A 72,089-nucleotide genomic window follows, 5' to 3' on the forward strand; every position below is an offset into this window, starting at 1 on the left:
CTGTGTGTGAGAGCAGTTCCGGCTCTCGCAGGAGGCGGGGATCCAGCTGGGAACCCTGGGGACTTGATTACTGGTGGGGCTCTGGGGGGTGGGGTCCCCAGGGCCAAAATCCTCTTGGCAATTTCACATTGAAAGATGATCGGAAATGCTTCTTGGAGGTGAATGCATCATTGAGCTATTGGAGGCAATCTGTAGTGAATGTGATGAGTGGGTCCTTTCTTGTCCTTACTTGGTGAGAGTTCATGGTTCTCCCTTTAAACTGCTACAAGTATTCAAATCACTGGGAAGCTTCGCCGTTTGGCCCAGCCCACCTTAGTGCGCAAAGGTCTTCCTGCCTTTTCCAGAGTGATGGACAGCTTAACAAGTGACCCCCTCAGCGTGTTTCCCGCCACTTTTGGTGAGGCGTTCTTGATGCAGAGGGATATGAGAACATCTCCAACAAACAAAGAAGCACTGGCTTCATATAGTTAAAAAGAAAGACCCTTGTTTGGTGCAGACTTACTTCTTTGTAGTCTTCTCTATAAGAAATTATCACATATTTTTGGGTAATGACACAAGGAACAATCACATTGCCAAAATGCACACAGGGTTACTGGCAACATTTCTTGGTGCTCCATTATTCTGCTGAAGTGTAGAATATGTACCTGACATTTACCCAAGGAGGTATCACTTAGTAATAAACCAGTAGTAAGTACTCCACTTGGGTAGATATTTTGTGCAAAACTGTGGAGGCTTGTTGGATGAAGTCACAGGTGTAGTTCTTTTGTGATCCTGTCACCCACACAGCTTCTGACATACCCACACAGACATTTAGACACCCACTCATACACTCTGCACTCATACACCCACTGCTAGACCGACTCAGACACTGATACACTCCCTCACTATCCCACATAAATACTCACAAACCTACTCAGACACCTTCACATGCACTCATGCACCCACTCACAAACCCATTTTAGCACTCATGCACCCACTCACAGAGCCACTCAGACACTCAAACAGCCTCTCATAGACCCATCCATACACTCATGCACGTACTAACAGACCAACTGAAAGACTCACACACCCACTCACAGACCCACTCAGACACTCATGCACTCACTCACAGCTTGACTCACACTCTCATGGAGGTACTCACAAACCCACTCAGACACTCTGACACTCACTCACACACACAAACAGACACTCATGCACCCACTCAGACACTCATGCACCTACCCACAGACCCACTCAGACACTCACACACCCAGTGAGACAATTATGCAGTAGCTCCCAGACCCACTCATACACCCACTTACAGTCCCACTCAGACATTCTCACACCCACTTACAGACCCACAAAGACACTCATGCACTCACTCACACACTCACTCTCAAAGGTTACAGTTAGGAAATAAAAAAAATCTGTTAGTAATTCACTTAGAAAACCAAAGGTAACAGGGACGTTATAGTTAGGAAATAGAATTTTAAAAAACGTAGAAATTCACTGAAAAAAACAAACATATCAGGGGCATTATAACTAGGCTCTTATTTAACTCATACAAAACCATATAAATTCAGCAGTTATATTTACCTTAGCTAGCTATAATGTACGCCCCAGTAATGCACCGCTCATGACCTCACATATTACGTCACTCATAGCAGGTTCAGTGACATCTCTGATGGTATCACTGATGACATCTCAAATGACATCACTGATGACATCATCCACAGAACCCCTCACACACACACTCATGCTCCCATACAACCTGTCACACACCCACTCATACACCCACATTGCCACTCACATACCAATTCACAAACCCATAACAATACTCAGGCTCCCTTGCTTATGCAGAAAGCCACATACACACCCACTCATTCACTCATACAGCCACTCACACAACCACTCACTCCCCAATACAGTCACTCAGACACCCACTCACTCACTCATACACCCACTTACACACCTATTCACACACCCATACAGCCACTCATGAACCCTCTCAGGTACTGATACAGACACTCATGCACCTGCTCACTCACTCATTTAGCCATGCATGCACCCTCTCATTCAACATTTACAGCCACTCACACACCCGCTCACTCAACCATATATCCACCCATGCACCCTGTCATTGACCATTCACAGCCACTTACACACCCACTCACTCACCTATGCAGCCACTCACACAGCCACTCACTTACTTATACCGCCACTTACTCACCCATGCAAAAAATAAATCACTCACTAACTCATCTATACAGTCTCTCACATACCCACTCACTCAACCATACACCACTTACACACTTACTGACTCATCCATACAAGCACTCACAAAGCCACTTACTCACCCATACAGCTACTCACACACCCACTTAATCACTGATATTGCCACACACCCACCCTATCACACACGGATATACAGAGTTACACATAATCTATGTTTTAAAATAGAATCACAAATAAGTAGTACGCAAGCTAAACTAATCTAACTTTTAAAGGTACCTTATTATATATGTTTAACACTTAGAAACTTTTAATAAACGCTCACATTCACTGGATGATTTCATCAGTGATGTCATCAGTGATGTCATCAGTGATGTCATTCGAGATGTCATCAGTGATGTCACTGACCATGTCATGAGTGATGTAATATATAAGGTCATAAAGCTGTGCATAGCGTAAGTTATAGATAGCTGAGGTAACTATAGCTGCTGAATTTCTATGATTTTATATGAGTGAAATGTGAGCCTAACTATAACATCCCTGTAACCTTTGTTTTTTTTTGTGAATTTCTAAGTTTTTAAATTTCTGTTTCCTAACCATAATGTTCCAGTTTTTTTTCAGTGAATTTCTACAGGTGTTTAATGTTATTTTCTAACTATAATGTCCTTATGACCTTTGGTTTTCTTAGTGATTTTTTAATTGTATTTCATAACTGTAGCCTGTAACCTTTGAGAGTGAGTGTGTGAGTGAGTGCATGAGTGTCTCAGTGGGTCTGTGAGTCGGTGTGAGAATGTCTGAGTGGGACTGTCAGTGGGTGTGTGAGTGGTTCTGAGAGTAGCTGCATAAGTATCTCACTGGGTGTGTGAGTGGGTGCGTGAGTATCTGAGTGGGTCTGTGGGTAGGTTCATGAGTGTCTGAGTTGTTGCATGAGTGTTGAAGTGTATCTGTGAGTGGGTGTCAGAGTGTCTGATTGGGCTTGTGAGTACCTCCATGAGAGTGTGAGTCAGGCTGTTAGTGAGTGTATGAGTGGGTCTGTGAGTGAGTGTGTGAGTCTCTCAGTGGGTCTGTTAGTGGGTGCATGAGTGTATGAATTGGTCTATGAGCAGCTGTTAGAGTGTCTGAGTGGTTCTGTGAGTGGGTGCTTGGATTTTCAGTGAAAAAAAATATATATATTTATTTTTTGGTTTACTTATAATGTTGGTACCATTTGACAAACCTCAAGGAAACTTTCCAGGAAAAATTTCACCTACCTCAGCACCATCCTGGAAAGTTTTGGGGCGATCCATTAAGCGGGGTGAGTAAAAAGAGGGGGAGGACACAAAACGTCTTTTTCACATTCATTCTAAATAGAACTACACCAAATTTGTCAGAAAGCTCGAACTTGGTCCAGAAAGCACAGTTTTTGTGCTTTAATGTAAATACGTTTAGTAGTTTTTGAGAAATAAAGGCTCAACAACTTTGTATATTTCACTCCAGACAGGATTAGTGCGGCTGGCAGATCTCGAGATGAGAACTTATTAGCTGACACAACACCACATCAACAAATATATGTTTGGAGCCATCTTAGGACTCAGGGATGAGTCACCAGTCTTGAAAAGAACAATCAAAAAAGATATAAGGGGGGCAGGGTAGGGATACCCTGCCGGCCTGGTGACACCATGGGGCCAAAAACATACATTTAAAAAATAATTTGCAGCAAATTCACAGAATTCGCAGAAAATCCACAAACCTTTGGCTCCTGCATATTACAAAAAAATCCAAGTTGGGCTATGGCCCAGAAAGGGAGAATGGAAACATGTATTTAGTAGGGGAGTGGGGCATGCGGACCCCCTTCCTGAGCCTCCTTCAGGTCCCAAGTACCCATCCCCTGGAGCCAAAACATTTAATAAGGGGAGAGGGTTGTGCCCCCCCCCCCACTTGAAGCATCTTTGAGATCCCCTGAACCCCATCCACTGTGGCCAAATTTCCAAATCCCCATACTTGTAAAAAAGGAGAGACCCCCTCCCTGAGCTAGCAAGATGTCCATGGAGCCCCAACCCTGAGACCCCAAGCCACCCTATTTGAAAATAAGGGGAGGGGTATACAACCCCCTCCCCAAGCCTGCAAGAGGTCCTGGGGACACAGTCTGCTTATTGCCCTGGGGACCCCATCCCCCAGGGCTGAATAACAAACTGAGGGGAGGAGGGGCTGTGTCCCCCTCTCTGAGTCATTCTATAGCCCCTGGGACCCCAATGCCCTGGGGCCAGCTCTTTTGTGGTGCCACAGGGACCACAGCCCCTGGGACACAATAGGTTATTTGCCCACAAGAGCATGAGCAGGGAAATCTAATGTGCTGAGAAAGCTGCTTCTGCCTTGTGAGAGTACAAACGTTTCTCCCTGCTGGCACTCTTTTGAGGTCAGAGGGCGCAAAAGAGAGCTGCTCCCGCCACATGAGAGAACTACCGGCTCACACCGCATCTGGACTGGGTTCAGGCAGGGTAGCTGGTGGGACTGTGTCAGCCCAGAGACTTCCTCTGCGCTCCCAATGGGGGCGCTGATGCACTCCCTGCTTATATACATTGCCAAAGAAGATAAACGAAAGAGGTGAAAAAAATTGCACAGTACTCAGTAGAGCGATGGTATTACAAACATAATGTAGTCAAACATTCAATTAACAGAAATGTCTTTGCCTAACTGAAAGAAATTCAGTAAGTGGCAGCAATCAGTTTGGCCCCGGGACTTGATCGAGAAAGGAGCGTAAGTGCATTATCCAGGCTACTTATTGAATAAAGACATTTTGATTCTGTTTTAGGAATCAAAGATCATCATCTGGACCAAATAACAATTTACAGGCATATGAAAAAACTAGAATGAGCAACAGATGATGTAAGTGGATGTTATAATGTGACAAGTGACATGGCTTACTAAGTAAAAAAGATAGATTTATAGGTAAGAACTACATAAATCCAAGACATGAAGTTAGGTGCTCATAATCAATTTCTGTATTGAAAGAATAGGACCCAAGGATGAGAATCATGGAATAGTAACTCAGAAGTGCGTCAAATGTATTGGTTAAAAAGTAAAGCTTACCATGCAGTTGACTAAATGTCCTTCAATGAGAGAAATCAGGCGGCACTATGTGTGTAAACTCTCATTTATTATTCTGGCTAATCTTTGCTGCTACAATGTTTACAATATGCTATTCTGATTATATTAAAATCTGTTCAAATCTTTGCTGAAAGCTCTAAATAAAGAGGTAAACAATTAAAAAGAAATACTAGTGGTGCTGTTGTTACTGGTGGATTTGGAACTGGATGAAGCAACCAAGCAGGGTGACATCAGCAGTCGTCACCTACTTGATGTTATTTAATTGCCAGCAAAAGCCCAATTAGTTGGAACACTTCCAAGAGATGTTATGTAACAAGTCTGTGTGTGTCTGTGTATTCAAGGCTGGTATTTTCATCCTGACAGAACATCTACTTTTGTGTGTTCCTCCCACTTCTATCCATTTCTGCATTGGCATTTTAGTTTTCTCCCATGCATTTTTTCTTGATGTAGTCATTTAATCAGGATGGTGTCAAAGATGCTGTAAAACGGGATTGTTGCAGGTGTGTTTTTAATTGTACCACCTGAGTCTTTCATACTATGACTTTGTATTATTATCATTAAAGGCAGTAGTTGCATCTCATCTTCATGGACTATCTGATTTACTTTTTACTGATTCACGTAGAATGGTAAAAGATGGATGTTTGCTGGTATAACTGTGAGTTGTAGTTTGTCTTACATCTGGTTTGATATTTGTATTTCCCCTCTGGTATTCACAGAAGGCATTTAGTTGTAGTAAAGTTAGCATTTTGTCCTAAGTTTGACTTAAATTTGACTTAGGACGGACTTAAGACAGACTTAAGACAGACTTAAGACAAACTTAGGACAGACTTAAGACAGACTTAAGACAAAATCCTAACTTTACTACTACTAAATGCCTTCTGTGAATACCAAAAGTAGTGACTTTAGGATTGTGTCTCAGATTACTTATTTAAATTGGGCCCATAGTTTTTGATATGCTATTCTGATTATATTAAAATCTGTTCAAATCTTTGCTGAAAGCTCTAAATAAAGAGGTAAACAATTAAAAAGAAATACTAGTGGTGCTGTTGTTACTGGTGGATTTGGAACTGGATGAAGCAACCAAGCAGGGTGACATCAGCAGTCGTCACCTACTTGATGTTATTTAATTGTCAGCAAAAGCCCAATTAGTTGGAACACTTCCAAGAGATGTTATGTAACAAGTCTGTGTGTGTCTGTGTATTCAAGGCTGGTATTTTCATCCTGACAGAACATCTACTTTTGTGTGTTCCTCCCACTTCTATCCATTTCTGCATTGGCATTTTAGTTTTCTCCCATGCATTTTTTCTTGATGTAGTCATTTAATCAGGATGGTGTCAAAGATGCTGTAAAACGGGATTGTTGCAGGTGTGTTTTTAATTGTACCACCTGAGTCTTTCATACTATGACTTTGTATTATTATCATTAAAGGCAGTAGTTGCATCTCATCTTCATGGACTATCTGATTTACTTTTTACTGATTCACGTAGAATGGTAAAAGATGGATGTTTGCTGGTATAACTGTGAGTTGTAGTTTGTCTTACATCTGGTTTGATATTTGTATTTCCCCTCTGGTATTCACAGAAGGCATTTAGTTGTAGTAAAGTTAGCATTTTGTCCTAAGTTTGACTTAAATTTGACTTAGGACGGACTTAAGACAGACTTAAGACAGACTTAAGACAAAATCCTAACTTTACTACTACTAAATGCCTTCTGTGAATACCAAAAGTAGTGACTTTAGGATTGTGTCTCAGATTACTTATTTAAATTGGGCCCATAGTTTTTGACACCTTCTAATTGGGATTCAGACAGAGCTGTAGCACAGACGTACCCTTCTTCAAAATGTTCTTCTTCTTCTGTTGAACCTTTTGGCTGTCTTTGATACAGGTAAATACCATGCACTGATTAACATCTTGAGAGATCTCGTGGGCATCAATGGTGAGGTCCTGAACTGGTTCACTTCTTAACTGTCAAACTGATCACAAATAGTGAAAATAGGGAGCTCTGTTTCTAGCAAAGTATAGCTTGAACAATAGGTTGCTCAGGGTTCCATCCTATCTCCAACACTGTTCAGTCTATATCTTTAAACTTCTGCATAGTCAATACACTGATGATACCTCAATATATCTGAAGATTTCTTTGCCAAATTAAATCATCATAGTGAAATGCCAGTTGGTAAAGTCATCATGATACAAGCCCAGGTTCACTCACCACACTATCCTCATTCAACGCCAAGACCGGACTCAAGCTAGCCCTATCTGCAGACAAGCAACAACTCCATCAGTGACTCCACTGAGGAGGTGGAGAACTCCTGGGTGCGCTCAATTTCACTATCTATATGGATCTAGTACATACACTGGAAGTGAAGACCATCAATCTGGTTGATGATCCTGAAGGGTATGAGCAATCTGCTATTAATATCTCCAATTCATCTGAATAAATAACCCAAGAAGAACATAAGTCAGCAATTAGCCACTCAGTAACATTAACTTGGGCACTGCAGAGAAGACATAGACTGAAATACATTGAATGGTCCTTCTTTGAAGGCAATTAGGAAAATGAACACCCAACATACTGTATCAAGATCAAGAATCGTTAGACCTTACATTTAAAAGCGGAGAATTTTTTGAACCTACATGCTTCATTATTAAATATTTTACAAACATCAATCACTGCACTCAATATGCAGTGAGATAAGCTGGACACTCAGATTCACCTTATGAATGTAATAGCTTCCCACATCACCATTATAAATGCAAAACTAGAAAAAACTGACAGATTTCATAATAAGGGGGCAAGAAATAAAGCCTCCAGTATAAAAAAATTGTGCATGCGGCCCAATTATTGATAAGTTAGGCGCTAACAGGGGAGAGGAGTTGCCCTAACCGCTAAGGCAGTGACCTCTCTGGTTTTGAGTCTCGGCAATGACGCTGAACATCCTGTGATTCTGGGCAAATCACTTAATCTCCCCGGGCCTATCAAAAATGAATGTATCCTCATGTAATGCAACTGGTGCTATGTAACGCGCTCTGATACCCTATTTGGGTCATTTTCATGCTATATAAAATTCTGTGGAAAAAAAACAAAAAAACTGTACCAGCCATTTTATTGAGCATTTTGAACTAAAGGAAACATTACAAATCGGAAACTATGGCTAGTAGGGATACCCAAGAGCTGAGCAACCGGCCTCAAGTACTAATGACAGAACAACTTCATATCTCGGAGACAAACCAACTGTTTAGTATCACAGGAGAAAATCTTATTAATCAGGAGCCGAAAGAGCTCACTCCACAGGCAATCGATTGTAGTTTGGAGAATGATGCTGAACTAAATGAACCCCTGAAACTAAGAGACCGAAAAAACTTTCTAGGAAAGCAAGGAAGTGCATAGTAAAAGAAACACCTGGCAGCAACAGACAATATACATCTTTGAGGAGAAGCAAAAACAAAGAGACATGGCAATTGCAAACACATCAACAAATCCCCGAAAGGATAATCCGGGTGACGTTGCTAGTTTCAGATTCATTAGATAGTTTGCAAACAGCGGTAGATATGACTGATAATGTCACTAAGACACCTGACAATGTCCTGACTCAGGTTGGTTCGGACAAAAGAACGCCGCATTTAAATAAGGGGAAACACTCCCAGCAAACCATCCAGGGATCAGGTCCAGATAGGACTGTGTCCCTTGCAATACGAGTAAAATCGAGAAGTTAATCTAATTCTATCCAGGATTATCCTTCCCAATCATCAAACAATGGAAGATAATTCACCCAAAGAAAAGCAGCCTGTGGTCGAATAATCACATTAATAAACAATGATCATAACAAGAAATCACATGAAATCGGCAGGCGGGATGACTGGGATTGCTACCCATATAATAATTTACAGTGAAAGGATAGTCCTCAATATCAAAATACAAAGTGAGAAGAGTCGTAGAGGCGGAGCAGTCCAAAAAACATGCCCACAAAAAAACGACTCGGAGATGCATCTCCATTCCTCATTACCAACAACATGCTATCTCACAAAAGGAGAGTCTGAATCAGCTAATTCTCCTAACACCACAATATGTTTTGCAAGGGCAGTATGACATCCTCAATAGAGTAAAAATAATCAGATTATTTTGTGAAATTCCCAGTTAGAATCTTTTTTTTCAGTTCAAAAAGTGTTTATTAAGCAATAAAAGGTGTCAATACAATATACATATATGATATAAGAAAGAAGTAAAACAATCTAAATACACATTGCATATATAATAAAAGGTACAAAGGTTATTAAGATATAATGAGGCTATATAATAGAAGGGAAAAAAAGGAGAAAGAAGACAATAATGAAATCTATTAGGCAAGGAAATGTAGAGGAACAAATAAGGTCAATCAAGGGGGTTTGGAGACTTCTTGCTGAAAGGGAGACAAATGGAATGATTTTTTAGCACAAGCATCAAGGTATAACGTTATGGGAAGCCACAAACTGGCGCGTTTCAGCGCCATATGAAGAGGAAACACAAAGGCAGTATCCAATCTATGATTATGACAAACATTGTACCACCAAACTTTAACCAATATATCAGCAAAATGTTTCCAGTTAACGGTGATTTGTTGGAATGCAACTGCTATAAGTAAATCAATAATACGTACATCAAAAGTAATATGGTCCCAACAGGGGGAAAGGCTACCTAAAAAAATATGAATAAAAGAAAAAGGGATGTGAGTATGAAAGATATCGTTAATTTGGGTCCAAATTTGTTTCCAGAAATTGTATACGATTGTGCAGGAAAAAAAGCATGTGGAATAAAGTTGCATTGGGTGTAGAGCAAGACCTACACAAATCCGGGGTAGAGGGAAATCTTTTATTAAGCAAATGTGGTGTAAAAAGAAGTCTATTGTAAATGAAAAATAGTGTTTGTGTTAAAGCAGCAGATCTAGAGGATTTACGGATCTTGACCCACAACCTATCCCATAAGGAAATAGGCCAGGATGTAGCAACATCGCATTCCTATTGCTCCTCCACCTTAGATTTACAGACGAGGAGAAGGAATGGAGCAAAGAAATGTGTAGATGAGAGAAGCTTTAGAGGAAACAGCCAAAAAGGAGTGAAGTTGGGAGGTGGGGTTAGGAGATGAAGAGTGATTGTGAGAGTGCTGGATCTGGGAGTAAGTAGACATGACCACTTCCTTAAGTATAAGATATTTACGAGCAAAGGAAGCGGGTAAGTCAAAGGAATGACGTAATGTTGAAAAAGGTAAAAAAGTGGAGCGAGAAAAAAGTTGAGAAACCCAAATTAAACCCCTTTGCCTCCAGGGTTTCCAAAAGAAAGGCTTGTTATTGAGAAGGAGAGTTTTATTATGGCAGATAGTAGTGGATAGAAAATCGGCTATAGAGGTGGGAGGGGCCGGGGAAGAGGCAAGGAGTAGTCTGACTGTGAATTTATGTATGGGGAGGTATGGTAGCTGTGGCTTACGGGAAAAAGATAGAAACTCAGCGAAAGTAAAGGGAGAGAGAGAGAGACGTTCTATAGTAACCCACAAGGGGTAGGGTTTATCAGGGTCTCGCAGCCAAAAGGAGGCCTGGCGCAAAAGAAAAGCCTTGTGATAGGTTGGAAAATCAGGAAAATTAACACCTCCCTCAGATTTAGGACGTGTGAGTCTGAGGAGGGACATACGAGGTTTTTTTCCTGACCAAAGAAAAGAGGAAAGAATGGTGTTTATTTTCTTGAAAAACTTCATGGAAATAGAAACAGGAATATTAGAAATAGTGTATAAAACAATAGGGGATAACATCATTTTAATAGTATCAAGACGTCCCCACCATAAAAGATACAGTGGGTGCCATTTTGTGGTAAGACCAGAGAGTTTCTGTATACATTTGTTGAGACAAAGTGAGACCGTATCAGTGATGGAGGGAGTGATATGTAAACCTAAGTATTTGATGTGGGAAGAACTCCAAGTAAAATTAGAGTCAACAAAATCAGGTTTGAAAGTATATTTCGTAAGGGGTAAAATTTCACATTTATCATTGTTTAACTTATATCCAGAAATATGCGAAAAATCACGAACTTCAGTAAGGAAAGCAGGAATGGAGACAGTAGGGTTGGAAATAAAGAGCAAAATATCGTCTGCATAAGCAGCAAGTTTAATGTGAGAGTGCGAGGTTTGGAAACCATGTATGTCAGGGTTTTGCCTAAGTTTGGAGAGAAAGGGTTCCAAAGCTAAGTTGAAAAGAAAATGGGATAAAGGACAACCTTGCCGAACACTTCTACCCAACTCAAAAAATGAAGAAACCAGACCATTTGCACAAACCGCTGCCCTGGGATTAGAATAAAGAAAAGAAATTAGGACCAAAACCGAACCACTTGAGGGCACAGAAAAGATAAGTCCATTCCACCCTGTCAAACGCATTCTCTGCGTCCAGGGCAATAGCCGCCAAAGAGTCTTGGAAGCGAGGAGATTTAGATAAAACATTAAAAAGAAGTCTAGTTTTGTCAGTAATAAAACATCCCTTAACAGAACCAGATTGCTCAGGACCAAGTAACTCAGGAAGAAATGGATCTAATCGAGCCGCAAGGGATTTGGCAAAAATCTTGTAATCAATATTGACAAGGGAAATAGGTCTATAATTTTTGCAATATCGAGGATCTTTCCCTTCCTTAGGGATTATACAAATGTGAGCATCAGAAAAAGTGCCTTAAGAGCTGCCAAGGGTAACAAAAGAATTAATAAGAGAGTGCAATTTGGGCATGAGCAATCTGGAAAAATGAAGGTAAAACTCAACAGTAAAACCATCCGGTCCTGGGGCCTTATCTTTTTTAAGAGAATTAAGGGCGGATTGTAATTCTTGCTGGGAGATGTCCAATTCCAAGGAGGCTAAGTCAATTGGAAAATGGTCTGGTTGTTGAATGGTAGAGAAAAAATGCCGGAGAGAGATTGAGGAGTAGAATGAGTTTCAGAGGAATAGAGGGTAGAATAAAAGCGGGAGAATTCATCAAGGATTTTGGTATCTTTATATCTAAGAACAGCATTATCATCAAGTATAGATTCAATATTTAACTTGTTGTGTTTGATTTTCAAGTAATTAGCTAACATTTTCCCTGCTTTGTTTTTCCACCGTAGAATTTTGAGCTAGATTTCAATAGGTAGAGAGAAGCATCTTCTGTAGACTGTTTATTAAATTTTAACTTGGCATCAATAAGCGCAGTCAAGCTTTCCTGTGAGTGAGAGGTATAATAGGTGTGCTCCAAATCCTTGATTTTGTGAAAAAGGTCATTAGTAAATTTACGTGCGACCTTCCGCTTTTTAGCTACATATTGGATAATAAAGTTCCTGGCAGTAGCCTTGAAGGCATACCAAATGGTATGAGTAGGAATAGACGGGGTATCGTTAAAGGTAAAATATTCATTAGCAAATTCAATAAAAGAGGTGGTGAATTTGGGATCTAAAAGTAAGGAATTATTGAAACGCCACCTCTTTGGTCCAGTAACTTGGGCAAAATATCAATATTAATAGAAACTGGGGCGTGGTCGGACATAAGGATAGGGCCAATCTCTGCATGTGTAAGAGATTGTGCGAGATGGTGGGAAACAAAAATATAATCAATGCGTGATTGGGAATGGTGAGAGGGAGAATAAAAGGTAAACTCTCTAGCCGTGGGATTGCACAGACACCAAGCATCAATAGGTTTGTGCTGGGATACTGCATGAGTAAAGAGTTTATGAGGTTTGTTTGGGACGAAGGAAGCTTTGGAGTTCCGGTCCAAAAAAAGGATCGAGGGGTTGGTTACAGTCCCCTGCCAGAATGAAATTATCATCAATGAGGCCAGTGATGCGAGTGGCCATCTCATGCCAAAAAGTTGGAGCACCACCTGTAGGGGCATAAACATTGAGAAGGGAGATTGGAACACCCCTCAAGGAAAGCTTGAAATACAACCATCTACCATCAGAATCCACCTCATTAGCCAAAATGGAGTAAGTAAGCGATTTACGGATAAGAATGGCGACACCATTACGCTTACCATCTCCAGGAGCGAAACAAACATCTCCCACCCAACCTCTTTTGAGCTTAACAGATTCTGTTTCAGATAAGTGAGTCTCTTGCAGGAAAGCAAAATCTGCATTCAATTTGGTAAGGTGAGATAGAATTCGTTGTCTCTTAATGGGAGAATTAAGACCTTTAACGTTCCATGAAACAATACGTACTGACATTAAAAAGAGATTAAAAGAGGATAACAAGTATAGTGAGAAGAAGCCTCAAAGCATAGAAAAATAAGAAAAGATGAAATGTATATAAGCAGAAGAGAAAGTGAAATTGGGAAAGAAGAGAAAGGATGAAAATTGAAAAGGAAAAGTGACACCTTTAAGAAGACAACAGTAAGAAAGGATAACAGGAAAGAGGAGGTAAGAAAAGAAACAAAAATTATCATGTCAAGAAGGTAAAGAAACGTACTTACAAGTAGGGGAGGTAAGGGATCACATCCAGGAGAGGAAACCATACGTACAAGGAGGGGGGTAGAACCAACTAGAGGAGACAAGACGGTGAGGGCCAGCGAACTGCCCGGCCAGGGAAACACGAAACATGATATATGATCTGTGGAAACAAGAGGAAAACGTTAGGAAAAAACAAGAAAAGAGTCAAAAACCACGAGGAGATCATCTCATCGGAAGCAACAAGCATAAGAAAAGGTAAACAGTGAACATTATGAACATCATGAACAACAAGAACAGCAAGGAACAAATAATTATCACATGTAAAACTATGTTGAAGAAAGTAGACTCAAGTGTGTAACACGAGAGACTAAAATGAAAGAAACAAAATTAGTCAGAAGAATCAAGGGGGGAATGAAGAAGAAGAAGGAGAGGGACCAGAAGTATCCATATTAGCTCCTCAACAAGAATTTAGAAAGCTCTGGAGACGCATAGGATCTTCGTAAGTTGTTGTCTTATTGTTATATGTGACCCTAAAAAGGCAAGGATGAAAAAGTCCATATCTAGCACCAATGGAGCGAAGTTCAGGTCTCATATCCAGAAAGGCTTTGCGACGACTAGACGTGGCTTTAGCATAATCCTGCGCAAAAAACACAGGGGAACCAGACCAAGTAAGTCGTGGAGAAGCTCTGGCTGCCGAGAGGACCTTTAGAAGATCAGTATACTGCAAAAAATACATGATCACTCCCCTGGGCCTTGTTGAAGGAGAGGTAGACGAGGGGGCTCGACCAAGCCTGTGGGCTCGTTGAATGTTGAACATGGTGCCTTCTGGAAGGTGCAAGAGTTTAGGAAGAAAGGATTGAAAGAAAGCAATGGGGTCACTCCACTCGCAACCCTCCACCAGGCCGTAGATGCGTAAATTATTGCATCGATTTCTGTTTTCAAGGTCCTCAACCCGGTTATGGAGGGAAGAAATCTGAGAGTGCATGTTGGAAACCTTGGCAGAGGACTCTTGTAGAGAGGAAACGCTATGTTCCACCGACGTGACTCTTGCCTCCATTTGTGACCAATTGTTGGTTAGCACCTGCAACTTAGCATTAGTCTCTTCCATAAAAGGGCGGAGTGCCCTAATTTCCTCCAGCAACAACTCAATAGAAACAGATGAAGCGGAAGCAGATGGAGAGGGGGGGTCTTTTTTCAGCCGCTTAACAGTGGTCTTCCCATTGGACTGAGTAGAGGACTCCATAACCGGCTTCGACATCAGAGCAGGAGGGTCTAGTGAATCTTCCAATTGAGCCAATGCTGAAAAAAGCTTTGAATTTTTGATGAAAGTTCGCTTTGAGGATTTGTTGGAACAACTTGTTATGAGTTTGCCCATGAGAAGAACACTCTGTACCAGGTACACCTCTGAAGCGACAAGCAAAAGAGGAAAATAAAAGGATCCCTTAGCTGCCAGGGCGAGTGGTTAACATTGTGCAAGAACGTCGCAGGAATGAAAAATTGATTCCAGGCTGTGTAAACAGAGCATGGAAAAGTCAATAGTCAGAGCGAGGACTGCAGTGGGCAAGGCAGGCAGAAGTAGCAACAAGGTGAGGACCTCTGATGGGGACCAGAAGGCCGCAATTCACATGGTATGCTCTAAATATGCACAAAGAGAGTAGCTGCCATAAGTAGAACGAGCAAATAATCGAAGAAGCCAAGCCATATTTAATCTCTGGTGCTTAGAAAAAGAAACAAAGAAGGCAGAGCCACACATACATTTTTTTTTTAAATGGTAACAACATTGGGTGAAATGCAAATAGTTGAGGCAGCGTGGGCACAATATGAACAAATGGCTTGTAATCTGTTGAATCACAAAATGGCCGCTCACAGGAGATATGAGAGAAAGCAACACTAGGAACAAATGTGAGAGGCTATTGAAGACAAGAAAGTCATGTATCAAAAATAAAGTGGCCCACCATGAAGAGAGGCGAAGTTGTCAGGCAATACGAAAATTCCTTCATTTATAATCCGGTAAGTGCGATGAATCCTCGCTCGTGTGGAGCGTCACGCAGAAGAAATGCACAAAATGGCGGCTGCAGCCGTCAAAGAGCTGTGTTCAGGAGAGCAGCGCTCGCAAATGATGGTAAACAGCCCCGAAGGTTACCGCAAGGAGTCACATCGTGCTGCAGGAGTCTTTTGACAATGAAATCCGCCGTCCGTGAGAAAGAAAGCAGACGCGGTCCGCGGGTAATCCCCAGCCGCGGCGGAGCGTTCACATCAGCACCGCCATCTCGCTCGGGCACTAAGCCACGCCCCCCTTCCAGTTATAATCTTAAACCATCAAATTTGTTGTCAGTTAAATGTCTTTCTAATGAGGAGTATAAACAACCTGAACAAACTCTCACTACATGGAGAATCGAAGATTTAGCACTTTCAGAAATGATTGTTAGACAAACATTTGAAACATGGGGCATGATACCGTCAAAATATACAAAGCCACGCAGTCCTCTTCCCCTGTAAATGCCAACCAGGAGTCTAATCACAGAATTGGGAACAACTCTCGTGTATTCAGTTTTACAGTGTGCCCGTGGAACAATGGAACAAATGGAACAAATGAAAAGTAAACAGTTAAGTGATTTGAGCCAGGACCAGTGGAACTGGGTATCATTAGCCTTAAATGCACCAAGAAAAGATTAACTCCCTAAACAACAGTTTAGCGAGCCCCAGGGTGGCTCATTAAACCTCTTTTCCTGGAATACAGCAGGGGCAAAAACTCTACTTCCTAATGGTGTCCCCACTAAACTGGCAAAAATATGAGACCAGTGCTCTACAAGAGACCTGGCTAATTTAGCCTATGCACTTGGTAGGCTACACACTTCATCATGTTAAGGCCACCAGATCACACCGATTTGGGAGACCAAAAGAGCCCTGGCAGTTTATGTTATCGATAGCATTACCCTTCACCTCTGAGCAGCTTTCTTCCTCGGCCTCCGGCCTACAAGTAATTAAGTTCAGTACTTGGCACAAACAATCCCTAACAACAGTATTGTTGTTTAATGTCTATGCACACCCCAATGCACGGGAAAAGACTGTTCTATTCACAAAAGTAAACTCTTTACGAACAAAATATGGGACATAATTGTGACTGGGGATTTCAACACAAATTACATTCATACCCCTGAGGAAGAATATCATTTAGCTATAGATAACGCATTTGGGCGGTAAAGCCACAATTCGGTCTTCAATTAAAATGCCATGATCCCAGAGGGCAAAAACTAGTCACTGCCTTGGAACATCTAGGTATGAGAGCAGTAAATGGCAGAACCCAAGAGGACACAACCCCATGGTATTTATACTATGGTGCTAACTCACATTTAATAACAGACTATATGTTATATCCTGGCTTTGATGTTTTTCGTGCAATATCTTGCTCTGCCAGTGGAATGTTCATTGGATGATGTGTTACAGAATGTTGGCAGCCCGAGATGTGAGTTGAGAAGGGCTGAGCAGCATGCTGGCTGCTCCTGGTGGGGTCTTGTATTGGCCTTAACTGCTTCATCTGTAACTAACTACAAATAAACATCTGAAAATCCTCCACACGTCTGGACTCAGTTACTACACTATAGAATCCATTTGCCATCATTTCCGTATCTGAGAAAATATGCATTCATATACACCACGCGAAGTTTAACGTGGTGAAGGAGCTCGCTGGTTCACAGACCACGGCAACACCTCCCCAGCTATCCAACACGAAATTCGATGAGCTTGCCCAGTACTTCATTTCCAAAATTACGAATATACATCAGGACATTCTTGCTCAAAGCAAAATACATATTTCCCCTACTTCTCCTCAGACTAGGGAAGAGGCCGTCAACTCCTATGTGTCACCCTCGCCTCAACTGCTGTCTTGGCCTGATCTCTGCCCGGAAACTCTCTCAGAAACATTGAGCAAAGTCAAGTCAGGATCCCCGCTGGACCCTTTGCCCGCCCCGATACTACGCTCTATGAATTCTTCGCATCTATCCACCATCTGCAAAATGTTAAACCACTCACTTGACACTGCAACCGTTCCCAGCTGTTGGAAGCATGCTATGGTCACCCCGCTCTTGAAGAAGCCACTGGCGGATCCTAAAATAACCGCCAATTATCGTCCCATTTCTTTACTACCGGCATTCTAGAAAGTCCTGGAACGACACATCCATGTCCATCTCTCAAAATCTGTAACAGACAACAACCTGTTACATCCATCCCAGTCTGGATTTCGCCCCGGCTTCTCTACGGAGACGACCCTGTTGGGCGTTACAGATAATCTGCGTCTGCTCTTGAAACGAGGAGAAACAGTTGCGCTGATCTTACTTGATCTCAGCGCAGCTTTTGATACTGTGTTACACAGTATCCTTCTCAAATCCCTCGCTGCCATTGGCATTGGCAATAAAGCATTGGACTGGCTCGCATCCTTCTTGTCTAACCGTACCTTTCAAATCTTTTCTAAGTCATACTCCTCTAAGAGCTACTCCTCCCCCCATGGTGTACCCCAGGGGTCTATTCTTAGCCCTCTTCTTTTTAATTTATATGTCACACCTTTGGCTTATGTTGCACAATGTTCTGGTTTAAACCTTTATTCTTATGCTGATGATTCACAAATTGTTTTTTCACTCTCTCAAATTAATCCCACGGCTCCTTCCCCTTTGCAAGCAGGACTCAGCAAAATATCTGAATGGATGAACAGCAACTTACTTAAATTAAATGGTGGAAAGACTGAGGTCCTGGTCCTTGGTAACAAACCCGACCTCTGGAACCTGAGACATTGGCCCACTACCATGGGTCCCCTACCAACTCCATCTGAACAAGTGCGAAACCTGGGAGTAATTATTGATAGGGGACTATCTATGAAAGATCAGGTCAACAAAGTCGCAGCCACCTGTTTTTCTACGATGGCTGTGTAAAATCTTTTGGATACTCCCCAAAAACACCCAGAGATCTGTTGTGAATGCCTTGGTGACCTCCAAATTAGATTACGGCAACGTGCTCTACCTGGGGTCTACCAAGGCCGTCACACGGCTCCTTCAGCTGGTACAAAATGCTGCAGCTCGGCTTCTCTGTGGCTGTTGTAAACGCGACCACATTACAGAACGCCTAAGAGAGCTGCATTGGCTTTGTGTTGAAAATAGGATAAAGTTTAAAGCTTTGAGCTTTACGGATAAGATCAAAATCGGATCAGCTCCCCTCTACCTTCAGGCCCTTGTCAGCCCCTACCTTCCAGTTCGCTCACTTCGTTCCTCATCCCATCATCTCTTCAATGTACCAAAGTTCAAACTTACCAGAATGGGCGGTGGTTCCTTCGCGAACTTAGGACCCAGACTGTGGAACTCACTTCCTTTGACCATTCGGATGGAAAAATGTCACATGCTTTAAATCTTCTGCCTTATGCTGTCGATCTGTCTCTTAGCGCCGGGAAACCCTCATGGGTAGCTATCGCACTCAATAAATTCAATTAATAAATAAATGCATTCTGTTGTAGTCTTCCTTTTACCTACTGCACTCTCCTTTCAGTAGTTCTCTGCCTACCTGCTCAGCTTGTGATGAGGTCATGTAGAATGTTGGAGTGTGTTTGTATGAGTGGAGTGTCAGTTGATCTGGATGGCTGAGCAGCCAGGAGGCTGCTCCTGGAGGGGCAATTATTGAGGCAACTTAAGGGACATCTAAAGGACTTACCATCTTCCTATAACTTAGAATCTACTTTGTAACTTCAAGAATAAATATACTTAGTGAACTACAAGACCCTGTTTGCGCATCATCTTTCATTACAATACTGGCGACGAGTTGAAGAACCTACGTGATCTACATTGAATGGCTTGTACATATGAAACTGGAGAAGTACAAAAGAAGCTAACTGACTGTCCATATGAAAGTGAAGAAGCGCAAGCAAAAAGAAGCTAACTGTCTGTCCATATGAAACTGAAGAAGCATAAGATAAAGAAGAAGTGCATGAAGAAAAAGCAAACCTGCTGTCCACATGCCCCACCAGTGACCATAGATCGGTCGGCCCCAACGTGGATGTGCCAGTGCTTGTTGAACTTGGGTGAGTGTTAGTGTTCCCCAATTGTGTGATTTGACTAATTGAATTTGCTGGACTAGGGTGACTGTTCCCTAATGTGATTGGACAGCCTGCAAACCTTGGTGTTCATTAATGTGTGAATAGCTGATCTTTGAAACAGACTGGAAAAGCGCAACATCGTGTATAGAAAGAGTTAAACTGCAGCAAATGTTTACTGACTTGGAAATTACACGCAGCTCTTGTTTCTGTCACGTTATATGCCCGGAACTTTCCACAGTGTTAAACACGCAGCAGTTTAAAAGCAGCGCATCAGGTGAACATTTCCGAGTGTTCAGCACGTAGCGCTGTGTGAGCTGACTTCATTTTCCGGCGCAGAGATTTGAGTCTGAGTAACGCTTGCAGCGCATTTTGGCTGTAAAGAGACTTCTAATTTAAAAAACAAGACCGAGTTTTTTTTTTTCTTATGCTAGCTGATTCACCGTTCGTCAGAGTGACGGTTGCTGTGTGGAGCTCTTTCCAGTTCGCCTGTTTGCCTTGTAGTGGTGACGTCGTTGGAATCCTCGTGGTGTTAGTGGAGATCTCCTGCGACCCCTGTGACAGCGTCTTGTTCAGCGCCTAAGCGTGGCCTATTTCCTCTAGAAAATGACGCATTATGACGCTGTGGCGGCCATCTTAGCGCATTGGGAAGGATTTCTTTGTTTTGCCCTGGAACACGACGTCAGAGTTTGGTGTTCGACGTTCCTTCATGTTGCACAGACTTCTCATCTTTCGTTTTTTTTTTTAAACGGATGCAGCGTTTCACTTTCCTAATCCTGGATGGGTTGGTTTTGTTCAATTGACCCCTCGCATGTGGCCATTTGGAATTTGTTTGTCATTCACTGCGACTGTGGTACTGCTGCTGTGGATACTTTTGATCTGGCTGATACTTTCTGGACTTTCGGTTGAGGTATTGCTTGTGCTGACCCCTTGCTTGTGGTCATTTTGAACTGGGTCGTCATTACTGCGAATGTGGTACTGTTGCAGTGGTAACTCTGGATCTGACAAATACTTTCTGGACTTTGGGTGAGACGCTACGTGGTGGATTTTCGGATGAGGTTTCGCTCATCTTTGGATTTGACTTTCTGTTTTGCTGACTGGACTTTCGGGTGAGGTATCGCTCATCTTCACATGGACTGGACTTTCGGGTGAGGTATCGCTCATCTACCTAGACTACGGTGACCACGTTTTTTGTTTTAGTTTGTTGTGTTTATATTACCTTGTGTTTTACATCTGCATTTTCACAACATTGTATTGGGGACATGTTACTGTGGTTGGTTTGTTTGTAACCATGAGGTGTGTTTTGTCGTAATTATGTTGTTTTACGGAAGACGTCGCAAATCTTCCCGTATTTACAACATTCCTTACTTGAGACAGCTCACCGGAGCATGAGACATTCTTATTTTGCTGGTCATTTGTAGTTTTTGTCTCTTGTTTTCTGGAGTGGTGTTGGTAAGTATGTGTGGTGTTTCTTTGACTCTTGTGGAGTGTCCCTTATACAGTTGTACGTGTGTGTCATGGGTTTTAAGGTTTTCCTAAATTTAGTTTGTCGTGGGTTTTAGTAATCCATATTTTTGTTTTCCTTGGGTTTAGTTTCCCAAAATCTATTTGCCTTAGGTCTAAAGAAACCTATCAGATGTTTGCCATGGGCATGGCGATTTGCATAATTTTGTTTTCCTTTGGGTGCAGTTATTCCCAAAATTTTTGTTTGCCTTAGGTCTAAAGAAACCTATCAGATGTTTGCCATGGGCATGGCGATTTGCATATTTTTGTTTTCCTTTGGGTGCAGTTATTCCCAAAAAATTTTGTTTGCCTTGGGTATTGTTTTTCCCATGTTTTGTTTACTTTGGGTGTAGGAATACCCAAAATTTGTTGCCATTGAGTTAGTATTACTCATAATTTGCTTATCTTGAGTTCATGTGACTCATAAATCGTTTGCTTTGAGTTAGAATAACTCATGATGTGTTTGTCTTGAGTTCTAAGTACTCATAGCTGGTTGGTCTTGGTTTTACAGTTACCCATAGCTTTTTTTTTTTTTTTTTGGATGTTGGCCCTGTCATGTGGCGTTTCTGGTACATCGTGTGGTGTGTTGTTTTTTGGAAACGCAGTTTGTAGTTTTTGATTGTATCTTTTTAACTTGTTTTCCTTGTTTTCCTTATTTTACCAGAGAGTAGGGTGTATTATATGTTTTTGTAGTGCATCCTCTTTTCTGCCATATGTGTGTTTTACCATCTCTATGCATTTTTAAGTAAGGGGGTAGGATGTGTAGTATGTTTTATTTCATGGCGTTATCAAGGGGGTAGGATGAGATGTTTGGTATGTTTTATTTCATGCATTTTTCCCCACTCTTATTTGTTGTTCTACTACACTACTTCCTTACATTTGTTTGTTTTGGTCTTCACAGCAATCGGAGGTGATGTACCCTTTCTTTTTATTGCATCCCTCTGTGCTCTAACGTGTGTCTAACAGCTTCACACTTTCTGTTTGTTTTTTCATATTATAATGGGGGAGATGTGTTGTAGTCTTCCTTTTACCTACTGCACTCTCCTTTCAGTAGTTCTCTGCCTACCTGCTCAGCTTGTGATGAGGTCATGTAGAATATTGGAGTGTGTTTGTATGAGTGGAGTGTCAGTTGATCTGGATGGCTGAGCAGCCAGGAGGCTGCTCCTGGTGGGGCAATTATTGAGGCAACTTAAGGGACATCTAAAGGACGTCGATTGCCACGTCCCCTTCCTCTGCTTTGTTGTCCGGGGCCCTTGTTGGTTCCTTGTCCCTGTTCTAAAACATTCCGCAGTCCCCACCTTTTTTTGTCGTCACTTAAAGTGTTTGTGGGTCTTGTGCTGTTTCAATGTATGCAGATCAGAGCGGGGCTAATTTTATAAAGGCATTAGACTGAGACAGCTTGAAAATCTCTAAAATTAGAGATTTCCTGGTGTACCTGTGGTTAAACCAGTGATGTCTACAGATCAGTAGATAAGAACTGTCTTAAAAAACTAGGACATTGGTTGTGTAATGACTTACTGAGTGGAGGGCGTCCTAGTTTTGTCTTTCCCTCTTGACTCCTTTTTGTTTTCACTTTTTGAAATTACGAAACAGCACACACATTCCATCGTAAGACACACACATACAACATGCACACATATAATTAAACACATACCAAACGCTTACAAACTCACAAAAAAACAATGGAGCTTCTACTGGTTACCTTACAGTATCTTGCTGCGCCTTTCTTCACAGCATAACATTTGATGACATCACATTTCCTTTATGGTTATCTCGATAAATAACTACCACCTATAGTGTGTGCTGTACAAACTGAGCAAAACACACACAATTGATGGACAGAATGCAGAACAAATCAAAACATTACTGTTTTTGTTGCATAGAGCCTTGTGTTACCTGCAGGTCAAAAGTTAAGATCCTTGTAATATAGCTTAGTGAGTTATGACCCTGCAACAAGGACCTGCCTGCAAACAAGAAGGCATATGTTTAGAACCTCGCTGTTATTTCCTCAATCTTTTCTTATTTTAAAGATGCTAAAAAAGACTACTTTGGGTAGTAAGAAACACTTATCAGTAAGTGCCATATATATAGTTATTAGTGAGATAACTAATGGATATATACATCCGACATTCTAACAATGCGTGCAGATTTTGTGCATACAACCTTGGGGCAAAGTCAAAAAGCTAACCCTGCCCCTTGTCCCACTTTAGCACCTCCTTTAACTCCGCCCACTGCTCTTTTTGGTGAGCACCTGCACTTATTTTTTTCCATTTAAAGCACTGGGCATGACTGCAGCCACACAGTGCGCATACTAGCGTGAAATTGCTGAATAAAGGCTCCTAACTGAGCTGGCAGGTGGGAGAGTTTGTGTGGCCTGAGCCTGGAGCTGCTGCCTGCGTCGTGGCCTAGTGTTTGAGGACGGTGGAGGACTCACTGTGTGCAGAGACCGGAGGAGGGTAATGGCTGCGACCGGAGGCTGGAGTGCGCCGAACTGACAACTGATGCAACCCCTTCCATGGAAGAGTGGAGATGCCGGGAGGGGTGCATGGGCGAGGGCTCGGCTGAAGGGTCCACGACAAATGCGGGCCCCACTTCGAGCTGTGGTGGAATCGAGTCGGGAGAACGACCCTAAAGAGGCAGCTGTATATTTCTGCAGTTGCTGCTGTTCCCGGCTACGTGGTCACGGGTTACGGACTCTCACAATGAGTGGCTTGAGTCCTACCGCTGGGGGCGATCCAGAAGCAGAGACATCCCGCTGTTATAGTCCAGGCCCTTGGCTGGTGGAAAAGACATGACAGTGAGGGTGAAGAGATAACGGGCCCACAAAAGGCGAAACTACAGGGGAATCACCGGCGCTGAGGACCCAGGCGGCAAAGCGGGTATCGACGCTGCCTGTGGCGACATAGCTGAAAATAAAAGCCTCCCCTCCCACCTGAAGTTAACCCAGCGGGAAGCTACTAGCAGAGGGAGTGAGCCGTTGGGGGCGTGCTGCATGGGGAGCTGGCCCCTACCCCGTGTTATACAACCAGCAGATGGCCAACGTGTATAGGCCCACTCCCCCGAGGGACGTCCATTGAATAGGTATTGGACCAAAGGAATACTAACCCGCTACGGTCATCATAGTATTAAAGTTGGGAGTGGCTAGGAATGTAATAGGAGACACATGATCCACTTAAATTCCTAGCGGGTCTCAAGGACTACGGAGCCCTGTGGTACTCTGCTGAACCGCATTTAGGGTAGACGTGCCCTGTTGCGCCACTGGGCTCTCTTGTGTGTTGTTACTGGATCTGCGTTACCTACTCTGCACGAACCTGGAGCCTGGCGCGTCTCTAGCCCCAGAGCGGTTTCTACTTGGATACGGGCACTAATGGCAGCGCCTCACTGGAGCTAGGGCCAGGATTTGCGCACTTTACTTATACCATACTGGCAGGACCCCTCTGTTGACCAAAGCCGGCCCCTACTGTAGTTAGGTGTAGTCCGCGCTTCTCCACCACTGGGGTCCTCAGCTACAGTTAATATGGGCAAATACTTTCCGCAAAGAGGAGTACAACAAACAAAGATACACCAGTTCACTGCACAGGGGGGGGGGGACTCAAAACCTGATCCTCCACGCGAGTCCCCCATTTTATAGCATGTAAACACACAGCCAGGCCCCTCGGGGCTCAAATCCTTTTGGCCATTGAGTCCTCCAGCACAGCAATCCAGGCATAAATTTATGCCATGTCCCTGGACATAGGCTTACTATGAGTCGACCTCCGTACGGTTGCAGAGAGATCCCTAGCCACAGAACAAAACGTGGATAAACTGGAAAATGAAGTCTCCACATTAAAAACGACTCTGGCAGACTTAGGGCCAGATGTAGGTAATCCAGATTTACCAATTCTAAAATACCGAATTTGACCGATTCGGTATTTCAGAATCGATAAATGGGATGCAGGTATTTATTCGGTAAATTTTACCGAATCGGTAAGATTCAGTAAATACCGAATCAATATTTACAGATTCGGCAATTCCCATTCATTCCTACGGGAGGCCCATAGGAATGAATGGGAATTACTGAATCAGTAAATACCGATTCGGTAAAAGGGGGAACACTTTCAAGGGTGGCAGGGTGTTACTTTGACAGCCTGTTGCACCCCTGAATCGTGCTTGTGTGCACATGTGGCATACATACATGCCCTAAGGGCATGTATATCTGCCACATGGCACAGTTAAAAAAGCACAAAATTGCTTTTTTTTAAGGTTTTCTATATTTCCCACCAACTTGTAGTTGGTGGTAAATAACGAATCCTTAAATGAGGAATGCACTCACTTGAGTGCTCCCTACATTCAGGATTCGGTAAATTACCGATTTGGTATTTTAAGGATTCGTTAATTTACAGATTTCTTAAATTACCGATTCAGTAAATTACCGAATCCTTCAATTTGGCCTCCTACATCTCACAAGCCTAATACTGTCCGGTAATGGCCAAATTCGGTAATTTCGGCCGTTACCGACTGAACACTCGTTTGATTGAGTGTTGTGTGTTCCTCCTGAGGCGGAAGCCGGGAGGTTGTGCTGCTTGTTTTAAACTTTACTTGGAAACTTAATACCACTGTAAAAACAGCGTTTTTTTAACTTATCTGCAACACTGCCTTAATTGCTTGACTTAAGAAGCTTTCTTCGCTGATGCCTTCCCCCTCTTTCCCGCTGCCCTGGGCCACTCCCAGCCGAGTATCGACGCTGTGGAGTTGGTCCCAGGTTCAGATGAGCGGCGGCCATATTGTGTGTGGCTCTAATCCCCCGCGCTCTAGTCGCGCATAAAAGGGGACGTCCATGCCTCCGCGCAGAGGACGCGGGCAGCGGACGCGCCGGACCTGCGCCGGAGTCGTGCCAGAGTCCTGCCCGTCTGTGCCCGTCCGCGACCAGGATGCGGCCGCAGACGCAGGTACTGTTACATCCAGCGATTCCCCTCATTCCATCTCCTACGACAGTGCCACGCTTAAGACCCTGAAGCCCAAACACTGTATCTTACCTCCTATCACACCCCAGGATGTTAGCCCCCATCTACCTTTCATAAAATGTCTCCCAGGACAACCTGATGATCTAAAGCACAATTGCTTCTTCATGCAGACAACTTCCAACTTGGCACGAATAAAGTCGGGTATGATCAACTGCCGTTCCCTAGTAAAACATACCCTTGACATCGCCCAAACTTTGGAAGAGGATAAGTGGGACCTTTTATTCCTAACCGAGACTTGGTTAGGGGATGAAACCAACCCCGCGATACACTTAGCCATTCCCTCCGGCTACAGTATACTTTGCGCAAATAGACAACGCTCTCACCCTGGAGGCGGAGTTGCCATAATATACAGATCCCATTGGACTATATCCTCTTTTCCTTACAAACAACTGGAACGCATTGAAGCTCTCCCCTTCTGTATTAAAATAGCGGCCAATTTTACCTTCACTGGCCTCCTGGTTTATCGTCCCCCAAACTCTAAAACATCTCATTTCCCCGTATTCCTAGATTATGTTCTGCAAGTAACATCGCAATATGCTAACTTCACCCTTCTTGGAGATTTTAATCTCCACGTAGACAACCCCTCGGACTCCACCTCTTCTAACTTCTTGTCTACTTTATCAGATGGAGGGCTAAAGCAACTTATTAGTTACCCTACACATAAGGCGGGCCACACCCTTGACCTGATCTGCACCAATTTGGATGGTCTAGCCATAAGTGATCCCCTCCCGGTGATCTGGTCTGACCACCTTTTTGTTCCTTTTTTGTTCCCCCGGCACCGCCAAGATCGCCACATATGCCCGGCCAAACTTCAGGGCAGAAATTGGAGTAAGATCTCCCCTGACAGCCTTGCCGCCCATCTCCAATCTATCGACCCCCCCAGACACGTTTTCTGACCTTGACACTTGTTTGACTAATTTTAACGGCTGGATTGCTTCCCCAATTGACCTCCTTGCCCCTATTAGGCCCATCAAAGCCTACCGCTCTGCCCCATCTGCCCCGTGGTACTCCGACGAACTCCAAAAATGCAAATCGGAATGTAAACGCCTCGAGAGACGTTGGAGAATAACCTACTCACCTGACCGTAAATCTCTCTATAAATCTGCTTTAAAAGAATATAGGAAAAAAATAATTGAACACAAAAGAACTTTCCTGGAAGAAAAAATCAATCGTTCACAAGGATCATCCAGGGAAATATTTGACACAGTTAAATCTTTCACCAACCCCTTGGCTTTAAAACGACTCCCACTGGTGTCTCAGACACTATGCAACAGTCTCTCATTTTTTTCGAGAACAAAATAGCCACCATTCACGACTCCTTCCCTAGTAATACTAACTCAGACAAATGTACTACTAATATCACCATCACTGGATCTGACTGTACGTTCTCTAACTTTAAAGAGGTCACTTTAGATCAATCGCTCAAAGAACTCTACAAAAGCAAATCCGGATCTCCTCTTGATCCTTGGCCCGCCAAGCAATACAAGTCCCTAGCACCCATTCTCAACCCCACACTGAACGGGATTTCGAACGACTCGCTACATACGGGAGTCTATCCAGACTCCTAGAAGCACGCACGGTTAGTCCCCATAATTAAGAAAGCCAACGCCGACCCGAGTGAACCTTCCAACTACAGGCCGATCTCTCTCTTACCAGCCCCCGCCAAAGTGCTAGAAAAACTCGTTCGCAACAACTAGCGGGTTTTTTAGAAACATCAGGTGCCTACCATGACTCTCAGCACGGCTTTAGACCAGGGTATAGCACTGAGTCAGCACTAATCAAGGTGGCAGATGCAGTACGCTGGAGGATGGACGAGGGATCTAGAGCGGTGTTGGTGCTGCTTGACTTGTCAGCAGCATTCAACACCGTCTCCCACCCCCTCCTCCTAGACCGCCTACAATCCAAAGGCATCCAGGGTACGGCCTTAAAATGGATTGCATCCTTCTTGTCCAACCGTACGCAGGCAGTGTTCACCCCCCCCCCCCCATATATCTCAGATAGCCACCCACTTCGGTGGGGAGTCCCCCAAGGCTCCTCACTGAGCCCCCTCCTATTTAATGTTTATTTTTCACCCCTCTTTGACATCATCGCCCAAACTGGAATAAAGGCCACCTCCTACGCCGATGATATTCAACTTTTGTTTTCATTTAACAGCATTACCCAAACAACCTTCGACCCTTTAAAAAACTGCCTTCGCACAATCGCCCAGTGGATGGACAATAATTTCCTAAGGCTAAACGTAGGAAAAACTGAGGTACTTTTCTTTCATCAGCCGTCCCCACTAGATCCCAACATCTGGTGGCCTCTTGATTTGAGTGCAAAACCCCAGCCCAAAGACTCGGTAAAAAACCTAGGGGTCATATGGGATTCTAACCTCACACTGTATCATCAAGTTCACACAGTCTCTGCAGCAGGCTTTGCCAAGATCAGAATGGTGAAAAAGTTCATCAATTTCTTACCCAACAACACCAGGAAGATTGTAGTCGAGGCGTTGATCACTTCGCATCTGGACTACGCTAACGGCCTGTACACAGGTCTGTCTGCAGGTCTTTGCCATCGACTTCAGACAGTCCAGAACACTGCAGTACGACTGGTTGGTGGCATTCCCCTACGCGAGCACATCTCACCCCACCGTCGCAGACTTCATTGGCTTCCTATACAAAAAAGGGCAGAATTCAAAGCACTGGTACTGGCTCACCATGCATTGCGAGGCAAGGGCTCTGCCTACCTTTCCACTGGTCTCACCCCTTACAACAACACCAGGACTCTTCGTTCTTCTTCCAAAAATTTCCTCACCACCCCCAGATTTAAAAAAACTCGATCAGGCGGAAAAACTTTTCAAGTATATACTTCTGCCCTCTGGAACAAGTTACCTAATTCCATCCGGTTGATCCAGGAAGAACTACCCTTCCGGAAAGCCTTAAAAACTCACTTGTTCTGTTAACCATCACCTTTTTAAACAACACTCAATCCTGCATAAGATCGCACAGGAGTGCCGGGACACCCCTTGGGGTATCTGTGCGCTATAACAAAATACACTAAATAAATAAATAATATTAGGCTACCTACATCTGGCCCTTAGTTTCCAAAACAACCACCCTGGAACAAAGAGCAGAAGATGCTGAAGGACGATCACAGAGAGGCAAACTTAGGTTTGTGGGATTTCCAGAAGGCGCCGAAGGTAAATTCCCTGAGCAATTTCTAGAACGATGGATCAAAGACTCGTTCACCACAGTATAACTGTCTACTATTTTCATGATCAAAAGAGCGCATCGAGCTCTTATACAAACACCGCCTGCCTGCGCATCTCAAAGGACCCATATTGCCAAAGGGCTTACTTATAGAGACAGGGACTGTATACTAAGAGCAGCGCGACAGGAGTGTGACCCTACTTATTAGAACAATGTAATTTATATTTTCCCGGACTACACACGCTTAGTTCAGCAGGAAAGGGCATCCTTTGGTGGGTTAAAGCAAAAGCTCAGGGTGATAGGCCTACAGTATGCGCTTGTGTACCCCGTTAAACTAAAAGAGATACATAATGAGCGGGCGCATTTTTTTTCACTTCACCTGAGGCTGCCTCGGACTGGTTGGAGGTACGTGGTGATGCCAGATCAGTCTACAAGGGGAAGGAGAGATCAAATATGCCTGGTGCTATTACAGTGAGAGGTTTCAATGGCAGAGGCAGGAGATCCAGAAAGTCATCGCGCTCGACCTAACGAGTGGTGGTTCGCCAAGATGGATCCCTGGACTTGGAACATGAAGACACAGACAGAGAGGGCCAGAGGGAATCCCATGTGGATCCTCACCTACAACAATCTGTGCTGGAGGCTGCGAGAGACTTGGTGGAGGTGGTTACAGCGTCCAATTCAGACAGCAGCATGGGAGACGTGATAGAGGACACGCCACAACTAGATGAACATTGAACTGGCACAAAGTGGGACAAAGATAAGTACCCCCCCCCCTGAGTGGGAAGCTAGTATGTGTGAGATAACTGAATATGAGCCAAGCTCTTAGTCCCAATGTGAAAGACGAGCATCAGATGTGATATGAGATATAAGTCAGTGTATGTGAGCAATTGGCTAGACAAAATTGATAAATGGGTGGAGCTGCACACCCCCCTTATTTTATCTTAGCTTATCTTATCTCCTTTTCTCCTGTCTAATCTATCATTCTATTATTTTTCTCTCTCGGCTGCACTATAATTCCCTCTTAGTTTGTATTTCTTTCTTCTTTAATCATTGAGCCCTCAGTAACATGTGTTGAGGGTGAGTGTGTAGAATGAGTGGATAGATGTAGAAGTAGCATGCGAGTTGTTAAATGTATGGAGGCCAAGAGTTGGGGTGTGATAGCTGACTGATTCACTGATGTGGATTGGTGCATTTCTTTACACAATTGCTCAGTATATAGTTTTGGATGGCTGTGTGTATAGAGTATAAGTAACACGTATTGAGTGTGAACCAGTGTTATAGTTGGAGATGAGATTTGATCTGTCCAGAACAGATTTGGTTAAGAACATGACCTACATGCATAATGACACTGATGTTATGTTAGTTTTCATGTATTTGATGACTGTTTGGGGACTGGGAAATGGGGAGGGGTTGAAGGGGTTAATAAGATTGGGAATGCATGAATTGTTGATATAGTGTTTACCCAGGGGTTGGGAAAGTCGAATGTTGTGGGAAATGTACTAGTTATGTGAAAGCAGTGAAAGTTATGGAACAAATAAATAATAGGGAGGAGTCAGGTGTATATCCACAGACATATGGGACAATTTAAGATTATAACTTGAAATGTGAGGGGGCTTAATTCATCTACAAAGTGGTATAGGGTGCAATCCTACCTATACAGACAAGTAGCACAATTGGTGATACTGCAGGAAACCCACCTACTAGACGCTGAAATCCAAAAGCTGCACATGAAACGGAGACAACACTTATATGCCTCTCCATATTCCACATATGCAAGGGGGGTATTAGTGTGGGTGGCCCCACAAGTTACTTTCCAGATGCACAGTTATACAGCAGATATAGAGGGTATATATATATAGTAATACAAGGCACACTATATGAGATTGAGGTTTGTCTGGTAAACACATATGCCCCAAATTCAGACGATGGAGATTATTTCTTGGAACTGGAAAAACTGCCCATTCCACACGCTGGAATTCCTCTTATATGGGCGGGGGACTTTAACTGTGTAATTTACGTCACTCTTGACAGGCACCTCCAAAAAATGCATACCAAACCTAACATGACCTCAGCCCTACAAAAAGTGATGCGCTGCTTGCTATGTAGGCAAGACTTATCACAGGATCGAGGAAATTTGACCACATCTCCCCTCATTTGAAAGCGCTAAACTGGCTACCCTACGAAGCTAGAATACAGCTAAAAATGGCACGTATCGCCCATAAAGCGATTCATCACAACACACCTAGATATCTTGCCCAGAAAATAGAAATTTCAGGAGGAAAGAGACCTGCCCGGAGTGCCAATTTGCTACTGCTGAGACCACCTATCTTCAAGAAGAAAAAAACCTATGAGAGAGCATTCTCTGGTGCAGCCCCTAGAATCTGGAACTCTCTTCCTGCGAACATCAGAAAAATTTCGAACACTGCATCATTTAAGAAGGAAACTAAGATCTTTCTCATGAGTAAATTCCTCCCATAGGTATGCATTTGGCCATCGGTGACTTAGCTGGGAGGGTCTATCAGATAACAAAATGGGAAATATGTAGAAAAAGACCCACGGTGAGAGGACACTGGCGGAAGGCAAGAAACAATCCAGGAGAGGAGAGAAAACAATCACCTACTACCTCAGAACAGTATTATTCGTGTCTTGTAATTTTTGTAGCGGTCTCTTATTGCTTCTTGTTATTATCTACCTACAGACTAGGTTGGAAATATTACTAACTATTGTTCTCAATCTCATTGCTTGTTATATACTTTGCTGTGTTTATCCTTTGTCCTGTGATGTTAAGCGCTCTGATACCCAAGGGTGTAGTTCGTGCTATAGAAAACTGTTTATAAATAAATAAATAAATAAATCTGACAAGAGACCCACCCAAGCAAGCTTTCAGGGATACATGTGCTACATGCCAGCTGGGGATGTTTCTAGTAGATTAGATTGATTCCTTCTCTTAGGATTGGCCATAACAGCTACTGTGTAGTCCCGCATACTCACACAATTCCTATCAGACCATGCCATGGTCCTGCTCGAGTGGGGCCGGCCCTTACGAGGCCCAGGCTACCCATTTGGCATTTTAGCCTGGACGTCCTTAAAGATAACATGTTCTGCATGGAGCTCAAAGAAACAATTACGAGGTATTTTGACTCAAGCTGGTCAACCGCCACTTCCAGGGGAATAGAATGGGACATGCTTAAGGTGGTAAGGTGGTTATCCGGGGTGAATGCCTGTCCAAGGTTGGAAGGACAAGACACAAGTTAGAATGTGAGCTTACAGAAGTGGAAGACAAACTTTCCACACTGCAACATGAACCGCAACCCACAGCAACACACAATGATTCCCTACTAAGAGTCCATAGACAGGTTAGAAAACTATGGGACAGACTTGACTGCCTTACAAGGCGGGAATACCGTCAACTCCTACTTAGAGAAGGCAACAAAGCGGGAAGACTCCTAGCATGTTTACTGAAAAGAGAGCGACCGACCCCACTAATCCTAATGCTAACACATGTAGATGGGACTTTGATAAATACACAGGCAGGAGCCAACAAATGTCTCTATGACCACCCAGCTGCAACATATCACAAAGCCCCAGAGATTTCACAGTCCTCTAACCTCAACTTTTCACATGATATTCCAGTTCCTCGCATCACAGCTGAACAAGCACAGGCCTTAGGTGCAGAAAACCAACTAGACGAACTATGCAAGGCTGTGCAGAGAATGGCCAGATGCAAAACTTCTGGTCCAGATGGCCTACCAGTGGAATGTTATCAAATGTACAGTGACATACTGCTACCTGGGATGCTAGAGACCCTGTATGAGGCTAAAGACAGGGGTGTCCTTCCTCAGTCCATGATGGAGGCTCCGATTGTTATGCTTCCTGAAAACGAGTAGAGACACACAAGAACCGGGTTCGTACAGGCCTTTCTCAATGCTTAGAGTTGATATAAAGATACTTGCCAAAATCCTCACGACCCATCTCAGCAGGTTGGTGTCCCAACTGTTCCATGAAGATCAGTGTGGGTTTATACTGGGAAGGGGAACGCACATGAATATTTGCCGCCTCTCGCATGTGTTGCACTCGACAACTGCTAGCGATGATAGAGCGGCAGTGGGTGCCCTCGATATTGAAAAAGCATGCGATATGGTGCTGTGTGAATACATGTGGAAGGCTCTAAGATAAATGGGTCCAGCTACTCCATCAGAGCCTGAGTGCCCATTTGCGTTCGGGTAACCAAATATCAGAGAGCGTGACAATAGAGAGAGGCATGCAGCAGGGGTGCCCTCTCTCCCTGTTACTATTTACTTTGGCTATGGAACCTCTGGCCATTAGATTGTGGCGAGATATGGAGGGGTGGGGTATCACTGTTGACGGGCGAATGCAGATGATCTCACTGTACGCAAATGATGCCCTTCTGTATATTCGTAATCCGGAAGGGGCGATACCGGCCCAGCTAGAAGTTTTGCATTCGTTTGGACAGGTATCAGGTCTCCATTTTAACCGGCGTAAGACCGTCATCTTTCCATAAGTCGCCTTAGCACAGGGAGAAATGCAAGCCCACCCTAAGGTAGAGTTCAGCTGGGAAATGAACCATTTCTGATACCTTCAATCAATCAATCAAGGCATTTATAGAGCGCACTACTCACCCGGAGGGTCCCAAGGCGCTTGGGGGGGGGGGGGGGGGTACCGCTACTGCTCGAAAAGCCAGGTCTTGAGCTTCTTCCTGAAGGAGAGGTGGTCTTGGGTCAGGCGAAGGTCGGTCGGGAGGGTGTTCCAGGTCTTGGCGGCCAGGTAGGAGAAGGACCTTCCTTCTGTTCTCGCTCTTCGGATGCGGGGGACGGCGGCGAGGGCGTGGTTGGTCGATCAGAGGTGACGTTTGGGAGCGTAGAAGTTGAGGCGGTTGTTGAGGTAGCTCGGGCCTTGGTCGTGTAGGGCTTTGTGTGCGTGGGTGAGGAGGCGGAAGGTGATTCTCTTGTTGACGGGGAGCCAGTGCAGGTCTCTCAGATGTCCGGAGATGTGGCTGCGTCGGGGGATGTCGAGGATGAGTCTGGCTGAGGTGCTCTGGATCCGCTGGAGTCTCTTCTGGAGCTTGGCGGTGGTTCCGGCGTAGAGGGCGTTGCCGTAGTCCAGTCGGCTGGTGACGAGGGCCTGGGTGACCGTCTTCCTGGTCTCGGTGGGGATCCATCGGAAGATCTTCCGTGGCATGCGCAGGATGTTGAAACAGGACGCGGAGACGGCGTTGACTTGTCTGGTCATGGAGAGGGAGGAGTCCAGGATGAAGCCCAGGTTGCGTGCGTGGTCTGTCGGTTTGGGTGCGGTGCCCAGGGCAGGGGGACACCAGGAGTCGTCCCAGGCGGAGGGCGAGGAGCCCAGGATGAGGACTTCCGTCTTGTCTGAGTTCAGTTTCAGGCGGCTGGTCGTCATCCACTCGGCTACGTCTTTCATCCCTTCGTGGAGGTTGGTTCTGGCGGCGGCGGGGTCGTTGGTCAGGGAGAGGATCAGCTGGGTGTCGTCGGCGTAGGCGATGATGTTGAGGTTGTGTTGGCATGCGATGGCCGCAAGGGGGCTCATGTAGACGTTGAAGAGGGTGGGGCTGAGCGAGGAGCCCTGAGGAACGCCGCAGATGACTTCCGTGGCTGCAGATCTGAACGGTGGAAGGCGGACTCTCTGAGTCCTTCCAGCGAGGAAGGAGCCAGTGCCTTCTCCTGGATTCCGATGTTGCTGAGGCGCTGCACTAGGGTGCGGTGGCAGACAGTGTCGAACGCCGCGGAGAGGTCTAGGAGGATGAGGGCCGCTGTTTCACCGTTGTCCAGCAGGGCTCGGATGTCATCGGTGGCAGCGATGAGGGCGGTCTCGGTGCTGTGGTTGGCTCGGGAGCCAGACTGTGAGGGGTCGAGGGATCCATTTGTCTCGAGGAAGGTGGCCAGCTGCTTGTTGACGGTCTTCTCGATGACTTTGGCTGGGAACGTGAGGAGCGAGATGGGGCGGTAATTCTTGAGTTCGGTGGGGTCCGCTGTTGGTTTCTTTAGTAGAGCGCTGAGTTCGGCGTGCTTCCAGCTCTCAGGGAAGGTGGCGGTGTCGAAGGAGGTGTTGATGATGTCCCGCAGGTGGGGTGCGATGACGGCGTCGGCCTTGTTGAAGACGTGGTGGGGGCAAGGGTCGGTCGGAGATCCGGAGTGGATAGAGTTCATCGTGCAGATGGTGTCTTCTGTGTTGATCTGGGTCCAGGCGCTGAGGGTGGTGGTGGGGGGCGTTGGTGCGGTCGTGGGGAGCGTTGTTTGTGGGCTGAAGCTGTTGTGTATGTCAGCGATCTTGTTGTGGAAGTAGGAGGCGAGGGAGTTGCAGAGGTCTTGCGACGGGGTGATGTCATTGTTTTCGGCGTTGGGGTTGGAGAGCTCTTTCACGATGTTGAAGAGTTCCTTGCAGTTGTGTGCGTTGTTGTCCAGCCGGTCCTTGAATGCTGTTTTCTTGGTGGCGCGGATCAGTTGATGGTGCTTCCGGGTGGCGAGCTTGAGGGTGGTCATGTTGTCCGGTGTTGGCTCCCTTCTCCAGGCTTTCTCGAGGGCTTGGCAGTTCTTCTTGGAGCTCTTGAGTTCGTCGGTGAACCATGGGGCCTTCTTGCTGCCGGGTCTGCTAGGCGGGGTCCTCAGTGGGGCGAGGTCTTGTATCCATCTGGGATGGCGATGGCGATGTCGGGCGCTGAGGAGTCGTTCATCCAGGTTTCCGTGAGGAAGGCGACGTCAGGAGTTGTGGTGTCGAGGAGGTTCCATAGTTCGATGGTGTGTCTGTGGACGGAGCGGGTGTTGAGTAGGATGCACTTGAGGTGGTTGCTGTTGGTGTTCGGCTTGGCGGGTGCTGGTGCGGGGCAGGTCCGGATGCAGGAGAACTTGCTGGCGTGACAGCTGAAAGGTCCGTGGGTTCGTCTCGGGGTGGCTCGGTAGCATCCCGGGATTCGGCCGGTGTTGAGTGCGCTGAGGGTGGCGGTGTCGTACGTCCGGCGGGTGGGCTGGGGTCTGCGGGGGCCAGGGGTCCTGGCACTGGGCACGGTCCAGGCGCGGACGGGCGCAGACGGGCTTACCTTTGGCGCGCCTTCGGCGCGCTTGGGGAGCGCCCGCTGCGCGTCAATGCTGCGCGTTTGCCACTCTGCCATAAATGGAGAGTGGGGGGGTGGAGCGTGGGAGGAGCAGCTGGGAGGCGGGTGTGGGGCGGCGAATGGGTGGGCGACACAGGGGAGTGGGCGGGGCCGCAGGGGGGCAGCGGCGGGGAGGTGGCGGGAAAATGCGGCAGGGGCTGGCCTCAGCAGGGGGCCAGGGGACAACGGGGGAAGAGGCTGAAGAAGGAAGCTGGTAGCGACGGGGAAAAACACAGGCAGAGAAGCCTAAACAAACGGAGACACGGCGGCGCTCAGTGGCAGGGGGAGGGAGGAAGGAGCAGGCAGCGCAGGCGGGGCACAGCTAGGAGCTGCGGCCGGGGACCAGGTGCACCGCTGGAGCCGGGGGGCAGCGAACGGGCCTGGAGCACGCCTGGAGCAGCAAACGGGCAGTGGCGGCCCTTGGCAGCAGCGGGGGCACACTAAGCTCTCACCAGGAGGAGTGAGCTCGGTGCGTGGGTTGACCGGCCCAGAGGGTCAGTGGTCACTGCTCACCACCGGGTCTCCTCCACCCTATAAGGTCCAGTGGGTGGGAGGAGCAGCTGGGAGGCGGGAGCGGGGCGGCGAATGGGTGGGCGACACAGGGGAGCGGGCGGGGCCGCAGGGGGGCAGCGGCGGGGAGGTGGCGGGAAAACGCGGCAGGGGCTGGCCTCAGCAGGGGGCCAGGGGACAACGGGGGAAGAGGCTGAAGAAGGAAGCTGGTAGCGACGGGGAAAAACACAGGCAGAGAAGCCTAAACAAACGGAGACACGGCGGCGCTCAGTGGCAGGGGGAGGGAGGAAGGAGCAGGCAGCGCAGGCGGGGCACAGCTAGGAGCTGCGGCCGGGGACCAGGTGCACCGCTGGAGCCGGGGGGCAGCGAACGGGCCTGGAGCACGCCTGGAGCAGCAAACGGGCAGTGGCGGCCCTTGGCAGCAGCGGGGGCACACTAAGCTCTCACCAGGAGGAGTGAGCTCGGTGCGTGGGTTGACCGGCCCAGAGGGTCAGTGGTCACTGCTCACCACCGGGTCTCCTCCACCCTATAAGGTCCAGTGGGTGGGAGGAGCAGCTGGGAGGCGGGAGCGGAGCGGCGAATGGGTGGGCGACACAGGGGAGCGGGCGGGGCCGCAGGGGGGCAGCAGCGGGGAGGTGGCGGGAAAACGCGGCAGGGGCTGGCCTCAGCAGGGGGCCAGGGGACAACGGGGGAAGAGGCTGAAGAAGGAAGCTGGTAGCGACGGGGAAAAACACAGGCAGAGAAGCCTAAACAAACGGAGACACGGCGGCGCTCAGTGGCAGGGGGAGGGAGGAAGGAGCAGGCAGCGCAGGCGGGGCACAGCTAGGAGCTGCGGCCGGGGACCAGGGGCACCGCTGGAGCCGGGGGGCAGCGAACGGGCCTGGAGCACGCCTGGAGCAGCAAACGGGCAGTGGCGGCCCTTGGCAGCAGCGGGGGCACACTAAGCTCTCACCAGGAGGAGTGAGCTCGGTGCGTGGGGTGACCGGCCCAGAGGGTCAGTGGCATGCAGGTGACACTTAGTCCCTGAGACCAATATGCACTAAATATTGGTGCAGTTAATGCAAATCTGAAAGAGGCAATCCGCTTTTGGAACAGACTCCCCATTTCTATTATGGGACAAGTTGCACTTGCCAGAATGGTAATGCTACTTCGGAGCCTATGTGCGCTACAAAATTCATTCTGCCATATCCTGACCTCTACGTTTACTACATTAAATAAATTACTCGTATCGGTATTATGGGCTGTCCGCCGGAGCAGGGGGAAATTAAATGTGCTTAAACTGGACATGAAGTTGGGGGGATTGGGACTCCCTTATCTCAGGCTTTACTATTTCGATGGACTATTACAGTACGCCACACAGTGGTCTATGGAGGGGCAAAATATGAAAAAGCACTCCTAGCAGACCAACATAGAGGCTCAGACCTCCCGAGGTACCTAATGATGGGCATGCGGGTTCCTAATGCATGTCCATTTATAATCAGGCAGGTAGCGGTGGTCTGGGAGCAGGCGGTCACTCGGGTCATTCGCAGAGCACCATACACAAACTCGCTCCCTCTACAATAGTTGCTGGGATTCTCTCAAATCCAATCTTTCGAGGATATATCCAAATGGTACGAGGTGGGATACACGTCGGCTGGAGACATATATGCAAATGGGACATTTCTGACATTTGATGAAGCAAGAGAATGGTTTCAAATCCCTGAGGGTCAGTTTCTTCAATATACCAACTTTCCCAGAGGAACCGATAGAGTCACACACACTGGCATTAATGCTTCACACAGGATCCACTAAATGCCTAATCTCCCATTGCTACAAGGCCCTCATAGATGACTGCATAGTTGATACATCATTAATAAAAGGCCGATGGTCAGACGGCCTTCCAGTCCCCCTTACACAAGAAGAATGGAAAAGAGCATTTGCGCAGGTGCGGGAGGTAGCCAGTAATGCCAGATTTAAAGATATTCAATTTCACTGTATACATTGTACTTACTTGACCCCTTAATCCAGAACGCCCCTCCCACTGACCCATATGTGGTATAGACCCAGCAACTTTCCTACATATGATCTGGTTCTGTATTTGTCTGCAGCGGTATTGGCACCAGGTAATCCAGGTATTATGCACTGTCACAGCCATTAATATAGACGCGTCCAGTAAGCATTGCCTGCTGGGGGTACCCCCGACCCCAAAGAAAAGGACAAGATACAAATTTACACTGCTAGGCCTAGTTTTTGCAAAGCGGCGTTTTGCAATACATTGGACTCAAACTCTCCCCCCACGATTGGACAAATGGTTATTGGACATGTGAGAGTGGGGTGTGGTGGAAAAACGCCCTCTAAAAACAGTGTGCACCGACAAGAATGCAGAACGAGACATTGAAGAATGGGGTTACATGCTGGTGGGGTTGCAAAGATCTAACACCCCCACACAGCCCGACTCAGATGACTCACAGACGACACAGCCCAACCACCCTTAGCCAGACCGGAAACGAGGGGCATCCAGGTCCCGCACAAGTAGGAGGGACATTTATAGATGAGAGGTGAGATTCCCAACCCCCCACCTCCACTGACCATTTGACTTAGAATTGTAGACAGACTCCAGCTCCAAATAAATGCACTAAAGATATGGCAAACTTACTTTGAAGAGAAATACCGTCACTTGACACTGCTGCAATTGTAATTGGGTAGTTTTTTCTTTGTTGAAGTAGCTATGTTTTCTGCAATTCATATTCTGATAACATTGCATGATGATCCACATAACCATGGCCTGGGTGAGTAAACCCACATACATCACATACGTTTAAATGTAGTCTTGCTGGAAGCCCATTGGGCAGATCAGGAGAATTGTAAACTGCATGATATGCAAATTGTTGTGTGAAATAACGCAGTATTATAATAAAGATACTTAAAAAAAATAATGGCAGGGTTAAGAGATGGAACGGCTGGCCAATTGGCATCCCGCCGGCTATTTTTAAACTAAATCCTGAATGCTGGGCAAATCCGCTATCATCACAATGCAAGGAAGATGAAATAACAGACTCGATACCGATGATTTGGAGAAGGTTAGTAAAAAACTCGGTATTTAAGGGTGGAGACCCATCCATCCTGGCCAACTATAGGCTCATAGCATTAATAGACTATGAAGCAAAGTACTACGCGTCACTAATTCTTGAGGAGCTTATAGAATGGTCAAACATGAACAACCTGGTCCCAGTCAATCAGACAGGGTTTCAAAGAGAGTTTGGAACAACTACCAATATCCACCCATTACCCCAATAACAGACGTGCAAATGCCTCCAGAAAAAGCTGCACTTTTACTTCATAGACTTTAAAGCAGCATTCAACTGCGTAGATCGATGACTTTGTGGAGAAAATTAAGGGAATAGTGCCTCCCAGCTAACATACTATGAGCCATTGAATTGTACACATGTACTTGGATACAGGTTAAGGTGGCCTTCGGTACAAGAATATCAAGGAAAATCATCACGAAATAGGCCTCAAGCAAATCTGTGTGTTAGCCCCACACCTGTCCAATTTGTTCTCGGCATATTTGTCCAGAAGACTCGACTAGGCAAATTCTCAATAACACCACGGTTGGGCCCTTTAAGTTTAATACCCCTTTCTTAAGGGGATGCCATATTATTATTGGGCTTAACCAGAGTGGGACTCCAAAGATCACTCACCAAATTAAAAAATGATGTCACTGTTAATAAACTTGAAATCAACAAAACTAAAACTAAAATAATTACTATTAGGAACCGTCACGGGCCAACCTCAAAATCAAGCTGGATGATGATGACTAGAGAAGGTTACATAGACATCATTTGGAGTTAGTCAGGGGTCGCAGCTGTGACCTCTAGCGTGTTCCCTGGTACTCCTGCCACTTCTTTTGAGACCCCTGGCCTCACAGGGGGCATACATTTTGCCTCCTCTGAGGCCAGGGGTCACCAGGGATGTTTCAGGAGTAGCAAGGAGAAAGCTAGACCCCTAACTACCTCCAAATGACATCTATGTGAGGTTAGTAGTTACAAGTATCTAGGAGTGTATATAGATGGTAGATTAAACTTCCAAGAGCACAAGCACTATGTTACCAAGAAAGTAAATGACCGGATTTATGCTTTTTTGTGTACTGGCTAAGAGGCTGGATGGCCCCTCCTTTAACCAACTATCGGCAGGTATAGCATCCACATTTCTACCATCAGTGGCGTACCCAAGGGTCGTCATGCACTGTAAAGTTGCATCGCTTCTGGACAGATTACACGTCAATTCATTCAAGTGGGAATATAGACTTCCACACAATGCTTTTCTGGTCAAATCGATGAAGCTTATTAAATAACTCCCTATGGTTGGCAATGGAAACTGATCCTTAATCTACTCACCATGAATACTTCTACTCATTGATGAAAGTAACAAACACAACAAAGCTCTGGAACAAGAATCTGCCCTACCCAGTTTTTCAGTAAGTTGTAAATAAAGCTACCAAAATGCACTCTAATTTAGAAGTTAAAAACAGATTAACCAGCCGTGCCTATGACTGGATGCTCCTTCAAACCTATGACAAATTGAAGCCTCATACTTAAATATGACATTCTCGGCACAGATAAAGAGAAAGCTGATGGCAATCCGATTTGGCACATTACCATCCCTGGCAGGCCAAGCATCCTGGAAACACAGAGATCCTATATCCTGTAGAATATGTGGCTCAGCAAAGGAGAATTGTATTATTTTAATCTGTTTATGCCCCTTTTTAAAAAATGCATGTGTATTTTTACTGAAATAGAGTTTTAATGCCCGGGGCATTCGATCGTGCAAGATGGCCATAAACAAAGATCTCGATCCAGTAGAACCTCAACTGAAATGTAAGATGATTAATTATTTGCTTTTACATGAAAAAGCAATTACGTTCACACCCAAATGACCCCTAGGAAACTCATATGGGTGGTGGTGCGAAGGTGGTTGGTCCAAGAATGAAGGCTGTAACAGACTCAACATTGCTCACTGGCGAAAGGGATTGTCTATGAGTTTTACTTTTTAATGATCTAGGCTTAACAGCACAATAGTACTTTATTTATGACTACTTATGGACAAATAATGGTGATTTTACAGTTTGTTAATTATTTGGAGCTGTGATATTTTGATGGTTTTATTTCTTAATAACGATTTAGAAATACTTCGGTCTCTGCTGAGACCGTGATGCTTATGTAATCTTGTTTTAGTCACTTGTTACATGTTATATAGTTCTGTTTTATTGTAGCATGGTTACTGGTTTTATTATCCTAAACAATAAAGATGTTGTTTGTACCTTTGTACACCATCATACTAACAAACAAATTAGTCGAAGCCCAGAAATGGTTGTATGTCTTCCCAAAGCATTCCTTTACCATGCATGTAACACAAAGCAGTGACCTTCAATCACGTCACCTCAAAGTCACCCTAACCTCTGTTCAACTTTATTCTTTGCTTAAAAAATATAATGTAAAAATGATGCTACGTAAAACAAAAACTGTTACGTGTGTGGTAACGAACCACATGGTTAAGTATGTGTGGTAAAGGGAATAACATATACTATGTATTTGCATGCATGATACTTACCTGCATGGTAAAGGTCCGGAATGGTAAATACTGCATTGTAAACGAAGTTTCCATAAAGAAATGGTTGGAAACTACCACTTAAAATTCAACCCTTCAAAAACAGATTACTAACTGGTCTTTACAAAGAAATTCAATCTTCCCATCCAAGAATGGGTAGAATCTTTTTCTTACATCGATTGCAAAACTGGACATTGTGGATCGTGTCAAGTCGCTGGGATTTTTCTTTGATGACTAGCTTAACCTTCTGAAACAAATGTCAACCATGGACAGGCATGCTTTTGAGTATTAGGTTTTTCATTCCACAACTAGATAATGGAAGATTGCTCTTGGAGCAGCGTAATTTAGGCTCTGTCCTTTATATGTCACTATTATGCAATTATACATTCATATATGACATTCTATTCACTTACAGCCAGATTCATGAAGCAAAATTGCGATTGCAATAGCTGCGATTTAGCTATTGCAATCGCAATTACCAGAAAAGCAATTCATCATGCCAAAAACACAGAATGTGCGAATTCGCAAAAATAAATTTGCGAAATCGCAAAATAAATCGCAGAATCTTGGAGGAACCCCCATAGCGAATCGGAAATAGCGAGAATCCATGGATTCTGCGATTTAAATTGCAATTTCACAAAATATTCTCAAACGCCATTCATGAAAACTCGCAAATACCGAAAAAGCTGAAAATTGCTATTTGCGAGGCGCAATTTAAGGTGGTAACCATGAAGGAAAAAAACAACAGAGAAAAACAACTAATGAGCCACAGGTGCAGTGCTGAACAAACACACTTAAGGAAACACAGTAGAAGTATGATGACTCCCACAATGACAGGACTCTACATGGTGGTCAGGCGGCGTATTCTCCAGGCTGCAGCACGGAACAGACGCAGGATCCAGGAGAGAATATTCCGCCTGCGGGTCACCCTGCTGGGCCAAACTTCAGAGCACATTTACACTAAGTACCGCCTGAATGGGCCAATTATCATAAAGCTGATCCGGGACCTAGACCCCCTGATGCAGCACCCAACAAGGAGGACCAATGCCGTGCCCACCAATGTCCAGGTCTTGTGCAGCCTGCACCTACTGGCCTCCGAAAGCTTCCAGGGGATAGTCGCTGTTGCAGGGGTATATCCCAGAACACCATGTCCCGCTGGCTAAGGAGTTTCCTGGAGGCTATGCTGACCCAGCTACACCACTACATCTCATTCCCCACCACCCAACAGGACCACATTTCTACAACGTTGCGCATTTCCCACATGTAATTGGATGCATTGACTGTACCCACATCCACATCTGCCCACCAGCACAAACGGAATGCATGTATCGCAACCGCAAGTCCTACCACTCCCTCAATATCCAGAGGGTGTGCAACGCTAAGACATATCACGGACATAGTGGCACAATACCCGGGGAGCACACATGACTCGTTCATATTCCGGCACAGCAGCATTCACACACGACTGGCCAGGGGAGACTTTGGCGAAGGACACCTACTAGGTAAGTACACATGCCCCCATATAGTACACTGTGATTATGTAGCTGCGCAGAACAGCACTCACCCTCTGCTCCTTTCATTTAGGTGACAGGGCCTACGGTCTCCGTGAGTACCTCCTCACTCCATACATCAGCCCTGCTACACCACAGCAACGGCGATACAATGCTGCACACATACGCACAAGAAATTGCATTGAGAGGACATTTGGCCTTTTGAAGAGCAGATTCCGCATACTTCACAAGACTGGTGGGGCCATGAAATATGAGCCTGAGGTCTGCTGCCGCATCGTGGCCGTGTGTGCAATACTCCACAACATTGCTGCCAAGAGCAGGATACCTGTCGAGATCTCTGGCAGTGAGTCGGAAGGGGACAACCGCACACCTGCACATGTGCGTCATGCATGCGGGGAGAATCCTGCAGAAGGACACAGGCGCCGCAACCACATCACAATTAACTGTTTCTAGAGCACACATTCCCCTCACACAACACTGCACTCATGCATAACAAATGTAATAATGACATGAGTCGTATTTACGTTAAACCATAAATTCTTATTGTTTAATCACAATAATGTGGCTTTTTTGTCCATGAGTGCACATGGGAACAGTATTGCGTCATACGTCCCCATGCAGGGGAAGAGGGCTTGCTTGCAGATACTGCATGGCCCTGCAGGCCGAGTGAAAAGTGTCAGTGACGCCTCCGTCCAGAGGCACCCAGTCGCCTCTCGCTGTCCTCAATTGCAGTGTTGGCCCTTGATGCTGCAGTGGGCCTGCTGCTGCGGCGGCGTTCAGGTGCCCACGGCAAGGTAATGCTGCTGTGGCTTGACGTGCCCTCGCTGGCATCATCACCACCCCCTGGTTCACCATGGCCACTTGGCTGCATTCTGAGCACTGCTGCTGTCACCTGATCCAGTGACCTGGCAACGTCCTGGCAACACTGGACCATTTGCACCTGCATTGCGAATGACCGGTGGGCAAGTTGGGATGTTGCATTGCCAATAATGTGATTAGTCCTGGTGTAGGCGGTCAGGCGGGTCAGTAACTGGCGGTTGCGCCGGTGGGTGATGTCCTGCTGGGAGACCAGGATCTGGTTGTTTTCTCGCACAGCTGCGGTCAGCTGTACAACATGCTGCGCGGTATTGGTGAGCTGCAGATGTATGGCAGCCAGGTGACATGCCTGCATAAGATGTACCGCAAGCATGCGGCATTCAATGGCCAGGCCAGGATCGCGTGCATGGACAGCCCTGCCCGCGCGTGTGGCGGTGTCACGCAGCTGGCGCGTCAGCCCGCGGGACTGCGACCTGACTGCGGCTGTGCGCCTCGTCTGCCTCCTGGCTGTTGGTGGTGTGGCATGTACCACTGCCGTGGGTGTCGGTTCGGGTGGTTGCTGGGCACCTGTGGCTGCTGGAGTGGCCCTGCCCAAATGGGGGGGTTGTGGTGGTACTGCTGCAGGAGGCTGAGATGTCCTGGTTCAGATTGGCCCTCAACCTCGGTGTCCTCCGGGTACTCATCTATATGTAGGGCCTCGCTGTCGGTGCTGGGCTCCTCTGCTGCACCTGTGATATAAATGGGTGCATAATTACTTATATGTACCTTGCACATGAGATGTTGCTACATGCATGCAGGCCTGCTTTCCCTGACTGGCTTTTGGAATTAATTTGAATTGACAGGTCTGCCTGTGTTGGGCTAACTCGGATTGTTTATTACACTACAACTCCCACAATGCAATAGGGCATTTCAGGTGTGCATGGCCTGCATTAATGAGGTTGACAAATTGCTAGCTCAGGGGTCATGGGCATTTTTAGGGGACGGGCTCGCAGTCGCATGGCACTTACCTTGGGATTGTTGTGTGCGTCGGGACGAGTCCAGCTGGATGACCCCCATGCAGGCTTCAGGAGTCAGAGTGTCCTCCACGAGGTCCTCAAGTGGGGTGTTGGGTGTGGCAGTGGGTTCTCCTCCACCGGTGGCAAGTCGCTCACCCAGCCTCTCCGCAACTCTCTCTTTGGCATGCCCTCTGAGGTCGTACCACCTCTTTTTCAATTCCTCTATTGACCGCTGGGTCACCCCGACAGAATTAACCTTTGCGCAGATGCACAGCCAGATGCGGCGCTTGTCAGCCTCTGGCACCCTACTGGAGTCCTTGCCAAACAGGCGTGCATGGTCCTTGCAGACCCCCTCAAATAGAAACTCAAGTTCTTGTTCGGAGAACTTAATCTTCCTCTTCCTCCCTGGGGCACTGCTCCCTGCTGCTTCCTGTGACATTTTGGAGGTTGTGGATGTCCTGCTGTGGTGCTGCAACTTCACTGTTGTGGAGCTCTTCCCAGTCCTGCTTCCAGTTTCAGGCTCTGTGGTCTGAATGAGGGAGGGAACAGCCTACTTCCTGGTTGTGATGTCATCATTGGGCTCAAAATGCGACTTCCTGTTTTTGCGATCTCGCAGTTAGCGAGATCGCAAATAGCGATTTCGGTAATAGCAAAATCGCAATTTCAATCAACACATCGGCCAAATCTCCGATTTTTCTGCGATTGGAGCCAAATCGCAATCGGCAATTGCGATCGATTGTGAATCACATTTTTTTCGCGCATTTCTTCATGAATGCCATTCTGCGATTTATAAATTACCATTCGGTAAAAATCGCAATTTGGAATTCGCAGAATGTTGCTTTGATGAATCTGGCTGTAAGTGTCTTAACTTCTTTAACATGTGTGAAACATTTAAATGTATTAATAAAATGGGGTACAGGATTTATTTATGAGTGCACTAATGTTCAGTTGAAACATGTAATCATGTCCTATTTTTGTGCTAATACCTGTCTATAGAAAAATAATTTTGTGCTGTGCCAGCTTCTTGCATCACACCTGGATCATGGAACAGCTTACCCCAAACAAACCGGCATGCCCCATCATACCTGCTGTTCAGTAAGTGTATGAAGAGGCCTCTCTTCAAGACTACTGAACTGTATTTCCGACCGGGCCAGCATTTTGTTGTTTGATGCACCTGATGCACTGAGAGCTTGTCTCCAAGTGCATAGAGGGCACTATTTGTGTTCTTTCCTGCCTGCAACCATCAGGCTTTTCATGGTGATTGTGGGCAGGAAGAGCAACGTTGGGACACTTTCCCTTATTGGGCTAATTTGCCTTCCTAAAGTTTCTCCACCATAGATGTGACATGAAGGTGTTGTGGTACTGCTGAACGGGACAGGGTTTTCGACTGTGGAACTGGTTTAGGTCCCCCCTACCTTAAATGAGGCAGGGCAGTGCTTAAATATACAATAATAAGTGCCAGGGTCCGAACCAGGAGGCCACTGCAGCTTGCAACACCCATCGCCCCCATCTCTCTCGCCTGCAAGTGAGACAGTTCAGATTATTGAAATTTCAGTTTAATATATTGTTTCTCTTCAGCCTCGCACAACAACAGGTGTCCAACCTAGGCTGTGGGCTGTGCCATGCTACTACTATGTGTGGGTGGCATTATACTGTTCGTAAGAAAGTGTCACTCATAGTCAATGTTCCCTCTAATATTTTTCCTCTGTGTGCGGCAGGGTAAGGTCTATGTGCGCTGCAACAAAGGCTATGTGCGCCAGTAACCAGACCGCACGTGTGGGTGCAGCGCCAAATATTACTCCAAACTTGCTTAAAAAAGTGAAAAGAGGGGCATTTTCTCACGAACAGATCCAAGTGAATGTTGTTAAGGATGGTTTGAAACCGTCCCACATGTCAACTTGAAACCTTGGCAGCTATGTTGCTGCCTTTCTTTTCTTAATAGAGCTGGGCTGTTGATTGATTGTGTGCATTTGTTCAAGTTTTCATATTAATTTCAGCTCATGATGGGCGCTGCGATTAACATGAAAACTTTAACAAATGCAGTTTCAGGGCTTGGTTAGGGTAGGGCTGCATCAGGCTTTCGACTAACGCATTTCAATGCTAGTGTCCACATCACAGCATTAAAATGCATTAGTCCTGTATTCTAGCACCCCTCTGACAATACTGCAATTGAGGTACACTGCCAATGTAGCTGCACCAGTACGCTAAAATTGTCTAACATTAACATATATGAGTATGCAACTGCGCCTTCAAATTTAGACTACTATGCATCAGAGATAGAATATTCATGGACAGCGCTGAGCAGGCCTGGCCGCTAGCAGTTTTAGGCAACAATGAAAATGTCATGATAACTCTGGTGATTAATGTTCTTCCTAGAGATAGATGGAGTTTTGTCAAGTGAAAGTTTTGACTCATGGAAAGGTAGCGCAGAGGGCTAATTTTCCTGCTGCAAATAACATGTACCATCCAGATCACAAAGTGCACATAATGTAAATGGGTCAGTGGGTCACTGCTTTTGTCAGTGAGATCCTTTTTATACGTGCAGTTTATAAGTCAAAATCCTAAAATAGTACAGCGAGCTATTAACTTTCATGTTTTCCCCAGTCTGATTACCCTATGGTAGCAAAAAGGGTTCATTTGAATAGGAATCAATTCTGGTTATTAAAGAGAACCCCAAATCATTATATTACATTCTAATTTCAGTGTGTTTCTCCAAACCAATCACTATTAAACAATACTGCGTACTAGAATGGATGTCATGTCACTCCTGCACCTTGTAGTCCTTTGTCTTATGTAACATGTCCTATACAAAGATTTACACACATATGAGTAATTGTCTCAGTGTAAAGATTGTTATGTAAAGTGCTCTGCCACCCTACACTGGTATGAGCGGCGCTGTAAATCGAGTTAAATTCATCTGAGTGAGAGTATGGTTATGAAGACTTGAGGGGCACTGTTAAAGGGTGGTAGTGAGGGAATCAGTGGCGGAGGGAGTCATTGAGAAGGCACCAACAAACATTGTTGCACAGGGCTCCACCAGCGCTCATGCCCCCATTGCCCTTGAGGCCAGTCCGCCTCACCCATTGGTCCCTCCTTTGGCCTTGTTTCAGCAGTAGTAGCTGTAACTCACCAGGGCCCGACAATGCATGATTTGCAAGCACACCAAACTAAGTTCACAATCTTCACGGTCTCTCTGCTTCATGCACAAGCACTTTTAACATGTGCTGCCTGCTTTGGGGCCACTGGAATTATGCACCAATGGAGGACAAAATTATGCCGCAGTGTTGACTAAATTATGCAGCAAAAAAGAGGCTGGAATGTAATGCAGTATATTTATCCAATACTTTATTATTTTTACCGACGCTAACAGTCTCTGGAAAAATGTTGCCTTATTAGTAATAGTACAAGTGTAACATACAAATCCAGCAGTGGCAAAGGTGATCAGTCATCCTTTGCAAAGGGCCGTCCACTTTGCAGAAACACAAGTCACATTTTTTAGTAACATTTAATCCGTTTGAACTACAAACGATGTATTAGTTAAAATCGTCAAATTCTGCAGCAGATGATGCATTATGCTGTAAATATTGCAGAACCAGAATTTTATAGAAAACATTTGCAAACTAGGATATTTTGCCAGTCATGCTTCACTGCTCTTGTGGAAAAAGGGAGAAGTGCTGATGGCAGAAGCTGCATGGCTTGGAGACAAATGGTTTTAGTCCTGCCAAGTACCACACATCAGGTGTTAGACTAACGCATTTCAGTGTGGTGCTCCGCATTACCGCACTGAAATGAATTGTCAGGCATATGCATAGTCAGCGTGTCAGCATCTGTCACTGTACTGAAGGCTGCCTAAAAGTGTGGCAGCACGCCTACTGTGGTGGGCGCAGGCAGGCTTGGAGCTCACCTGAAGGCTAACACTCACTCAGTAACTAAACGCGCCCCGCCGGCCACGAACCCCATACTGTGCCCTCCAACGAACGAAGTCTGATGAAAAAGCACCATGCAAAGGAACAAAATAAAAAAAATCACAAGAATCCGAAGACTTAACCCACTCCCCAGGGACACCACCTCCCACCCGACAATCACTAACCAGGACACTGCACTGCACCACCCCGCCACCACACATTGCCCCCCAGGCATGTGCTGAGCCACTCTGCACCCCGTGCCCTAGAGTTTCTGATTGCTAAGTGGGAATGTGGGAATTTTGTTACTGGAAAGCTGTTGGGACAGTCTGGGCTCGCGGGGATAATTCTGTGGGCGTAACTTTGGTCTGGACTTACTGGAATGTAGGGGATTGGAATGTATGTTTTCAATAGTGGGCAGTTAATCGGTTGCTGGCTGCCCTGCTTGTTGTAAAAGACTTACTTGGATTAAACACCTTAATTCTACCTTGGCTCCTGTCATCTGTGAAGTGGTACATCCCTGCAGTGGCGACGAAGATGCCAAAAGTAAGTATGTGTCCAAGGAAAGTGTGCGTAAAGGGAAGGTGAAAGAGGGGGATTGGGTTAGAGTGAGATTGCCTGGTATAATTACCAAGGGAAATTCGAAGTTTTCTGACCCCAAGAAAGTAGTGTGTGTGAAGGAGTGTGTGTTTAAGTCAGAGGATGGTAAGTGGTAGATCAAGGAGAAATTAGCGGTAAAAAGGGATCTAGGGTGCACACATATTTTGCATGATGTAATGGTAGGAGAGAAACAAACCAGATGCAATCAGGTTTGTACCAGAACTCCGTAGGAAAGCAAATCATCAAGGTGGTTACAAGATTAAACTCCTCATTTCTACCATGGCTCCTGTCATCTGTGAAGTGGTACACCCCTGCAAAAGTATAAACTGGGTTTGCAGATTATAAACAAACTGGGAAGTTAAATTCCCATTCAATTACATCCTGGCCCCTAGACACCATGCTTTCTGCTGGTTGCAGTGTCTGGCTACACACAGCTACAGATGCATGCACCAGCACTAATAACTTCTGTACAGGGCAACGGAATATGGCAGATAGAAGCACTGCCAAAGAGAACATTATGTTGTAGGTTAAATGGCCTACAGTCATTTTCCGCTGCATTGACCAAAGACACCATCCTGTGTGTCACAAATAATAATGCAAGCTAAAAATCTTGGCTTTGCCAATAGTTGCATGGTGCCAGTGCATATTTTACTCCTGCACAACCTTAAGGGAGTCTTCCATCATCTGTATGGTGGGTGATTTCATGGAGCAAGTGGACAAACACTGAATCAATTCTATATGCTCTTTTTCAAAATATAAATGTTCTTACTCTTCTACAGTGCGAGACTCTCCTGCCAGCCCCATCCGTACAAGACTTGTGCTGAAAGCCCGGAAATTTTACAAGACAACTTGAAAAACGTGAATACGAATATAAATGCACTATATTCACCAGCAAGGATTGACATCTTTAAGGGACACAGACTCTAACTTGCTCTACACCAAAGACAATCTCCCACTTTGCAAGAACAAAGACAAGAAATCTGTCAGTTAATCTTTGACCCATCAGCTGCCTAGCAGAAAGGCTAAAACAATGCATGACCTGGACTGGACTAGCATGAACACAAAAGTTTTTCTCGAACCACAACCAAAACATATGGATCTGTCTAGATCAAAGTTATCCTCCTAATTTACTGTGGCATACTGGAAACGTGCCTATTGTTCAACAACTACATGCACCTCCTGGCTCAGCTTTTAGAGCAATATTAAATGAACTTCAAAATGTACTACAGCATTCAAATTTACTTCAGGCTGAAAAACACACCTGAGAATCAGGAAAACCTTACTTCAAGCCTAACCATGTATTTGTCATGATGAAGGAGGACATTCTCTTCCTGTATCTAAACATGGGAACCTAGTCAAAGCAACATACGTTTCTGAAAAAAACTTGAAAAGCAAACTTCTCAAACTCACTAAGTCATGGCGAAATATGTAGATCAAATTAAGGATAGCAGGATAAATTCTTACCCTACCAGATCAGAATCTAACCTTCTAAATTCCTGCTACAGCACACTATTCTATCACATCGACGTCCAATGCTAGGAAGCATCCAAAAAGCAACCTGTAACGCTTTATAAAACTACAAACTAAATAACTTGTCCTCAGGAAGGGCCCAAAATACATTGCTCTACCATAGTCCTGTTATGTAACTGATAAACCCTGTCCAATCCGTCACACACAATTTCCAACCTGGGCAGCGCTAGCATAAATTCATGTCCATATCAATAACACTCTTCTCCAATATGTAAGGTTTTCGTTTTCTTCTTTCTTTTTCAAAATTCATGCTTTCTTCATTATAAATCCTTTCACAGTTCAGGCCAAACACAGGGTAACCAATTCATAAAGAGTTCTTCAGCAAATGGAAAGGCCAACAGATCTTGCAACACATGTTTAGTCTTGCACATTAAGCCAACGACTTTGTCCGGGGTGAAAACAAACATTAAATAATATAATAATATTTGGAACAACCCTACATTGAGCATAAAGGATCACTTTACTAGTTATTTAGAAAGTAAGTAGAAAGAACTTACAGAAAAGTGCTGAATGAAGATCACTTTCCAAATGAGGAAATGCAGGCAGTAACGTACCAGAATGAATAGAGTAACAAAGATGAGAGAAAAGCCAACACCTCTAGTGCCAAGAAGTGCAAAGATGTGCAATAAATAACACATCAAACATATAAGTAAGTGAAGATAAAAAAATAAAAGAAAAAGAAAATATACCCCTAGTGAACTACAAGACAATGCACACTTACACTATGTATACAAAATAAGGACCAAATCAACTTACCAATAAATTATGTGTGAGTAAAGTAATGGTGACACAAAAGAATGGAGTGATCCAAAGGCCAAACGACCTAATTGTATCAAAATCCTAGAAAGGAGTAGTTCACAGAGAATTAATCACCATTCAAAATCGCCATAAAAAAGGCTCTCAATTAGGGCAACAGAGTATGTATTGCGTTAATGGATAATGTTCTGCCAACATTAGAACCAAGTTAAACGTCTGAAGAGGCAGAAGAAACTACACAACAAGTCAAAAAAACAAGCCATTACCCTTGAAACGAGCAGGAAGGGTATATTGAAGTTAATGCAATCATACAAATAAGTGTGACACAAGACACATTGCACAAAATAATAATCATATGTATCAATACGGAGCTGCAAAATTAATTAAGGCAGACAAGTACGACTAGCTGTTCAATATTATTATAAACGGGCCAACATGTTTACATATCCTGAATCAATATTCATAAAATATGCATATGCGTATAACAGATAAGAGCACATGAGTACAAAAGCCATATACGCAAGACTCTGGTAACCAAAAATTGAACAAGTGAAAAGGTTAAAAGAGGAACACCCCGCTAATCCATGGCACAATGGCCAGCACTGTAAGAAATAATAGGAAGGTAACTCGGAATGTAAATAATACCTCAGTATAGAGTCACAAGGAACAGGAAAAAGGTCCCAGAGCCCAATAAATCACAAAGGCTCAAACCTAGAACGTAAAACACGGTGAAAATATAATCTAAAACTTGCTTTCAGTAGGCCTGGTCACCCCCTTGCTCCCGCCGCTTCCAGAGATCCGCAGAGGACTGCCAAGGACTCCCGCCCACCTGCTCCTACCGCCGCTGCCCTCCCTGCACCCGAGCGACCCAGCCACAGCTGACCCGCCCGGCCGCCAGTTTTTTCCCGCCGCTGACCCCCTGCGGCCCCGCCCACCGCCACCCATTGGACGCCCCGCTCCCGCCTACCCAGCCGACCAGCCCTCCCGTCCCCCTACTTAAGGGGATCGCCGGACGCACTCGGGAGTGACCACTGCGCCTTTCAGTAGGCCTGGTCACCCCCTTGCTCCCGCCGCTTCCAGAGATCCGCAGAGGACTGCCAAGGACTCCCGCCCACCTGCTCCTGCCGCCGCTGCCCTCCCTGCACCCGAGCGACCCAGCCACAGCTGAGCCGCCCGGCCGCCAGTGTTTTCCCGCCGCTGACCCCCTGCAGCCCCGCCCACCGCCGCCCATTGGACGCCCCGCTCCCGCCTACCCAGCCGACCCGCCCTCCCGTCCCCCTACTTATGATGCCCCCAGAGCGACCACGCAGCGGACGCGCGCAGCGGGAGCACCGATTGAGCGCCGAAGGTGCGCCAAAGGTAAGCCCGTCTGCACCTGTCCACGCCTGGACCGCGCCCAGTGCCAGGACCCCTGGCCCCCGCAGAGGCCACCCCACCCGCCGGACCTATGACGCCACCGAACTCTACGCACTCAACGCCGGTGGAATCCCGGGCTGCTATCAAGCCACCCCGAGACGCACCCACGGACCCTTCTGCTGCCACTCCTGCAAGTTCACCTGCATTCGGACCTGTACCACACCAGCTCCGCAGTCTTTCTGGCGTCGTAGCACACCAAAGAGGCACTCGGCCTCTTTGGTGGGGCCCAGTGATGAAGCATGACACTGACTAGGTCGGTGTGTGAGGGCCTTTCTACTCACCCAGAGTGAGTGTGTGACCTTCCCCACTCCGCTCCATATTCGTGGCAGTTCTGAAACTGACTTGACCTCTCTGTTTTTGTTTATGTAGATTTAACCGGGGACTGAGAGAGTGTCCTTGAATCTCCCTATCTCTCCCTTTGTTGAAATATACCACACCAGCACTGACCAAGCCGAACTCCAGCAGCAACCACCTCAAGTGCATCCTGCTCAACACCCGCTCCATACACAGACACACCGTCGAGCTCTGGAACCTGCTCAACACCACAGCCCCAGACATCGCCTTCCTCACGGAAACCTGGATGAACGCCTCCTCAGCGCCCGACATCGCCATCGCCATCCCGGACAGCTACAAGATCATCCGGAGGGATCGCATCAACCAGACAGGAGGAGGCATCGCCATCGTCCACAGAAACACCATCCGCATCACGACCAACACCGACGACACCCTCGCACCCGCCGAACACCAGCACTTCCAGATCCACACCGACCCCAAGACCACCCTCCGCGGCACCCTCATCTACAGACCCCCGGGACCACGCACACAATTCAGCGAAGACATCGCCGACTTCATCAGCCCACACGCCCTCCCCTCCGCTGACTACATCCTCCTCGGCGACCTCAACTTCCACCTGGAGACCAACAACGACCGCAACACCACCACCCTGCTGGACAACCTCGCCAACCTCGGTCTCAAACAACTGGTGACCACCCCCACCCACTACGCCGGACACACACTCGACCCCGTCTTCTCATCCAGCAAAGACATCGCCTTCAGCCACGCCACCGGACTCCACTGGATGGACCACAGCTGCGTCCACTTCAGCTTCACAAGGACCACGATCCACCACCACCAGCAACAGGTTGCACGCAGAAGCTGGAACAAGATCACAGCCGACCAGCTCGCGGCCTCCCTGAGCATGAACCCTCCCAACAGCGCAACGAACCCACGCCAGGCGGCCACCAACCTCGCGAAATGGATCAGCAACTGCGCAGACGACCTCGCCCCTCTAAAGACCCCGCCTAGCAGACCCGGCAGCAAGAAAGCCCCATGGTTCACCGACGAACTCAAGAGCTCCAAGAAGAACTGCCGAGCCCTCGAGAAAGCCTGGCGCAGAGACCCAACACCGAACAACATGACTGCCCTCAAGCTCGCCACCCGAAAACACCACCAACTGATCCACGCCACCAAGAAAACTGCCTTCAAGGAACGACTGGACAACAACGCACACAACAGCAAGGAACTCTTCAACATCGTTAAAGAGCTCTCCAACCCCAACACCGGAAACAACGACATCACCCCCACGCAAGACCTCTGCAACTCCCTCGCCTCCTACTTCCACAACAAGATCGCAGACATACACAACAGCTTCAGCTCTCAACCGACGCACAACACGACTGAACAACCGCCCCCCACCACCACCCTCCGCGCCTGGACCCCGATCAGCACCGAAGACACCATCCGCACGATGAACTCCATCCACTCCGGATCTCCGACCGACCCCTGCCCTCACCACGTCTTCAACAAGGCCGACGCTGTCATCGCACCCCACCTGCGGGACATAATCAACACCTCCTTTGACACCGCTACCTTCCCGGAGAGCTGGAAGCACGCCGAACTCAGCGCCCTACTAAAGAAACCATCAGCCGACCCCACCGACCTCAAGAACTACCACCCCATCTCGCTGCTCCCGTTTCCTGCCAAAGTCATCGAGAAGACCGTCAACAAGCAGCTGGCCGCCTTCCTCGAGACGAACGGATCCCTCGACCTCTCGCAGTCTGGCTTTCGGTCCAACCACAGCACCGAGACCGCCCTGATCGCAGCCTCCGATGACATCCGAGCCCTGCTCGACAACGAAGAAACAGCAGCCCTCATCCTCCTAGACCTCTCCGCGGCCTTCGACACTGTCTGCCACCCTACCCTAGTACAGCGCCTCAGCAACGTCGGAATCCAGGAGAAGGCACTGGAATGGATCACCTCGTTCCTCGCCGGAAGGACGCAGAGAGTCCGCCTCCCCCCGTTCAGGTCAGAAGCCACCGAAGTCATCTGCGGCGTTCCTCAAGGCTCCTCGCTCAGCCCAACCCTCTTCAACGTCTACATGAGCCCCCTTGGAGACATCGCACGCAAACACAACCTCAACATCGTCTCCTACGCCGACGACACCCAGATGATCCTCTCCCTCACCAACGACCCCGCCACCGCCAGAGCCAACCTACATGAAGGGATGACAGACGTAGCCAAGTGGATGATGAGCAGCCGCCTAAAACTGAATTCGGACAAGACGGAAGTCCTCATCCTGGGATCTTCACCCTCCGCCTGGGACGACTCCTGGTGGCCCCCCGCCCTGGGCAGCGCACCCAAACCAACAGACCACGCTCGCAACCTAGGCTTCATCCTGGACTCCTCCCTCTCCATGACCAGACAAGTCAACGCCGTCTCCTCGTCGTGCTTCAACATCCTGCGCATGCTACGCAAGATCTTCCTGTGGATCCCCACCGAGACCAGGAAGACGGTCACCCAGGCCCTCGTCACCAGCCGTCTGGACTACGGCAACTCCCTCTACGCCTGAACCACTGCCAAACTCCAAAAGAGACTCCAACGGATCCAGAACGCCTCAGCACGACTCATCCTGGACATCCCCCGTCGCAGCCACATCTCCGGACACCTGAGAGATCTGCACTGGCTCCCGGTCAACAAGAGAATCACCTTCCGTCTCCTCACCCACGCACACAAAGCCCTGCACAACCAAGGACCAGCATACCTCAACAGCCGCCTCAACTTCTACGTTCCCACACGCCAGCTTCGATCAACCAGCCACGCCCTCGCCGCCGTCCCCCGGATCCGTAGAGCCACCGCAGTAGGAAGGTCTTTCTCCTACCTGACCGCCAAGACTTGGAACTCCCTCCCGACCCACCTCCGCCTGACCCAGGACCACCTCGCCTTCAGGAAGCAGCTCAAGACCTGGCTGTTCGAGCAATAGCGGACCCCCCCCCCTCCCCTAGCGCCTTGAGACCCTCCGGGTGAGTAGTGCGCTATATAAATGCTGTGATTGATTGATTGAAATATAACATTCTTCATAGTAAGAGCCCGACCACCGTCATTAGCATGAACCTGCTGAGCAAATACCTCAGTAAAGTAGATTGTCGTCTATCATCTTCAAGGAACAGTTCACTAGAGCCCAGATTCCGGTACATCACATGAGCTCTAACCTAAAGTATAAAATGTCAGAACGGTTGTCCAATCCGTCAAGAGGCTGCTACAGACTGCATTGTACTGTGTCAGTTAGATGCCCCTTTTGTAGGCTTCCTGCATGCCTTATCTTAATAGAGCGCAGCTGTGGGGTGATTGTGCGCCTTTCTTTACGTTTTCATGTTAATGGTAGCGTCCATGAGCTGCAATTAACATGAAAACTTAAAAAAAAGAAAGGCACAGAATCACACCCCACAGCTCAGCTCTATTAAGACAAGAAATGTAGCAAGATTACAAACACAGCGTTTGCTTTTAGGTGATTCTAAAAGCACACGCTGTGTTTGGTGCAGCATTTTTTTTTGTTCTCCAGAATGTGGCTTAAGGGCATATTGTGTGCTTTTGTTTAAAGCATTTATGTTAATTGCAGCTCGTGATAGGCTCTGCAATTAACACGTTTGCTTTAAACAAAAGCACACAATGAAGCCCACAGCCACATTCTAGAAAACAAAAAGAATTTGCCGGTTTTTCGCGCTGCTTCGGTGGCGCGAATGCTCTCGGAGATGTGTGTGCGCGCCACACACATAGCAGTGCACGCTCGGGGGGCATTGATGTGCGCGGGCGCCCAGCCGCGCAGGTTCCAGGGAACACTGCTCATAGTCGCTGAATATCACTAATAATTTCACTGAAATTATAAAAATGTCACACATAAGCAATCTGAAACCTTGGCAGCTATGTATATTCTGTAAGGTAGTTCAGCAGCATGAGTACCTGCTCCATAGATAACCAACAGTGCAACAATCTGAATCGAGACAGCATTTGTTATTCTTGTGAGGGGGTTGTAACGAGAGTCATCCTAATGTACGGCATACTTTATATCATCGATATATATTTTTTTTCACAGCACAAAGGAGGCAAAACTATTTCAATATAATCACTAGAGCATTATTTTGCTACCCATGTCTGTGTTGATCCATGATATACAATGATAATTAGAAGCATCAACCGGGTCGGCATTTTGAAATGCACACTATTCTGTTTGCACCATTATTTTTTTATTCGTATAATTTGATTCACGTTCTCAAACCATTTTTTGCATTCTGTGAACAGTAGGAGACGTTTTAATTTAGTCAGTAAGGCGATATGGTAGTGAACAGGTACCGCTAGGTGAAAGGAATTAAATCATTAATAATAATTGTAATGCATACGATGAAACACATGTTTAATGTCCATGCCAATGTCCTGGCATTTTAATTTGTGTTTTTTGTGTCCCTCGCTGCTCTGAGTTTGATCACTACCCCCTTGTAAATTACGCCCTTGGCCTCCACTCTATAAATGGGTAAATCAGCTCTGTCCCATTAGGAAGGTAATTCATGTGACCTATAGGGGTTATCAGCTATGCATGTTGTACAATTTATACAGTTACACATTTCACTAGCAGTTGGACGCTGGCTCTTGCTGACAATTTCAATGTTCTGGGTCTGCAACAACTAGTCCTAGATCCAACTCTTGTAGCTGGACGCACACTTAACGCCATGTCTGTCTGCGGCCTGGTGGCTTGTGGTGTCCCTTTTGCATTGTGATCGGTGTGTGTTGAGTTTGTTGCCATTTAGTTTGTTGTTCCCTCGGCTCTTGTGTCCGTGTACAAGCAGTTGCACATGTGTTTTTGGGGACTGAAATAAATGTGGAAAAATACTAGCTGTAGCGTCATCTTTTGCTTGTGGCAAAAATAAATGTGGATAAATACAGAAAAAATGCCCAAAAAATAAATATGGATAAATACAGACGGAAATGGCAAAAAAATAAATGCCATAAAACCGGGAGCCCTAATCACAAGTCAGAAGCAAATGGAGTAGCAATGCTTCTGAAATAGTTGGAGATATGTTTGGTGCAATGATTCTTTCTGTATGAGTGGTTTTGAATGATCTCAAAATTAGAAAACTATCCACTAAAATTGATAAGTTAGCTACTGGTACAGCAGATTCATTGTTGGCCATGGCCCCTGAAATGAAAACGATAAGATCTATGGTGATGCAGAACCGCCTTGCGTTAGATATCCTTCTTGCAAAGGAGGGTGGAATCTTTAAGTTGCTGAAAGTTCAGCAATGCTGTACTTATATTCCTGATAAGAGTGAGGAGGTAAAGAAATATTTTAAGAAGATTATTGACTTAAAGGGAGACTTAGAGGAGTTGGAAGCTACAGGTGCTTGGGGGGTGATCGGAAATGGGTTTGCGGCAGTAGCTAAGTGTTTTGAAAATTTGGGAAGTGGGACATTGAGTTCCATTTTGAGACCCTTGTAATCATTGCCATGTGGCTCATTTATTTGTTAATAATCTTTAACTGGTGCAAGTATATTATAGAAGCAAAGAGGAAAGAGCTTCATGAAAGGGGAATAAGAGAAAGGATGTGGAGCAACAGGAGAATAAGTGTAGATTTTATGATGAAATAAAACAGCTGGAAAATTTCAGACGTAAAGGCTTTGAGCTGGTCTCATATAGTAAGATTAATGTGTTGTGATGGCTAACATCACCACCAGAGGGGGGAATGGAGCAGCGTAGTTTAGGCCCCATCCTTTATATTTCACAGTTATACAATTATACATTCATACATGGCATTCTATTCACAATGGGCCCGATTCACAAAGGAAAACTTAGCCTGAAGTCTAAGTTTTACCTGAAATCTAAGTTTAGATCTGAAGTTGAACTTTAGACCTGAACTGTTAGTTTAGAGCTGAAGTTTAAGTTTAGACTTCAGGTCTAAACTTAGACTTTAGGCCTCAACGTAGACTTCAAATCTAAACTTAGACTTCAGGTCTATTTTTACCTTTAAGCATTGAGGCCTGTGTGTCTTAACTTCTTTAATGTGTGTGAAGCAGTTAAATGTATTAATGGAATGTATTCATCGTAGGGTTAGAGCTTTATACAATGTTTATACTAATGTTCGGTTGAAGATTGTAATCATGTCATCTTTTATTAATGTTTTACACTTATTCTTAAAGTTATACTTGTGTATGCATAACCATAAATTTGAAGTCCATATTGACTGCTGAGCCAACTTAGCCTGACTACGAGCTTCAATTGAAATGCTTTTAGCCTTCCCAGTATATTTTTTCCTTCTTTTGGAGGTGCATTATCATGCTCTCGTTAGTTAGAGAAAGGTGTAATATTTGTATTAGACTGTTGATAGTGAGGTCTGAAGAGAGGAAGTTGCAGTGAGCTTGGATAACTAATGGTCCTAAGAGGTCTTCTGTTCATCATGTACCAGGATGCCAGAATGTGCAAGCTTGCGGATTACAGTCCCAGTTTTGATGTGATGCGAAATTTAAGGGGGGTTGCAGATGCTCCTCTCAAGTAACAATCAGTTTGGTTCCTGGTGGTGTGAGAAGAGAGAAGGATGTTTCTGGATCTCCTGTTTTAGAAGAGGGATTAGCATGATTGACCAGATTTTTTGATTTTACTTATCTTTTGGAAAATTGTAGTTATGCATTAAGCTCATTTTTATCTTGTCTTCGTTGATCTAAAATTGGCGTTTGATTTAATCCCTAGAGCCAACGTGTGGGCTGTGTTGAGGAATAGTGGTGTGCCGCTTGATATCTTGAACATGTTGGTCCACCCCACTAGGACACCTATGCTCATGTGAGATGGGGCTGGGGAGGGGAGCTGACAGATCTGATTGAGAGCAAGAATGGAGTGTGTCAAGGTTATGTCCTTGTCCCAACTCTTTTTTCTTTGTATCTTAATGATGTGGTATACTATGTGGAACGTGATCTAAAAGATACACCGTGCCTACCTGGAAAAAAAAGATCTCCCTCTTGCTGTTTGCAGGTGATACCCTCTTAATAGCTAAGACCCCCAGTGGTCCCCATGGCTGGTAAATACATTTGAAGACTTTTGCACTGAGCGAGGGCTTACGGTTAACCACTCTACAACGAAATTTATGACCCTCAATCCCCCTAAAACATTTAGGGCTTCGATAATGCTCGAAATATGTCCTCTAGAGCGGGTATGTGAGTTTGACTATTTGTGGGCCAGGCTCACTAAGTCCATGACATGGGCCCACAGGTGGACAAGAGTTGTTTACATTTATCCCATCACTCTACTGCAATATTGAGGCACTATAGAATGTCCCAGTTGAAATCTATATCCCCCCACTTTAAGGTCCATAGAGCAAAAGCAGAGGGCAGTGCCCTGACTGTGCTGAAGTATGGTGCCCTTCTAATTTGACCAGACTTGGAGTCGCAGAGAATAACTTTTTGAGAGCATTGACTAACCTCCTGAATAGTACCCCATTAATACCACGAAGAAGGGATATGGCCCTATATTCAAGAATTCATGAGGCCCAATTAAGGGCGTTGGTCTATTGGAGAAGGCTGAAATATTCTGGAGACCTGGAGGACTACTGAGAAGCCTTGGAGGAGGTGATATCAATGGCTGGTTGTTCCAAAATTAAATGCCTATCTTATGTCCAAATTGGGTCTATGTCCATGACATCTTACATCACTTTTTCTAGATTTTAAACCTAATGCTGAATGGGAGCCTTTTTTAGATGTTATCAAATCTCTACCTGCAAAGTCCCTATTCCTTTAATTTCGCTATGGCACCTTACCTCTTATCTTTAACCAAGAGGGAGGAGAAATAAGGGATTGTAATCCATTCAGCTTCCTTTTAGTACTACAAAAGATCAAGAGGGAATGGATCACTTGACCTGAGTAACCAGGGTTTGCAACGCGTTAGTTGTCTTTCATTAGAAAACCCTCATTCACGTACACAAACAGTGAGGCGGTATATATTGGTCTCCGCTGTGTTAAAAACGTGATGGCACCATCATTGGGTTTCTTTTTCGTATGCTTTCCTCAACCAGGAGGAGAACCACTGGTTATTAGAGTAGTTATCAGTGAAGGAGGCGTGGAAGTGCTCAAGTGAGGTGAGTTAAAACTGGGGATTTAAGAGCCTTGTATTGCCTAAACTGCACCTTTAATAAGTCTGGAATCGAGGTAAGTAAAAACAGTGTTGTGCGTGAAAAGACGAGGTAATAGTCTAACGCACTGGAATGTCAAAAGTGTTCAACATGTTTCAGCCCTTTGGAATTGCCCAGATGGGTCGGGGGGCTTTCTTCAGGTCCTCAAAAAAGTAGGGGCTGCGAATTGTTACAGCCTAGGTAAACCACACTGTAGTTCACTTGGTTCAGATAAGGTCAATAAGTACCTTAAAGTCCTAAAATACGGAATTCTTTGGGGTGCCAGCGGGCATGATAACCTGCTTCGGACTTGCAGAGCGACTTGTGCTCGCTCTTCCTATGGTGCCCAGTACATTAGACTATTAACTTGTCATTTCACACACAGCACTGTTTTTACTTACCTCAATTCCAGACAAATTAAAGGTGTAGTTTAGGCAATACGAGGCTCTTAAATCCCCAATTTTAATTCACTTCACTTGGGCACTTCCACGCCTCCTTCACTGATCACTACTGCAATAACCAGTGGTTCTCCTCCTTGTGGAGGAAAGCATATGAAAGCGAAACCCATTGTCCCATTTTTAACAGGGCGGAAAACCAAGTTATACCGCCTCACGGTTTGTGTACCTTACCCCTTATGCCATTACTGGAAAAATGGAACCATTCGGTTGTAACAAGTAGCCTATGTCCTATCTGTCAACAAGCTGATAAATCACTAGTGTACTTTATTTTTTTTCTGCCCAAGTTATTCCCGCCCCAGGAAAGCATGGAAAATACCCATATAGGATGTTGAAGGCTCGAGACTGCCATAAGGATCCTCTGCACAGAATCTACATAGGTAGTTGTTTGTGTGGTATCTAAATATATACATTGGAGCTGGTCTATTAGAAGTAAGGCCATCGAGTGACGAACACAGTTGGTCTTTTTATGGGATTTTTATATGATTTTAATTATGTATTTTAGTGTTTTAATGTAATGTCTTTTTACAACAGGAAACCATAGGGGGTAAATTGGATAAAATTATTTTAGAGCCATTGTTACTAATCACTTCCCAAATGTTTTATTGATATGTGTTAGAGTGTGTTTAATGTTGTCAAATTGTATATTTATAAATACTGTACCAGCTTAGGGACTTTTACTGGCGGCCAGTCCGAAAAAAGTATTCAATTGGAATCTCCTGTTATTTTAATTGGTGTTCCTGCACTTAAAGAGCAGATTCCCTTTAGACATGGAGAGGTATAGATGTCTCTGCTTACCTTTCCCTGTAAGTGAGAGGTTTTAGACTGGAAACGTATTTCCTTTTCTAAGACTTCTACAGACATCAGTATCATGCTGATACCTTCTAAGCTCCCTCAATAGAAATAATGGAAATATGGTCCTGTAGTCGATCTGGGTTTAGAATTGAGGAGGAAGGTTTCTTTTTCGGAACACCTATTTACTTAAATTTGTTTCATTATTTTTGTGGCTGTTACTATTCTGAATCTCATTTTATTAGGGCTCAATTTACTGAGAAATTTCAGCTTACCTGCTACAATGTTATATCTCTTGAACTTACTTTTATTCTGCTTATATAATGAATTAATTAGTGTTGTAAAATAAATTCCATTTAACCACATTTAGCGATCCCTGGTTCTTATTGTGGAGTCACATTGGCTTCACAAGCCAGAAATTTATGGTTGATGCGTACTCCTTTACAGCACGCTCTCACTCTTCTCCGAACTCCTGATTTCTTACTTATTACCCCTGAGAACAGTCCCTGATGTGGCTGCCAGTTTTGTTACAGGTAACTGAAACTGTGACTACTTCACCCCAATCTTAGCAAGAGCTCAATTTACGAAGGTGTGTATCACTCACAAAACACCTCACAAGTTGAGTCACTCCTATCTGGCTGGAAAGCTGAAAATGTCTGCTGCCCAACGAGGTTCGAAGAATGCTCGTTCTTTTTTTCTGGAGCCTTGTAACATTTAAGCTGAGCGCTACATAAATCAGGCCTTCTCTGGCAGAGCCGCAAGGTTTTAGAATTCCCTCCATGCAGCCTTAGGCGCTACAATAAATCATACCACCTTGCAAAAGGGAGTCAAAACCCTCTTGTTTCAGAGACACTTTAGTTAAAGTAATCTCTGTCCTTGGTGATTTAGTCCATCTGTTTGACTGAAGCCATTTTCTCTGTTCTTTTGAGTTTTACATTTTTTGTTATAACACAACCATTTACATGCATGACTACCTACTCTCTAGTAAAGCACTCTAATGCCATTGGGTCAAGTTTTTCCATGTAAAATTGGAAATAAAGTGAAAAGTAAATGTATTACTGTTTGAATTGATGTGAGATGATGTGTGCATGTTCTTGGTGTCTCTTTCATGGTCATAGTTTGAGGATGCATGCTTGTGATCGATTTCTGACATGCATTAATGTACCGTGCACGGATCACTATATGTTTATGGTAGCACACCTACCGTTCCATGGTAGTACTATATTTGCTGTAGTCCTGCTTTGGCCTAATGTCTGCACAATAGTGTATCAATGCCTGCGTATAGTTTTGTGTGGATGAGTGTGCATGTTTCAGATGTATTGTTGGGGAGGGTGACTTGAGGGCACGTTGTGGTCCTGTAATCCTCCTTATTTTACTACACCTTTACTGTTTTCACCCAGTATTTTGCATGTACGCATTGATGCATTTCTTTCTCAGTTCTTTTCAGATTTAAAAAACGCTTAGGGCTGTAATCTATAAAGTGTCCCAGGGATCCAGTAGGCAAGTGTGCCCTTTTCTGTATCCCAGGGGCACTGTGGTATAACAGAGGGGCCTTTCTGCAATACAGATAAGGCCAGATCACATACAGCTCTTGAATGAGAGCATTCCCTCATTTGACTGTGTGGTGTGTGGTCCCAAGCAACTGAAGGAAATAATTTTGCCTCTGTGCCAACCTGTGTCGTATTATGGGCAGAGGCGCAGAAGCAGAGAGTCCTTCAAGAGGTGTACTGCCAGTGCGCCACAAAGAGGTGGCACATTGGGAGTGCGCCGCCTGAGGGCAGCCCTCTGGAGGGGGAAAAGAAAATTGCATGGACCACCTCAGACTCCTTGTCCCGCAGGTGGGTGCAGTCACTCATGGTGCGAGCACACTGTTGAACTAGGGTGACCAACCATACGTAAAATTTCATGGACAGTTCGTAAATTGGACCTCATGTCCGTTGTCCCTGAGGATCCTTTTTACGGATGCCTTTTGTCCGTAATTTTAGGCATTTCAGGGAACAGAGTTCTTCCCCTGCGACAGGCCTCAGCCCCCTGATATGGCCGCCTCGCACTCCTCTGAGCACAAGAGCAGCCCCACACCGCCCATTGTCATTCTGTGTGGGGCTGATTGCCACATACAGAAGGACAATGGGCGAGTCTGGGCTAGCACAGCATGTGGTGGCCTCCTCCTGCCTCGGTCCAGCAGAACATTCTGTCACATGGAAGTGCAAAAACGCACATGCTGCTGCTACCAGAGAATTCAGTTAATCAAAGGAAGGCAGTGAAAGAAGTTCAAAGGAAAGGATTATAGTTATAGTATAGCAGCCATAGTTGCTGCTTTTTTGCTTTATGCAACTAACAACCAATGACAAAGCCAATAGTTCTGGCTTGTTGTAGGTGTGACGCTACTAGTTCCAAGAGTAACGTTACTTGTTGTATTATATATCTGGATGCAATGACACAAGCAACAAAAATACCAGTCGGGGGGCACATTTTATTAAGCACAGATTTTTTAGCCTAAGGGTTTTAAGCCACACATTTTATTATATTAAACACCCTTTTGGAGAGACCCCCCTAGTTTTTACATCCCACTTAAAGCTCTGGAAACAACACCATGTCACAGTCACCCCACTTCCAGGCACTGTGCATCATGCATGACTCATGCCTTCCACTTTTTCAGAACGCTACTTGCAGGGGCATAGTGAACCCTGCCCCACCCCAGCCCTTGCTTTAGGAACTACAGCGAGGGTGGAGTTCTTGATGGGTCTCAGAATTAATGTGAAAAGGTGAGTAAGTAAGTAAGTGAAGGGATGGGTGGATGAATGGCTGGACAGATGAGTGAAATTATGGATGAGTGAAAGGGTGGATGACAGGCGAGAGAATGGGTGGATGGAAGAGTGAAATGATGGATGGATTGATGAATTGATAAGTGAAAGGGTATATTGATGAAATGATAAGTGAAAGGGTGAATGGATGGACGGATTAGTGAAAGGGTGGATGTAAGGCTGGGTGAGTGAGTGAAAGGGCGGGTAGATGGACAAAAGGATGGATAGCTGAGTGAAGGAGTGAAAGGGTGGATGGATGCGAGAAAGGATGGATGGATGAGTGAAAGGATGGATGAATGATATGTTCAATGGAGGGATTCATGAGTGGATGAGTAGATGGTTGGGTGGGTGGATGGAAGGATGGATGGCTAAGTGAATGGGGAATTGAAAGAAAAAGGGGGAAGGGTAAATGGATGACTGAACGGGTGAATGGGTAGAAGAATGAGTGACTGGATGGATGAATGAGTAAGTGAAAGGATAGCTGGATAGGTAAATGGCTGGATGGATGATTGAATGGATGGATGGGTGGAAGAGTGGATGGATGAGTGTACGGATGGATAGGGTGAAAGGGTGGATGGATGGATGATGGATGAGTAAAACGGTGGATTGAGGAATGGATGAGTGAAATAATGGATGGAAGGATACGTGATGGATAGGTTTGTAAATGGTTGAATATGGACATGGATGGGGACACAGATGGAAGGACAGGATGAATGGTGAAAGACTGAATGATGGATGAAAGTATGATTACACATTGTAAGCCCCATTATCTTAAGCAATAATGATTGTCTCTATATAATATGTGTGTGTTGTAACACACTCCAACACTCTGCCCCACATACTTGGGATGAGTAGCACTCAAGAAGAAATTAAATACACATGAGAGAGGGTCTATGTGAAGATGAGGGGTGCCATTGGTGGGTGGTATCAAGGCCAGACTGGCCGGACCGGGCATTAGGCGTTTTCTCTGGGGAGCTGGAAAGGTGGGGCGGTTTTGTTACTGCAAAAAGACCTGCATATTTGCTTAAAGCTGCACGCACACTGACAAATCATGAAGTGCACAATTGTCTCAACCTAATAAAAACTTATATTCACTTGCACTTTAGTAGTTGTCTATTTACTTACTTATATACTATTGCACAACCTTCTCTTATGTGTCTGTAAAACGTACCTTTTGTCCTGAATTTTGACCTCCTGTCCTGAATATTTGTCCTAAATTTTGACCCTTTGTCTTGAATTTTTAAACTCACTGTCCTGAATTTGCACCCATGTCAGTTGGTCACCCTATGTGGAACCCAGACCTGCAGCTTCAACCTGCCTGTCCGTCACTCAATAGTGTGCTGTCCCCAGAGGAGGCGTAAGTTCGCAGCTGCCCAAGGAGCAGAACTTTGAAACAGGGTGCACAGTGCCTGTTTACGCCTGCCGCGCCTGTTTAAAGGCATTCAGTGGTGCAAACAAAGACAGTGTGTGCCCAATACATTACACGGGCCAAGGTGGTGATCATTTGAACCATTGCACCATTGCTTCCAACACAATTGTGAACCGCCTTTGTTGGAACTTGCACTGTTTATATTTATTAATTGAAATATAATTAGTCATTTCAGAAGTGGATTCGTTTATATTCAAAACAGACACAAAGAAATAGGCAACTTTTTCTTTCAAGTGTCACTGCTTCAGAATCCCACGAGATGGCACTCTTTCTTTGATAAACGGAGCATCCTGGCGCTACAGCGCTTCTTCAATTTTAGAGCTGAAACTAACATTCGAGCAAAAAAACATAATGGAAAGTGTGGAAAGAACGTGCTTGTTGTAACAATAAAAATGAATAATTACTTGTGACCGCATCATAAAGCCTATGATGCAATTGAACGCTTTGGCAACGTAAACAAATCTGAGAATTACTGGATAGCTTGAATAATTGCTGTAACAAACGATTTGTATATTAAGCAATTGTAAATGCTGTGCGGAATAGTTTTCCCACCACATTGAAAATTATATTCACGTGGTGAAATGTCAGAGCTTAATGGCAAGCTTCAACGTCTCAATACAATGACAAACATAATTTAAATTAAAAACATATTATTTGGTACAAATTCTATGGAATCATTTTACAAACATTCCATTTAAACATTCATTTCCAACAAAAAAGAGTCCTCTTTTAACCATGGTGCGACCTTAAGCCTTTTTCCCAAAAATTTTTTTTTGCAATTACGTGATTTCTCATGGTACACGTTGAAATGCCTTAAATTATGTGAAGGTAAGCACAGTTAAACGGGTTTAAAAAACGTCCCTAATTGTGAATATATAAACCCTCTCAGAAATCCATTTACAAGATGTACGGCCCTAGCCGTAGAAACAAGATTTCAATCAGGTCTCCTTTATGATTTAGCAGAAAGATTCTTCGTACTCCTGTTTTTTTAACCTAAACTCTTTTCTATGGTCCTCAAACCCTTTAAAGATTGCTAAATTGCCTCTTACATTTAACTACAAGGGAAAAAGAGAGAACACGCATATCCACAGCGTATGAATCCGTTTTTTTCTTAACAGCTCCAAATATGTATATATGCCTATTTTATTCATTCATTTTTAGTTGTCTTTGGTGCGAACTGGCTCGATAGGACAGCAACGCGCTTTACAAATTATATTAGGAAATTAAGGTAAACACAATAGAAAAATAGGCATCTTCATAATTTCTTATATTTACAGGGTACACACGAAGGGTAGATCTTAAAATAAAGGTAGAAAACCGGTACACGAAGAACATACATAAAAATGTGTAACAATTGAACTGGAACACAGGCGAGGAGAGCTAAATCCCATTATCTCAAAGCATGGCACAATGGCACAATAGATTACGGGAAACAACCATTACAACGCAGTCATTACAACGCAACCGCCTTTACATCGCATACCATTACAACGCAGTCATTACAACGCATGTCACTACAATGCATGCCATTACAACTCATGCCATTACTACGCATTATAAGTTAATTAATGGGGAATAGTAATTTTTATCCCTACACTATCCAACACTTACCCTACTGTTGCACTCACTGGAGTGGGAATAGTCATTTTTACCCCTACACTATCCAACACTTACCCTACTGTTTCACTCACTGGAGTGGGAATAGTCATTTTTACCCCTACACTATCGAACACTTACCCTACTGTTGCCCTAAAAGTATTATGCGTTGTATTGGTATGCATTGTAATGGTATGCGTTGTAATGGAGTGTAAATGTAAATGTAGTTTCTAAAAATGCGTTGGGATGGCATGCGTTGTAAAATAATGCATTGTAATAGATGCTGAGATGTAAAATCTGCATTGTAAAGGCATGCGTTGTAAATGTTTGTGTTGTAACGTGTCCTATTCAAGATTTCAGATCTATTATTAAGGATTTATGGAAAGTAGACAACTGGGGCCATATTATACAAAGTGCCCATAGATGCAATGGGCATATGTGCACCTCCGTGGCAATTTGGATATTACAGAAGTAACAAAGATGGTTGTTCAGCCCCTTCTTACCTTTTTATGTATGGCTTTTGCTGGAGAAAGAGGTGAGCCAGCATGTCATAAGGGGGTGTGCCCTCATTTGTATAGGGTGTGAGCCCCAACAAATGAGGGAACCCTATGCCATTGTACCTGTTTCGTATTATATATGTGAACACATTGGCAGCGAAACTGTGAAGAGGAGCTCTTATTGTGTGTCACACATAAGGTGGTGTATACTAATGAGTTGATTACGATACGGCCCGTAAAGGCTCACACCTGCTACGGAAACCATGTCGGAAAGTGTGTTTGGGGGCCCCCAGCAGGGCCACCCTTGGTGCACAGCCTCTGGTTGAAAGCCGAGGGGGCACCTACGGTGCCTCCCTGTTGATCCCTGCACCTTGTGGCAGGCACCATGAGGTGCCTGCCACGGGGTGCAGGGATGTACTGCACCTCCCTTTTCTCACTGGGAGCTTGTGTTATAGCTGGTTTACGGCCATAACACGAGCTCCCTTTTAGAAAGTGGAATGCGACTGAACAGTGCTTGGTCGCATTATAAGATGCAGGTTGGGACCAGTCCGGCCCTTACCGCCGACTGGGTACCGGTCGGTCCCATGACCGAGTCAGTGTCGGGTGGAAGGAATACTGCCCGACATTGAAATCAGGGTCTAAGTGTGTCCCCAAGGGTATTTCATGGGAGGGGGTCACAAGAGTCAGAAGGATCACATCTAGGTGGATGCAGGGTTGGTGTAGCCAACTGTGAGGGTTACTTTTCTATGTGGAAACTGAGGCTGGTCCACCTCTCATCAAGAACGGAGCTGCTGTTTCAAAACCGTCTTTAACTAATGTGCTCTGCATAGCTCACGCATGAACTGCCTGAGTTCCACCTGCCTTGAGAACAGTGCGGGCGTATTTACAAGCTCTCACTGGAGCTTCACTTTTTTTGATGCTTCAGGGGCAAAGCACCATTTTCCATATTTACAAGGTGGCGCTAAGCCACATTGCATGGCTTAAAACCACCTTGTAAATATGCCCATTTCCGTCGCAGTACTCTGCGGCAAAGGGGTGTGCAATGTGTGTTGCTGTGGGCGTCCCACTACAACACCCATTGGATTTTGATGCTGGCCCAGATTTACAAGTCTAAGGCAGCGCCAAAAACTAACGCCATGGAATACCAAGGGTTAAAATAGCAATATGATGAGAAATCATTAATTTCTCTTCGTTTCTTGCTCTATCCAATTGCCATTATTGATTGTTTTTCTGCAGGAAGGTGTCTCATCCTGAACCCACAATTGTCCCTGCAGCGAAGGCAACCTAGCAACATGATGGCAGAGACCATGCGCTGGTGCAAGGCAGCTTTTTTTGTTCCAGCGCTAGGGGAAAAACAGGGGTGTGCTTTATTCTTGTGAATACGACGCATCCCTGTGTTTTAAAAATGTCAGAGCACGGTGCCGCCAAATTTAGTGCAGCTAAACGCTCCAACATTTTTTTGCAAATATGCCCCTGCATTTCTTGTGTAAGTGTAAGCACCATGACACAAAAAGAGGCAGTGTGCCCAATGTATAGTTTGGGCCCTGAGTCTCAGGAGCAAGGAGTCTGACATTTTTGCGGCATCACAGGAGAGGTTTGTGCCACAGAGAGGTGCTAAAGGGGAGAGAGTCTGAAGTTCTTGGGGCACAGAATTCAAAAGATTTTCGATTGTGTGGTGCTTCTTAAAGTTCAGAGTCTACAGCAAAAATATTTTTCATATGCAATAAGACCTGCTAAAGATGTTCGGTTTTTGCTCAATACATTGGTTAGAGTCTGCTTGCAGGACTTCATGACCCAAGCAGGCCTTTTAGAATTTGAGCCTGGCATCAATAGTTAGCATTCATAGGGTAACAAGAATGGTGTG

This window comes from Lissotriton vulgaris, chromosome 5 (genome assembly GCF_964263255.1).
Source record: "Lissotriton vulgaris chromosome 5, aLisVul1.2, whole genome shotgun sequence".
NCBI classification, from domain to species: domain Eukaryota; kingdom Metazoa; phylum Chordata; class Amphibia; order Caudata; family Salamandridae; genus Lissotriton; species Lissotriton vulgaris.